General features: G+C 27.1%; 2 protein-coding genes across 2 annotated transcripts; both read left to right on the forward strand.

Moving 5' to 3' along the window:
- The first annotated feature begins 2079 nt into the window (after positions 1-2079).
- On the forward strand, positions 2080-23612 carry LOC101236051 (synaptotagmin-1). Its single transcript, XM_065810247.1, has 6 exons — positions 2080-2599; positions 13468-13635; positions 20855-21006; positions 21245-21587; positions 22042-22225; positions 22440-23612. The coding sequence occupies exons 1-6, from the start codon at positions 2372-2374 to the stop codon at positions 22760-22762; spliced, it is 1398 nt and encodes a 465-aa protein (XP_065666319.1). The 5' UTR covers positions 2080-2371; the 3' UTR covers positions 22763-23612.
- A 1245-nt stretch (positions 23613-24857) lies between these two features.
- On the forward strand, positions 24858-59276 carry LOC101235262 (uncharacterized). The gene is made up of 12 exons (XM_065810248.1): positions 24858-24947; positions 25375-25421; positions 25513-25612; positions 34251-34375; positions 39066-39097; positions 45006-45162; positions 50274-50356; positions 53429-53483; positions 56780-57083; positions 58663-58750; positions 58825-58904; positions 59054-59276. The coding sequence occupies exons 1-12, from the start codon at positions 24869-24871 to the stop codon at positions 59110-59112; spliced, it is 1209 nt and encodes a 402-aa protein (XP_065666320.1). The 5' UTR covers positions 24858-24868; the 3' UTR covers positions 59113-59276.
- Positions 59277-64829: the final 5553 nt, after the last annotated feature.

Raw genomic sequence — 64829 nt, forward strand, 5'->3', positions numbered from 1 at the left:
GGATGCAGCTTAATTTACTTTTATTCAAAAGACTAATATAATTTGTTTAAATATATATTTGTTTTAAATATTTAAAACAATTTTTTTCTATATCTCCAAAACGCTCAATTTCACAAACGCGGTCGCTATAAAAAGAAACGGTACTGTTAGTTTTTCAAACCTATTAAATTCTCTTTGTTATTTGTTTTAAATTTTGCAGAATTCAACAGAATTTACATAAGTTACTAGATGAGAAAAAAAAAACATTTATTTAAAATCTGCGTTAAAACGAGACTGCGCACATGGAGAAAAAAAAAATTAAGAGCTTAGCATGTGTTTTTTTAATAAATGCACTAATTTTATTCTTGAGCTGTTAATAAAAATTTGGATTAATTTAAAATAAAGTTTAATAAAGTTTTCATAAATTTATATTGTGTTGAATAACAACGGAAAATAAATAGTTTTACTGGCCTTAAAAAAAAAGAAGGCGAAACTATATGTAATACCATTTGCATATGTTTTAAGAAAAAAATCCGCGCGCTATGCGTTGTTCTTTCAAAGAGTAAAATAAAATATTAACCGAACCCGTCAAGGTTTTGAAGTTATTTATAAAACCGATTTGATTTCGTTTTCTATAGAATCTTACTTAGTAGTTGAAGACCTTGGAATGAAAACCTCAAATGTCACAAAAGATTTTTTTTCAGAAGAGCATTTAAACTATTGATGTTTTTCAAAAGTACATTTTTTTTCACAGTCAATTTGAAGGACATAATTTTTAAAGAAACGTTTAACAAGAGTCATATGGACTTATATATAGTCAACCAAAAAATAACATAAACCCAATTTGCATAAAAGTGGACATTTGAGGTTTTTATTTCAAATATTTCAAATTTTTAACAAAACAGTTTCTTCTAGGTAACGACAGTTATCTTTTTAAATATTTTATTAAAATTGCATTTAAAATATTTTTCAGTTTTGAGAAAAAATTGCAAATGTCAAAATAGGTCATCCATCAATAAATATGAAATAATGCAATGAAAAATCTTTTTCTTCTTCTTATTAAATTCTTTTAAAAACTTTAGAAGTTAATTTAGAAGAAGTTTATAATTAAAAATATGAACCTTTCAACAGTTTAAAATCTCATCCTAATTCATCATCATTCTAAATATCAAAATCCTCATAAAATATCAAAAGTCCTATTAAATATGAAAAGGTAAAAAAAAACTTTAAATAGTTTTGTTTTTCTATTTTTGGCATGTTACCTTACTTTATTAATAAAATGTTTGTAAAAAAAAAGTTATTCTTAAAAAAAAAATTAGTAGCAAAAGAATATTTTTAAAAAACCAATAAAATCAATTCAAATCAATAAAATGTTTTGTGTAATGCTTTTAAAAGACCATTACTTTTTTTTTTTTTTTTTTTTAATATTGAAATTTAAAACATAAAACTGTGTTTATAAAGTTTAAATTAATAAGTCTTTAAATTAATAGTTCCTAGTTATATGTAACAAAAGCTTACAAGTAACTGAGAGTAATCATTAATTATCTTCAACTACGACGTAGTTATGACGTGTTAATCCATCGTTAATTATAAATAACTATGTGGCAATTGTTATGTAACCAATATAAATAATTGATTGTAACGTAAAAATGTATAATTACAAATAAAAATTGAAAAAATAATGAACCATAAAAGTAATGTTTGCACCTTTACTACATTATGAATGTAGTAAAAGTGCAAATATTACTTTTCGGGCTAATGCCCTTTCTGAAAGTGATAAAGAACTGCGAACTTTTAATTAAATTAAATGTGCATAATTATAGATTCCGTAGTAGTACAAGAGGAATACATTTTTGCAAAAAATATTTTAAGTTGTTTTGATTTTCAAATTGATCTGTTCTTAGACGCACTTGGACAAAATTGTCTTGAGTAGATTGTTAGCAATTTTAAAAACATTTTATTATATAAATAGTATTTATTCTTTAAATGTAAATTGAATAAAGTTGTTATGAGGGAGAAACAAATATTTGAAGAAAGATTTTCTGAAAAAAATTCACTATCAATTCCCTTAGATCTAACCGCCAAATTACTTTTCAGTTTGAATTGTAGCGAGGCGTTAGAAGTAACAATATGTAGTAACAAAAGAATTTCTCTTCCTTTTCAAGTCAAATTTTATCATTCCGTATAAATGACAATGATCCGGCTCGAAATGTCTAAGTTTATTACCTTTAATGTAAATAAAAACAATACTTGCCGTAATATATTGTTTCGTGTGGAAATAAATATTTCAAAAATGTTTTATATTAATTATATTAAACGCTAAACTACATTCAAACTAACTGAACATTAATTATGTTTAATTTTATCGTAATGAAAGTTTAGAATAATAAAAATGTCTACGAAAAATCTACCTTTGGTGCTAGGAGCAATACTTGGCGTGATGTTAGCAATACTACTTGGAGTTATTTTGTTATTTTACAAAAAACGTAAGGAAAGTCTTCAGTTTAAAATTCCATTAGAGCGTATGACAAGAAGTCTTAAGAAAATTAGCAGCAAATCTTCATTTTCTAGTAATAGTTCTGATAGTCTTCAAAAGCAAAATCAAAAGCCAAAAATATCTGTAAGCGTTAAAAAATATTTTTATATTGAGTTTTTTCATATAATATACTATGTTAAAAAAAAAAGTTGATTTTGAAGAGTAATAAACATGTTTCAGTTTTTATTATGCCAATCTATTACTAACAAGTTATCTTTAATCAATCTATTACTAACAAGTTATACTTAAGTGCTCATGCTCTAAGTGCATAATGACAGGATTTATACTTGTGTTGCATAAATCATTCATTTTTAATTTAAACACGTTGTACAATTATTATGTATTATTGAAACACGTTTTTACCATTCAAAATGTTAAATAAAAGCTAAAATAACTTTAAAAAAATTACTTTTTTTTCTTCTTTTTTTCAAGCACTCTTAATGCAACTTTTTAGATTGTCAAGTGATAACTGTTTTGCTTATTTTGTTTTTCACCATCAATTTTAAATTTATTCTATTATACAAGAATCAATCTAAAAATTCAATAATTTTTTTAAAACTTTTAACTGTATCTGAATTATTTGGTATTTGCTTATTAAACTCCTCTAAGATTCCATTTATATAATTGTTAAGATGTCATTAGTACCATTAATTTTTCTACCAAAAAATATTATGTAATTGGCATGTGATATGAAATTTTTATATTGATTAAATACTAGGTTGTTATATATAGCAACCTAGTATTTAATCAATATTTATCAAATATTAGATATCAATCAAATTTTACAGAATTAGCCATTCTACATTATTTTTTTTGTCTATTGAAGAGCCTAAAAATATTTAAAAAATGAGGGGTCTTTTAAATTTAGAGGTTAAATGGATCCAAAGTTATTGCATTTTTTGTGCTGAAAAACAAATGATTTTTTGACAAAACGCCTCATACTTTTGCATTGAAAATTAGCTGTATAATAGCACCGGTTTAAAACAAGAAAATATAATATATTTTATAAATAAATTGGGTGCAAAATCAGAAAAAAAAAATATGCAAAGGAAAAAATAGCATAATATATATTATTTTTACACAAAAATCTAAAGTACCATTTCTTTAAAAAAACATAATTAAATACTTGGTTTAAATAGAAGATGCCTATCTTCTATTTAAACTTTCTTTTTTCACAGGAAACCTTTTTTTAAAAAAGTTTTTTTTTTTTAATCAACAAACTATAAAATTTTTAACACTGAGAACTAAAAAATTATATGTAATATTTAAAAAGGTTCCCCATTCCATTAGATTCCTCATCCTTTTTTCATCTATATAGAAAGTTTCAAACAAATTTGATGCCTTTGTACTTAGGAATTCTTACAAAAACTTTTGAAAAAATGTTACAGCTGCAAGTTTTTTTAATCTATTGTAGTCTCAAGACATGAATAATATATAAGTAAAGCCGTATAAAACCTGGTGAGTCAAACTAATTGATGCAAAAAACCTCAAGGTTTATGCTTAATTATAAAAAAATATATAAAAGAGTTTATACTTAATTTAAAAAAAAATATATATATATATACATAATGTTGGACGAAAGTCAAAAGTAATTAAAAGTGACGTATGTGTTGGCGTAAGAATCACTTTTTTCCTTCTGCTCTTCCCAAAGACAACAAACTATAGATCTATATATATATATATATATATATATATATATATATATATATATATATATATATATATATATATATATATATATATATATATATATATAATATTATAATTATGATACATACAATATAAGAATATTGTTTTGGTCCATTAACTTGGAGCTTAACTTTGGAGAAATCATTAATTCTTTTGTGCCAGACAATTTGCTATTTAATAATTTTCTTGTTTGAACAATATATATTAAATTTATTGATTATTTTAAGTAACTTTTTACAACTCAATGACTGCATGAAGAATTAAAACAAAGAATTTAGTGTTGGAAAGATGGAATTGAAGCAAAATGAAATAAAATAAAAGGTACAGGAGCTGGAGCAAAATCTATTGTTTGTACAGTTTGTAAGCAATGGGTTCATAAGAGATGCAGTTGTATATAAGTTTCTTTTTTGATTGTTGGCATAGAAAATACTTTTGGTTAATAAATATAAATAAAAAGTGTGGGAAAAATGAGATAGAGAAGAAAAGATAGAGTGTGTTGATAAATCAATTATCTATGCTATCTTGGAGATACAATTGGATGTTGTAGCAATCAGCTGGTGTAGCAGAAGAAGCTTCATGGAAAAAAAAAAGTTATGTCTGGGCCAAGTTCGGAGAATTATCTCCACTTCGAACAGCAAGAGATGCACCATTAAAGAATAAAGCAACGAAAAGACATACCTTGATAGGAAAGAAAAAGACGTCAAGAAATGTGAGCTTGTGCAAGGACAGAAACATGTATGCAAAAATGATAATAATAAATGATGGTTATGAATGTACAACCAAATGTTTAACTATTTTGAAGAACTCAGCTAAATGTTTTTATTATATCTTTGGTTAATAACTTCTAGAAAGAAATATGTATATATATATATTTTGTATAATGTTTTTTGTATAATGATGTACAAAAAAATCTCTTCGTTTAACAGTGATTAATATTATAAAAACAAATTTTTTATATAATAGATCTGATGTATTTAGTATTAAAATGAAAAAAATACAACTTTTTGTTGGTACTCAGAGTTTCATGCCTAGCGGCAATCATCAGACATTTTTTTAAATCAAGAAATTGAAAAACCTTAAAAAATACAAATTAAGCAATGCAATGGGATCTGTTGTCAAAAAATTGTTTACATGAAGTCTACCTTTACCCTATGTTGAATTGACATTATTTATTAATTTCAATTTGACACAGGGTTATACAACGCTTAAGAAATAATAAATACAAACTATTATTTCTTAAGCCTCATATAATGTCTTTTTTTCTTTTGCTGAACATTTTTAATGGAAAGGTTTGAATAATAAAAATAATTTTTTTTTGATTTTTCTCAACTTATTGCATTTGTAATAATGACAATAGCTATTACTCAGCTAGACACGACTATTGTATGACTCAGCTGTGCTAACGGCTTTATAAAGTTGTGATGGAATAGATAGTGACGTCAACAACATTACACTAACTTATTACTAATGAAGCTATTTAAGTTATGTTTTTATCAAAAATTTAATATCTTCGGAGGTTATTTGTCTGTTAAGTCACTGCTTATTTGTACGCATTGAAGCACTTATTCTGTAACATTTAAAAAATATAAACAATAAACAAATATAGCTGTTTTGGGTTTGGAATACCGGACCAAAAATCAAATACTGGTATTTCGGTATTGAAAATTTATAATCCCGGGATTCCAGTATTAAACCGTTATTATAAGATTTCCTTTAGTAATACAAATAAATGAATAATATAATTAAAAAATGGTTTGACAATTAAAAAAAATTATGTTAACTTATTTAAAGAATAAAAAAAAGAGAAACAAAATTCAGTAAAATTAGTTATATTAATCATAAGAAAAGAAAGAAACATAAATTTTTAAGGTTCTACTTTTTCTGCAGTTGGTTGTTGATATAAGATCTCAGAAAACATAGGTTATTAAGCGAATTATCTCCCATCCTTGACCGAATTCTTGTGCAGATTAAGCCAGCTACCAAAAAAGCTCTCTCTGATTTTACACTGGTTGGTTGAATACTTAGCAAATAATTATATATTAAAGTTAAGTATTTTCCCTTTATGCCATTTGTCTCAAAAAATGACATTTCATTTTTTATTGAGCGTGTGAGATCTTTTTTTTTTCGGTCGATTCCACTTTCAGGTAATCTGGTGCAAATTTTTTTTGATATTACTATCTCTAACTTTTTTTTTAAAGTCAGAGAAATTTCATTTCTTTGATCAACTTCATCATCATCGACATTGAATATTATATTTGTGTCTATTATATTGTTGGCTGAAGTAGATGTTGTTGCTAAAGGTGCAGCTTCATAATGCAAGTTGGCCACACCCAGACGTTGTATCTGTGAAACAATAACTTTTGCGATTGCAGCTTTGGTACTATCGGAAATAATTCATAATCTCTATCGGTTTCATCATTGCTCGGATTTTTATTGGAGTCTGCATCGTGTAAATATTGCAAAACACTTGAAATTTCTGTTTGTCTTTCAAGAATACGTACTTTTTAAGCTGCTTTCAATTCATAACTTAATGAACATGGATGGTCAGTTATTGATTTCATCATAAATTGAATAGCAGCCTCTGCAGATAATAAAGTTGCATCTTGTCGACAGATTGCTTCAACTGTAAGCTTAATAGGAAGTAAAACTGAAAGGATGTTTGGCAACATTTCAAACTCTGCATCTGAAAAAAAAATAGGTGATTTTAAATCTATTAGACTCTTTATGATGCAATTTTTTAATTTGGCAAAACGTTCTATCATAGACACCAAACTATTCCATCGTGTTTTTGAGTCTAAAACCAGAGACAATTCTTTCCCGAACTCTTCTTTTACATATTTTTGTAAGACTTTGTCATTTTTTGTAGGCGAAGAACGAAATATTTTGACCACTTTTCGAACTTTTTGAATTAATGGTAACGTTTGCTGATGTACCAGAAAAGAAGAATTATCATCATCGTTTTCAATGGAGATTATGAGTAAACCATTTTCATTTTCATAATCTTCATCAATTAATTCGTTGTCATCTGTGGAATTCTGCTCTTTTTCAAATCTAGGTGTAGGAACTGATGTAATGTTGGCATCTTCTTCATTATACAGACTATCCTCAACTTAGTTCCATGCGATAAACATAGCTGCTGATGTGCTTTGATTAACCTGCCTACCTTTGTCATAACTGCAGCGCCATCAGTGGTAATACCTACAATATTCTTGATCGAAAGCTTAAAATCACTTAACCTATCGTTGACAAGCTCAACACATTTTTCTGCGGGAATTGTTCCAAAAGCACGAATTAATCTTAGATTCCAAATTTCTTTGTCAGAGCGGACATTTATATTTATGTAACGTCTATTTCTTATCGATGTCCATTCATCGAAAGTTAGAGAAAATCTGTTTCCATTAGCAATTCTGCTCGATAATTCTTTAATTACTTTTTTACTGTAATTCAATACCATTTAGTGAGTTGTTTTGTGATCCTTTGGTATGTTAGAAAAGCCTCTGGCTGTTAACCCTTTTCTGATATCATATGATGTACAAATAATGTTGAATGATAAACCATCACACGCAGTCATCCTAGCTAAAATGGCAATGAATCATCCATTTTATCACTTTTAAAAAAGTTGTTTATAGTTACTGAAGGTTTTGATGTCTGTAAAAATTCTGAAGAATCTAAAACAGTGGGGCTACCTACATCTCTTTTTAACAAATTGACTTTATGAATTGTTTTTAAATGGGTATGAAGACTGCTTGTAGAACCTCCATGTGTTTTTATTATTTTCTTACACATTTAGCACACTGTCCTGCTTTTTCTCTTACAAAATGAAACCATAGTGAATTTTTATCATTTGCTTTGGAATCTCCTTAAAATCTTGAATATTCATATCGGTATAAAATACAAATTTTCTAAAAGGTAATAAGATGTATAATTTATAATGTATAATTTAACTTACCGTTAGGATTTTTATATAATATTTTAATTTAACTAAAAATAACCAATATATTATATGATATTGGTATATATATACCCACATATAATTTTGTACGATGAATTTTGTTTCCATTTATAAGATTAATTAAAATTTTAAACTTTTTGAGCTTTCAAATGGTGAAATTATTTCGAATGGTGAAATTATTTTGAATACCGAAATAGCGGTATTCGAATTTTTTAATACTGGTATTTTGGCAGCTATAAATTGTTCCAAATACCGGTATCCCGGTATCCAGGATCCCGGTATTCCCAACCCTATAATTGTTAATAAACAACAATAATAATTGAAAAACACATAAAGCTACTTTGGAACAGAGTTGTTAACAAGGCCAAAAATAGCAAGGCAAAGACCAAAACCAAGTCCATTAGTTTCAAGTCTCAGGACAAGGCTGAGACCAAAAGTTTGAAGGCCAAGAGTTTCAAGGTTAAGGCCGAGATCAAGAATTTTAAGACCAAGACCTACGCAAACATTTTCAGGGCCAAAGACTTAAATTTTGGTCTTGTGTTAAGGCCAAAACTGCTGGTGGCAAGTGCTGTGACAACAAAGCCAAATGTTTTTAAATTAGACCAAGGTTATTTGCAGAATTCAACAAATTAAATAAGAAAATCTATTTGCAGATATATATGAAGATTGAAAACAAAAATACATAAAAACAAAGAATTAAAACTTTTAATTCTTTTTTTATATATTTTTGTGCTTAATGCTAATAAATAATATAACCATCTTTTGATTAAAAAAATATTGTTATTAGTTGTTAGCGTTAACTATAAGTCATAAGCATTAGCTATAGCTATGTAGCCTATAAGTATTTATTACATTTAAGAAACAACAAAGTTTCAAGCAACAAATGAGACATACAAGCTTTATGAGGGTACATTATCAATCCACTTTGACAAAAGATACGCTTGACAGGAGCTGACGTTGCAGGGACACATAAATACTTGTCAAATATAGATTTCTATATTTTGAATATTGTTTAATTGTGTACAATTTTTTATTTAATGAAAAATCTTTTGGATTAAATTCTAGTGATTGATTCGGTCTTGTTTGTAAAGCATTATTTTTTTTATTATTTACATAAAAACATTTTTTTTTTGGTTAAAGGCTTTTGATTCTGAGGTGTAACATTAGTTTTAGTAGATGTCAAAGGTTGGTTTCTGGTACTGTTCTTCGTGACAGAACTATCTGTTCTTCTATGACAGAACTACTGTTCTTCTATGACAGAACGTGACAGAGACTATCCAATAAATAAAATTGCTTAAAAATACATTACTAATAACTTTTTTGAATGGATTTAGATAAGTTTAATAAAAACTCAAATTTTTTTTACCTAAAATCTTTTTGATTAAATTTTTGATTTATTTGGTTCAGGAAGTTTGTCAAAACTATCTTGTTTGTAAAACATTATTTTTTTCTATTGTTTGTAATTAAGTATTTTTTTTTTGTAAAGGACTTTTGAATCTGACATGTAACACTATTTTTAGTAGATGTCAAAGTGGTTTTGTTGTTGTTCTTAAGCCAATCAACATAATTCTTTGATAGTACTGCGACCGAACTATCAAAGAAGTTTAATTAAACTATTGCTTATTGGTTCAAAGCTGGATTTTATAAATAAAATTAATAAAAAAAACTCTTAAATATACATTACTAACAACTTTTTTAAACAGATAGAGATAAGTTGAATAAAAACAGTATAAATAAATTAAAAACAACAACTTTATAATATATTATAATTTAAATACAATGAAAACTATTTTAATTCCAAAAACTATTTGAGTTCTGTTTTTAATTTTAAGAAAAATTCATGTGTTTAAATCTTGTTTTAAATTTTGAAATATTTTAACTAATAAAAAACGTTGAAGTATATCATGTGACTTAATATATAAAAGTAATTAATTTCCATAAACCAATCACGTCAATTTAATCTGTGATATAAAACATAAAATTAAGTTCTAAAGCTTTCAAATAAACAAAAGTAACTTTTGTAAACAAAATCAACTGTAATAAAAATTGTGGTAAAAATTTTAAAATACAAACACAAAAGAAAGTTCTGAATTCTTAAAGAAATAGTGGCAGGCCAAAGCCAAAACAATCAAGGCCAATGCCAAAATGTTTAAGGCCAAGACCAAGGATGAGGTCAACAGTTTCAAGGTCAAGAACAAGACCTTAATGACCTTGGCCTTGACCTTTTTGGCCTTAAGGCAAGGTCAAGGCCAAGGACTAACATCTCTCCTTTGAAATAAAATATCAAAATTCGAAAAAAAAAAAAGAGAATCAAACCCGCTCCCTAGTCATCCACTCCTCCTAACTAGAACTTTTCATCTTCGACGGCTCTATGTCAATACATAAATATTAAAAATTAAAATTTTTTTTTTCTTTGTACAAATAATATTTTTACTGAAGGCTAATTATTTGTACAAATAATGACTTTTAGAGGTAATAACAATTAAAATTTACCCATATTGAAATGGCTTTTTGACCAAGGCCGAGGCAAACAATTGAATGAATTTTTTATTATTCATTCTTTTCCTGTGAATTTTTGATAACATTTTAAATAATAAAATGGATAATGAGTGCTACCTACAAGGTTAACTGTATATTTTATGCTCTATTTGATGATCTTTAATAATATTAAAGATCTTGATGATAATGAAACAATCTTTCCAACAAAGTTGAAAAAATTTTTCGCAACACTTTTTCCTTCTCCTAGCAACTTGGCTCCTTTTATACAGAAATTTGCATTAATCCTTTTTTGTGTAGACTAGTTCAATACACTAATGGCTCCACTTAAATTAAATTAACTCTGTCAACTTTTCGTTTATTGAATTCAAAAACATTGTTGATGTGTAGTTTATGAAACACATTTTAAAACAGTTTTCACACTTTATGTCTTTTTTTATGGTTTTATGTAAAATACACAAAAATTAAATCGACTAAAAAAAAGGCTTAAAAGAATAAAACTCCAATAAAAATTAAAAATTTAAAAGAGCTTTATCTTTAAAACTGTCCATTAACCAATTGAGAATTTTTAACCATCAATTTATTATACCTTAATATGCCTAATAATTTCTAAAACGGTTAGAACTCATGACTGCACTATAAAACTGAACAATACAGTTAAATAGCCTGTGGTTTAATTAGCAAGTGCTCAGATGTGATTAGTATCAACATCATTATTGGTATCAAAGGATGTTTAATGTCATAAAGTAAAGCATTTGAAAAAGCTGCATGTAGCATAGCAAACCTTAGGAGTTTAAATTTTTGTACTCTATAGAGGATTTATTTGCAAGTTGCCATTTATGTTCATCCTAAAAAAAGTTATGAAAAAAAAAAAAATTTTCCATTTGAGTTACAGCAAATATTTAATACAGCTATAAAAAATTTATCTCTGTATTATATAAACTTAAGTTTGTTTCTTTAAATAAATTTACATTTGGTATAATAAATTACTGTACCCCAAACCAACCCTCAGGATTAGGGTGGGCATTCCGCAATGCCGACCTAGAAGTGTTTAAAGTTGGCAAAAATTGCAATAAATTGGCAATAATTTGCCGACCTTATTTTTCTTAATTCCGAGGACTAACCCTAAACAGATTTTAGATTGTTGCTGATTTGTTACTTCAAATGAATTAAATAGTAGTATTACTGAATAACATGACTAAATATGCTTAGATCCATTAATAATAACTTGTAAATGCCACTGCAATATTTTTTTTTTACAATTCATTTGTGTAATCTTGACTTGAATAAATTATTAAATCTGAAGATTGCGCTCATATATTATGCTGACTTTTAGGCCTACAATAAAACGGAAAAGGCAAGCTTCGACTAAAATAAAAAAGTTAGTTTTTCTTAGTAATCATTTATTCTTTTGTTTTAATCAAAAAAATTTAGCCCAAACATTTTTGTTTATTCTTTTCTTTAATATGAACACAACATGTCTCTGAGCTTTGGAATCCCTTAAGGTATTGCTACTGACCCTTGAATATTAAATAGATTCCTAATATTATTAAAAAAAAAAGTTTTTCAAAAGTATGTCATGTTGGGTCTCAAACGAAGCAAAATTATATAAAAGTTTCAAAAATAATATTCATTTTATTTTCAAAATTTTCATATTTTTCTTTTTTTTAAATAATTTTAGGGACCTATTTAATGTTCAAGGGTTGGTAGCAACCTCTTAAATATTTTTTATTCAAAATTTTTTTAAATCCACCATTTGTTTATTATATTCAACATATTTAGCGGGTGCCAGCAATCATTTTTGAAAACCCTAACATACATATGCCATACATGATACTACCATATTGATTATGTAAACACATAACAAAAGTATCTCTAACATAGATGACAATTATGTGACTATTATGTGACTTGTGACATATGTGACAATTATGTGACTTGTGTGTTGGACGAAAGTCAAAACTATTAATTTAATTACAAATTAATCGTTTTTTAAAAAAACCACAAAAACGCAAATTTAATTGACCAGTTTAATTTTAATTAAGTTTAATTAGTTAAGACCAAATTTAATTGACCATGTTTTTAACAAAATAAACAATGTTTTTATTTTTATTTTTTTTAATAAAATGTTTTTATTTTTAATTTTTTTAATAAAATGTTTTTATTTTATTATTTTTACTGTAAATCATGCGCGGAGTGTTGCTACATTGACCATCTTATAGCCTGACTCGCAAGGGAGTGCTGCTACATCGACTGACAAGTAGCCTGACTCGCAAGGGAGTGCTGCTATATCGACTGACAAATAGCCTGACTCACAACAGAGTGCTGCTACATCTACTATCTTTTAGCCTGACCCGCAAGTGAGTGCTGCTACATCGACTGAGGGTTTGGTTGGGGCAGGCAGTCTATCAATTAATAAAAAAAAAAAAATTCCAGTCTTGCATTTTAATTTTTACTTTTTGTCAACAAAATATGGAAAAAACTTTCGGACAACATATAAGAGTTCTATATATATATATATATATATATATATATATATATATATATATATATATATATATATATATATATATATATATATATATATATATATATATATATATATATATATATATATATATATATATATATATATATATATATATAAATATATATATATATATATATATATATATATATATATATATATATATATATATATATATATATAAATATATATATATATATATATATATATATATATATATGTATAAATTATATATGTATAAATATATATCTAACTATTTATATAATAATATTTTTTGTAATTTTATAGACACCTGTTCTTCGAGACACACAATTTTGGGTCCCTGAAGTTTACAACTCCATTATTCAACCTACTCCAACATTTATCAGAAAAACTAGTCGTTTACAATCAACACTTGAAAGAGAAATATATTCTAAAGCACAAGACACTTCATATTTAGGCGCCTTTGATAATGACGTTAGTTTAATGTTTAGTACAAATTATTTTTTATTGTAATTTTAGATTTTGTTATTACTTTTTCTAAATATTGTTTAATATTTTCTGTTATTTTTTCATAATATTTTGAATAATTTAGTCAATTATTTTTCAATGTTTTTAAAAAATAATATTTTTTTTTTGTTTAATGTTATTATTTGATAATTAAATAGTTGATTATTACAGGGTCATAGCTGGAAACTTTTTTTAAAAACAAGTTTTTAATTTACAGCTGCGTTTATATGCTTTGTTTTAGTCTGAAAGTGTTGGAAAGTATTCTTGAATAGTGCTGAGATACTGCTTAAAACTATCTTAACTTCTTACAAGTATAAAGCTTTAATTTAGAACAAATGTTGAATTTAACATTTTTACTATAGGTAGAATTGAAAATGCATCTTTATGCACTGATTCAAAACTAAGTTTTATGAATCTAATATTTAAATCATAATATTGGAAAAAAAAAATTTTTTTACAATTTTTTTTCCTTTCTGTGATGCCTCTTAATAGTGATTCCTCAGCAAAACTGACCCAGGTCCATAACCTTCTATGCACCTTTGAATGTCAGACAATGATGGCACATTCACCTATGTGTATTTCTCAAGACAATTGGATGATGAACATGTAATTATATTTTAAGACTATTAGATAATTATGATTTATGATTATGCCGTAGTAGTGTAGTGGTAGAGCGCTCGGCTCATAAGCAAGAAGTTCTGAGTTCGATCCCCACCAAGTCTCTAGAAGTACTGTACTCAACTTGATTCCCAGTGCAGTGGCTTTGTTTGTCAAGGTTTGTTTTTCAGAGTTATAAAGTTGAGATAAGGTTGCAACTATAACTAAAAGTAGCCTCCTTGAATGTAGTGGCCTTCATGACCTTAGAAAGGTGAGTTGAACTTAAAAATTAAAAAAGAGTTTGACATTATTCTCTTTAACAAATAGTAAGCATTTAAATCAGTCATTTCGAAAGCTAGCTCCATGCTAGGTTGTTTCAAAAGGTGTCTTGCTCTTTAGAAAGGGTTTCACATAACATAAGTTTAGTTACATCTTGAATTTAGTATTCAATTATGATCATATCATTTTTTTAATTTATTTTGTTTATTTAATTAAGTCAGATTGTATTAATTATTTAATTGTATTAATTAATTTAATTAAGTCAGATTGTATTAATTAAGTCAGATTGTATTAATTAATTAAGTCAGATTGTATTAAGTAATTTTGTATTAATTAAGTCAGATCAGGTTATCCTGCTACTGGTAACATGAAACCCAGTACAATCTGCTTCATGTCCTGCTGCCTTGTAGGATACGCCTTTTAGGCAAAGGCTAGGAGATGCCAACTCCGATTTAAAACACCCCCTGCCTTGGGGCTCTTGGTTGAGTAAAGGCTAGAGATGGTGTCTCAATAAAAATACTCATCTCGGGCAGATGTTAAATGCACCCGACTACTGTCTTGTAGAAGGCCTCCTAGGCAAAGACTTAAAGGGTAAACAGATTCTATCTGTTGACCAGCCTCGCACCCCTTCTTCATCTATTAGGCTGGCGCAGACGTATTTTTAATACATTGTTTCCAGTTTAGGATGTTGAATGCTGGATCTTCTTGACTCAATGAATGGGTTTTGCTTGTGTCTCTGTTTTTATGACTAGGCAACTCATTCTATTATCTCCTAATGAGGGTACAGCTCTAAAATTCAGTTTTAAGGTTCTGAGGCCGGCTGGTAGTCAGGTTTCCGGAACTCTGTGGTAGCTCTCAGAGAGGCTGATTCCATCAACAGCTGAAAAATATCAAAGTATTAACAGTGCCATGTTGCGCATGGAGGGTTTGTACTTTTGGTGTGCATTGTGGAGGCCACATTTGGAGCCCTTTGTTACGGCTTAGGGTTTATTAGTAGTAATGAGGCAATTGCTTGGGCTATTAAACGGTGTTCTGAGTACTATCTATGCTTTGAGTCAAGTTCTTCAATCTAATTTAAAAATGAATAAAGTACCAAAAATTATAAAACACAAAAAACCATCATCATCACTAAGTTCTCTAAACCTATCATTCACTAATATTGGTGGTCTTCGAAGTAACTTTTCTTCTGTTGAGTCTTATCTCTTGCAAAGTTCACCAGACCTACTTGCTCTTTGTGAGACTAATTTGAGTTCAGCTGTCTCATCTTGTGATCTTAGTGTTGATGGTTATCTTCCTCTAATTCGTAAAGACTCCAATAGTCACATGCTTGGCCTCGGCATTTACATTTGTAAGAATTCACCCATTTGTCGTGAAACTAGTTTGAATCCACAGACTGTTCTTTCACGTGCTTTCGTTTAGCACCATTTCACTCTATTGCCTTTCTCTTTGTTCTATATCGCTCTCCTTCATCTCAAGACTGCACTCTTTTTGATGTTATTTCTGATCATATTGACCAAGCCCTCTCTCTTTATCCATCAGCTAATATAGTTGTTGTTGGTGACTTTAATGCTCACCACTCTGAATGGCTTGGCTCTAGTGTCAGTGACTCTGCAGGTATTAAAGCCCACAACTTTTGCCTTTCTCAATCCCTAACTCAAATAGTCAACTTTCCAACTCGCTTTCCCGACAACCTGAATCATCTACCTTCTCTACTCGACTTATGTCTTGTTTCTGATCTTAGTCAGTGTTCAGTTTCTCCACATTCACTTTTAGGTTCTTCTGATCACAGTTTGATCTCATTCTTCTTCATCACCTGAATCCCCCTATTATCGAACCTCTTACAACTACAGTAAAGCTGACTGGGATTCTTTCCGTGATTTTCTTTGTGATGGCCTTTGGGTAGAAATCTTTTGTCTTCCTGTTGACAAATGTGCTTCTTACATAACTTCATGGATTCAGGCTGGAATAAAATCTTTTCCTCTCGACGATTCCTGGTCAAGCCTCACTCTCCTCCATGGTTTTCCTCACACTGTGCTGCTGCGATTGCCAATCGAAACCGTTACTTCCATATTTATCAGCAAAACAATTCTCCAGAAAACAGACGTCTGTTTATTACTGCTAGAAACAATTGTAAAAAGGTTTTGTCTAATGCCAAAACCCGCTATTCTCAGGTCATGAAATCTCGTATCTTTTCTCAAAAATTAGGCTCTCGTGACTTCTGGAGAATCTTTAATAATATCAATAATAAGGGCAAATCTATAATTCCACCTCTCTTGTATCTTTCATACTTTGGCACCTCACCTAAAGATAAAGCTGAATTGTTTGCTAAAAACTTTTCATCAATATCATTTCTTGATTCCACTAGTTGCGTTCTACCTGATATTGCCAACAAACAGGTTGATCCATTGCTTGACATTCATATCACTCCAGCATCTGTATCTAAAGTGATTTCCTGCCTAGACTCTTCTACAGCTTGTGGCCTGGACAACTTACCTGTTATTGTCTTGCAGAAGTGTTCTCTGGAGCTGTCGTCAATACTCTCAAAACTATTCAACAAGTGCTTATCAGAGTCTTGTTTTCCAGCCTGCTGGAAAGCGGCATCTGTTATCCCTATCTTCAAAAATTCTGGAAAGCGATCTGATTTGTCTAACTACCTTCCCATATGTCTTCTTCCTACCTTAAGCAAGGTTTTTGAATCTTTAATTAGCAAAAACTTAATTTCTTATCTTGAATCTAATAACTTACTTTCTGACCATCAATATGGATTTCGATCTTCTCGTTCTACAGCTGATTTGCTAACAGTAATAACTGACAGGTTTTATCGTGCATTAGATAAAGGTGGAGAGGTTAAGGCCATCGCTCTTGACATTTCAAAAGCTTTTGATAAAGTTTGGCATCCTGGTCTTCTCCATAAGCTTTCTTCTTATGGTGTATCCGGCAACATCTTTAGGATCATTGAATCCTTACTTTCCAATCATAGCATAAAAGTTGTCCTCGATGGACAACACTCTTCTTCTTATTCTGTAACTTCAGAGGTTCCTCAAGATTCTATCCTTGGCCCTATACTCTTTTTAATTTACATTAACGATCTTCCAGATATTCTCACATCTAAGGTGGCATTGTTTACTGATGATACTACAATTTATTCTTGTCTAGATAAGAAACCAACACCCTCTGATTGCTTGGAGGGGGCATTTGAGCTTGAAAAGGATATCACTTCTGCTACAGCATGGGGCTCACAGTGGCTGGTGAACTTCAATACAGATAAAACACAATTTTTTTCAGCCAATCGTTATCGCAATAATTTAGATCTTCCTATATTTATGAACGGTGATGTACTCGATGAGTCACCTACTCTTCATCTTCTAGGATTAACTCTTACTTCCAATCTTTCTTTAAAACCATATATCAAATCAGTTGCAAAATTAGCATTTGCTAAGGTTGCATCTCTTTATTGAACTCGTCACTTTCTTACTTCGGATTCTATTGTCTATCTCTATAAATCTCAAATCCGGCCTTGTATGGAATACTGTTACCATATCTGGGGCGGATCTTCTAATGATGCCCTTTCTCTTTCAGACAAGGTGCAAAAACGCATTGTAAACATAGTTGGACCTGCTCTTGCAGCCAACCTCCAACCATTATCACATCATCGTAATGTTGCTTCTCTTTCTCTTTTCTACAAATACTATAATGGGCACTGCTCTAAAGAGCTAGTGTCTCTTGTGCCATCTACTAAAATTCATTTTCGTGTAACTCGTTATTCAATTAAGTATCATCCTTTTTCTGTGACTGTTCCTAAGTGTTCTTGCTTTCCTGATTCATATAATTTGCAATCTTTTAAGTTGTCCGTCAATCGTTATCTTGCTCTACAACCTTTATCTTTTCTCTTTCAGTAACTTCCAACTTTAATTAGTGGCTGCTTGCAGCCTTGTTGGAAGCGAAGCTGTTTTAAAAAAAAAAAAAAATTATTGTTATATATATTATTTTTAATTAACAAATGTTTTGCTATACAATGCTCTAATATTTCAAGATATTGTTGAGAAACAGCCAAGTAATAAAATATTAATCCAAAAAAGTGTTTGTTTCAGACCAACATTTTTGTGAACTGAAGTACTACTCCAGCACTGAGAGTTAGGGGTGACTGGGTTTGAAGTTGCATCTTGCAACAGGCCGGATTTTAACATTTTGCTTGACACTAACCAATTGAGCTATCCAGCCACAGCATATGATTTTTGATGTCACAGATAGAATTTCAATTTGTCAAGAATGGCAAAGAAACAGCTTACACCATCACGGAGTTGTAAACATGTGTAACATTATCCTTGCAAACTGGGTATCATATAATTAGCACACATTCAAATATTATACAACTTTGCCTGAAGCATTCAAGTAATCGTTTGGCATGGCTTCTTTATTTACTTCTTTTGAAATCTTTTAATTTTTCTTTATTTTTTTAGCTCTGTTTTAAATGAGTTTATAATTCATAATAAAATAAATCAAAATCATACTTTGTGTTTAAAATCAAAATCTTTGTCAAAAGATGTTTCTTTAGTTGCTAAAATTTTTTCAAGATAATTTGCTTTGGCGACAAGCCTTTTTTAATTTTTTTTTCCTACAGTTTTATACAATGGTTTTTTTTACTATACTGGTGAATACAATTTTTTTTTTTTTAATACACTATTAAATATAATATTTTTTTTAATACACTGTTGAGTACAATAATTTTTGTACAAGATTGTTAAATACAATAATTGATATGATGGGAGTGTTATATATTCAAATTTCAATGTCAATAAAACAGTCTTTCACAGGAAGACGTGCGATCGGATGCCATTTTATGACCAGGCAAATCACATTTTGCTTTAATGATTTGACCGCAGCTATTTCAAAAAATATTTTAAAAACGCATTGAATGAAAAATATTCTGAATTACACCTTGGATGAAATAAATTACATCAAAACTTCTTAACATATGTTTTTATATTAGCGAAACGCTTTTAAATAAAGTAACAAGTTGCTGATAATGATTTTTTTAAAAAGTATAATTGACAGTTGTATATAATTTTTTTAATTTATATTATATAAATTGTTTAAGTACGCATTTTTTATAATAAACGTTATTAAAAGATAAAAAAATTTGTTCTTTTGAATGATGACTTTCTATGACAACTGAACTACTATGGTCTCTTTAATGAATTTTAATATAAGAATAATCAAAGTTAATACATTTAAAAAGATGAACAATTTTGTTGAAAAAAAAGACAAATGTTTTCGAAAGCTGTTACGATTGAATAAGTTTGATCTTTAATGTTTTTATATTATTAAAACACTTTTTAATGGAGTAACAAAACACTTCTAATGAAGTAACAAAACACTTCTAATGAATTTTTATAATAAGTATTAATAAACTGTTTTTTTTTAATTTATATAATTATGTATTTTTTATGATAAATGTTAATCTTTTGAAACAAACAAAAAAAGTTTAAATGTTAAAACAAGAATGAAATGGTTTTTTAGTGCGTAATTATTTACTTGTTTTACATTTACACAAAAACTGGTATTTTTAAATTAGTAAAAAATTGTCTAAACAAAGTATTTTTTTGTGCAGTCATATAATTGCACACATCTTCCTGTGAAAATAAAAGTTTCATTTTTAATAAAGTAAAAAGTTCCATAAAAGTATCTTTATGCATTTAGGGTCTTGGTATTATTCTAAGTGCTTTTTTTATATAACCATTTACACTGTTTTATCACTAGCCATGATACAAAAATTTTTTTAACAATTATTAACATTTGATACATTTTTAAATACTGTTTTAAAAAAATATTGACACAGTCGGATATGATTTGTTTAGTCTCTTTCAATAATATAAGTAACATTTTAATTCAAAACTAATATATATATATATATATATATATATATATATATATATATATATATATATATATATATATATATATATATATATATATATATATATATATATATATATATATATATATATCTATATATATATATATATATATATATATATATATATATATATATATATATATATATATATATATATATATATATATATATATATATGTATATATATATATGTATATATGTATATACATATATATATGTATATATATATATATATATATATATATATATATATATATATATATATATATATATGTATATATGTATATACATATATATATGTATATATATATATATATATATATATATATATATTATATATACACATATAGGTTTAGACACATGAATTAATAATAGTTAAAACATTTTATTAAGGTTTTAAATAGCGATGGACACCTTGGCTCAATTAGTGGTTCAATGATTCGTTCTAACAGCACAAATGTTAAGAGAGAGCTTGCTAGGCGTTTAGAAAGTGGAGAAGGTCAAAGAGGAATGCTAAATTTTTCATTACAGTACAAACATGATAAGTAAGTGTTTCTTGTATTTTAAAATTATTTATGATTATTAGGATTATTTTATAACTAATTTATTAATTATATGATTATTTATTATGATTTTGTTAATCATCAATTTGTTTTGTTATAATCAAGTAATAAGTTATATTATTACTGAGAACATATTTAAAATGTGCTATTATTTGTTTAAATTTTTTTTCTAATTCTGATGTATTAAATCCTAATAACTAATAAACAATAAAATTTTTAGAGGTAGTTTGACTGTATATGTTATTAAAGCTGAGGGATTGCCTATCAGAAAGACTGGTGAATATTGTGATCCTTTTGTTGAACTTCAAGTTGCACCTGTATACAAACGTAGAATGCATTCTGAAGTGCATCAGAAAACTCAAAACCCGATTTTTAATCAATCATTTGAGTTTGAAATACCACCATATGAGATTCGCGAGCAGTCAATTCTTTTTACAGTTTTAGACTTTAATCAACGCTTAGCCCATGAGGCTATTGGTTCTGTTACATTTTTGATGAATGCTCTAGATCAAGATGCTTTGTTTGCTGCAAAAGAGTTTGGACTTTGGAAAAAAATTGACAAGGTATTTTTTAATATTTAGTACTTGTTTATGCTTATTTCTTAGTTATTTATTAAATTATTAGTTAATTTTTAAAGATATAAGTGATGCTTTATGTATTATAGCTGAAATCAACATAATAGATTAATAATCATTGTTGCAATTAAGTTTTAACTTTGAAATAACTTTTAACTTTGAAACACACATTTTGTAAGATAAGTTCACTTAATAGAAAATCTATCAAAGCATTGTACTACCAGCATATAATATGTGGGTTTTTATCTTGTAAGATAAAGTTTGCTCTTTTATTTAATAATAATGACAATATTTCTTTTTTTTTTCCGACTCAGCAACCTTACTTGTTAAGTTTTGAGATTTGAAAAAAATTTTTAACATTAGGCAAAAAAAATAGTAAACTATTTAACTGCAGTGGCTTCTTTTCATATTTAAAAAAAAAGTGATTTTTTTTTAAAAATAGGATGTTGCAGAAACTCCTGATAGAATTGATGGAAAAATTCGTGAATTTCCTATGGAAATGGACTTGGATAAGACAGCAATGTTACTTTTATTAAGTTTAAATCGTTTAAAAACAGCTGAAAGACTTACCGTTACAGTAAATAAAGCAAGAAATCTTCTACTAGTTGATAAAAAAGGGAAATTAGGTAGTTAATTTTTATTTACTTTTATTTCTTTAAAAGGTTTTTAAATAAATTTCCCATAACAGAAATAAAAGTTGTTAATAATGTAATTTTTTAGGTTATAGTTTTCATTACTGTTGTCTTTTTATGTTATAGTTTTTCTATAAAAGATTTCACTTAATTATTATTTTTTTTAAACATTTAAAACTATTTACGTTGTCTTGCTTTTTTCTTCTAGATCATCCCTATGTATCTGTTACTATGAAGCATTTTGGAAAAATATTAAAAAAGTTGCGAACAAATGTTGTTAAGCATGAAACAAATCCAGTTTACAATAAAACTCTTGTATTTGATTGTCCCTCTCACCTAATTGAACATGTATCACTAACAATTAAAATTAGACATCATGGAGATATTGGAAGAGATCGTACCTTTGCAATACTTACTATTGGGCGCAATGCTGTAGGTACTGGTGCAGAGCAATGGACTGAAATGTTAAATTCAAGTGAACCTGTACAAAGATGGCATAGATTAATTCCAATAGAGCCTGCCGATGATTAGTCTTATTGCCAAATTTAGCTTCATATACATAAAATACAAAATAGATAAAATATAGAATATACAAAGTAACAAATGACACATAAATTAACTTTATTCAGTAATTATTAATTAATTATTTAGTAGTGCTTAATTAAAGCAATTTGATAATTAAAGTAGGTTGGTAACTAAAGTATGTTGGAAATTAAAGTATTTTTGAGTTTAAAAATAATGAACACAAACCAGTTTTGCTAAATACATTTGTATTTTATAATATTTGATTATTTTATGTAAACATATACTCACATGATCTTTTAATGAGGCTTTTTATAAATTTTTTGCTCTAAAAACATTCAGCAGTTTTGTAAATTCTTGGACCAATGCAGAATACATCTTGGGTAAATTTGATACTCAGTTTAATAAAAGTGGCAAATTTAAAGAAAATGCTGTAAATTTATAACATGATGCAGCAACAATTTATATGCAGCTGTTCAAATAATATACTCATGCATTATTGTTTTATACACATGCATTATTGTTTTATACTATTGAAATTGTAAATATTGTTTTTCAAAAAGTTTTCTTGGTCATATTTTTATAGAACTTTTGTATTTATTATTTTTCTACAGCATAATAAAAATATTTAAAAAATATATATATTTATGCATTTTTAAAAACAAATCTATAAACTGGATTTTATTGTTATACTTTTTTGCATGAATTCTTTTTTTTAATATAACTTTCAGATGACTTCTGTTGCATTGTTAAGTCAACAGAGTAATGCGATGTGTTGTTTTATATCAAGTGAATTGTAATATAAATTGTAATATTTTAAATATTTTTGTCAAATGAAATAAATATTTTGATAACATTATTATTACTTTTTATTAATACTTCAAAGACTTCTTGAAATGCAATTGGAACAATTTGAAATGATGAACAATTGTCATCATTATCATCACATCATCATCATCATCATCATCATCATCATCATCATCATCATCATCATCATCATCATCATCATCATCATCATCATCATCATCATCATCATCATCATCATCATCATCATTATTACCATTACCATCATCTACATTATCATCATCATTATCATATGTATATTAGGATCATTTAAATTTTTTTTTTTTTTTAATATCTGCTGGAAATATGGAAATAATTATGTGCTCCATATAACACAATAAGATTGGACTTGAAGTTTTTTTTTTAAATAAAAAATATTTTTATGGGTTGCTACAACATTAAAGGGTCTCATTTAAAACAAAATTATTAATATAAATTATATAAAAGTTTTTAAAAATAATCATAATTTAATAAAAAAGTTATTATTTTAGATTTTATTTTATAAAAATTTTTTTGTATAAAAAACGATGATTTTCACAAATAAATAAAAAGAAGAGAGCATTTTTACAAAATTTGTTAGTAATAATATATTTTATATTAATATATTTTTCTAATTTTTTTTATAATAAAATGATTGTTTTTAAAATTTTTACATAATTTGCTTGAGACCCATCACAACATATTTTTGGTAAACTTTTTTTCTATAATATTAGTAACCTGTTTAATGTTCAAGGATCTGTAAGAACTACTAAAAATATCTTTCACTCAAAAAATCCAGCATTATTTTATTATATAGAAAACATTAGGGGATGCCAGAAAATATTTTTCAAAATGTTGTATATATATATATATATATATATATATATATATATATAATATATATATATATATATATATATATACACAACTTTTTTTTAGATGTGCACTTTACTTTTTCAAAAAAAGAAGAAAAAAAAAAGAATAATTAAAGGAAAGATTGCTTTCCCATACTAAACCCTTAATTGATGTAGCAGCAATCCTTGGCGGCAGCAAGCTATAAAATAGTTTATGTATGTGCTGAAGCCCCCACAAGTTCCTGTCTTTGTATGATGTCATCCATGTGGGTCAAATGCTGCATTTATATATATATATATATATATATATATATATATATATATATATATATATATATATATATATATATATATATATATATATATATATATATATATATATATATATATATATATATACACATAAATATTTGTTCTTCTATAGTTTTTAACTAATATAATGTCATCCTTATCTTCTATTTGCAGTTTGCCTACAACTTCATCTATTAGTTATGAGTTCTCTGATGACACCTTAGAAAGTAATACATTAAAATTTTTTTGTTTAATTAGTATATTTATTCTATGTTGTTTTATTAGGAATGATTTTATACATTTTTAATTTGTGGAAGTGTTTTGTACATTAATTTATAACAAATACAAGCATAATATGTTGACTTCTGAGACAGACACAAAATAAATTTAACATTTAAAATAGTTTAACATTTTCTATAATTGCATAATTAAAAAAAATTTTTATTTAGATTATTTTGTGTTTTTATTAGTTTGTTTTAATTGTTTAGTTTTTTAATTATAATTTTTATTGACTTGTGTTTATATTTTATATCAAATAATCAATCATTAAGTATTTTTATTTTTTAATTTTTATAATGTGATTTTCTTTACACATTTGCACAAAAATTTTAATCTCAAAATATTTATTTAAATTTTATTTGCATTTATTCATAGATAATCTGTATCTTAAGAATGTTTCAATTAGCACTGGAGATCATCCAGTAAGTTTTTATTTTCTTTTGAATTTTGTTTAAAAAATCATGCATGGTAATGATATTGTTACCATAGTCAATGTTAAGCGGTTAATTTCAGGTTGAATTAGCTGATTGGACTCTAGTAAATAAAAAGTTACGTCTTAATGGATTGGCACCTGTTGTCCTTACCCACCCTACCAAACTGATGCCTCATTCAGGTTAAGATTAAATTATATGACATGTTTTTAAATATTTAATTACACCAAGCAACGAAAGTTTTGTTTGTTTGTATATTTAACTATTAAATCAAATAAGTTTTGGGCTGAGAAAAACAAAATTGTTTTATTAGCTCTAAATCCTGAGATAACCAGTAACAATAAATTTGAATTTCAGTCAATTTGCAACACAGTAGTATGAAAAATAATTATAATAAATATAATTGACACCTAATAACATTTATATAACAAGTATATTTGATTTTTTTCATTACAGATATATTCTAATCTTAAAAGTAAAAATTTCAAAAATAATATAGATTTTAAATATAGAATTGTTATTTTTGGTTTTATTACATGAAAAATTATGTTTTTTAACAAAAAACAAAAAAAATGCATTTTTTATGTATTTTAAGACAATTTTGATAAATAAGTTAAAATTTTTCGAAATTAAATATTATTTTTGAAATTTTTATATAATTTTGCTTCATTTGAGTACCAGGTTGACATACTTTTAAAAAACTTTTTTTTTGAAAATATTAGGGACCCATTAAATATTCGAGGGTCTTGAGGGACCCCTTAAAATATTTTTTATTCAAAAAAATTTTAAATTTAGTGTTTTTGTATTAGATAGAACACATTAAGGGGGTCTCTGCATATTTTTTTCTAAAATGTTGTTTTTTGGGATGCCCTAATATATATATATATATATATATATATATATATATATATATATATATATATATATATATATATATATCTATATATATATATATATATATATATATATATATATATATATATATATATATATATATATATATATATATATATATATATATATATATATACATACATACGGTGTAAAAAATCTATTCCTGGCCACACACAGGGTGTTAGCCAGGAATATATTTTTTACAGCGTTTTTGAGATATTGGGAATATTAATTGTTATTGTTCTACAAAGTTTTAGGAATTTTTATTTGTTTTGTTGTATTACTTAAAAAAAAAGGTCATTGAATTTCAGGAATTTTAAACCCAAAAGAAGCAAAATTTTATAAAAATTTTAAAAATAATCATCATTTTATAAAAAAATTATTATTTTAGATTTCACTGTCTAGAAAATGGCATTTTTTAACTAAAAATAAAAAATTTGCATTTAAAAAAAAAATTTCTTCTTTTGAGACCCAACATGATATGCTTTTAATAAACTTTTTTTCTTGATAATATTAGGAGCCCGTCTGATGTTTAACCTTTTGGCTGATTTGTAAAATTAAAAGATATTTAGAAAAATTCAACTAAAATAACCAAAAACGAAAAAAAAAAACAATTTTGAGATTTATATATCATTTTTTATTTTATAGCATCTACAAAATTTATAAACAAAAAATTGAAGTCTTCATTGTATAAATAATGAGTGATATTTAGAAAAGCAAGCAGGGCACAGGTCTACATCACAAGATTGACACAGCCAAGACGTGTGAACTCGGGTCGCTCAGCTGTGTGTTAGGGAAGTGGATAAGGGTCAGTCATATTTTTAGCTCTCTGCATCCCCTTGATGTTCGTCTCCGAGAAGTGACTTAGGCAGGATAGTAATTACCAGCCAAACTTACTACAATCAACATAAAATTAATTCTTGACATTGGGGAGTACTTATTGTTGTTTATGTTTTATAAAAAGTAGCTGTTAAGGATAGCCCTAACAAATAAAGAAAATGCTACCTTAGTTGTCCACTTCATAGTTCTTCTTTCACACAAATACAGATAAAGTTGTGCATCACCCAAGTCTACACCCCCCATTACTTGATTGTAGAGAGCTATTACATTTGGCTTCATGACAAAATTATCCCTCCTGTTGCGTAGTTCAGTAAAACCTCCTTTGGCAACAGTAGATAATAAGATTGGCTTTTTTTTCCATGTTGATATGCTACACATAACAATGGACCCTTTCTAGACTAGCAAGCCTCCTTATTTTTAAGCTTTGTCTTTATACATGTTTCTGGCAGGCCTTTTCTGTTAGCTCTGACTGTGCCTGTGGTCTGATGTGCATGAAGATCCAACAACAGTTATGTAGAAGTAAAATAGTTATCAATACCCAAGTGATAGCCACAATGAGGAAGAAGCAGAAGACAAAAAACCAAGTTGTAGGTTGTACCATAGGTATTGGGTGTTTGTTCTGGTTCTTTACCACCCTTGTAAACTTCAAACTGGCATAGGTAGCCATTAGTGCTGTCTGAAAGACACCATAACTTAATGCCGTAACGAAAATGGTGCTTGTACTTGGCATATACTGACGCAGATGTGGTGTCTTTCCCTTGAATCCAATCACAATTTCATTGATAGAAATGTCTTTTGGGGGATTATAGTAATACACAAATTTACATTTAAAATGGTCTGCTAAAAACTTTATTTTGCAAATTTTATCTAGTGCATGCTGAACATTTAAGAGCTCGTTATCTGCAAAGTGTATAAATTTGAGAAGAAGTTGGAATTGGTCACGACAAAAGTGAGTTACGAACCAGGGAGTAGAACTACAAGGGTGAGTGACATCCCAGTACAGTGAAATATTAACTTTCTTTATTAGACTTATATTAATAACAACCCCCAAGAATGCTCTTATTTCTAAAATATTAGTCTTTCCTTGTTTGATCCATTTATGGCATCTAGATATTGGGTGGTCCCTCAAGTATTGCTGGTTACGTAGAATCCAAACATTAGCATAATGGTTAGTATTGGTTACTATATATTCTAAAAGTTCTAGAGTAAAAAACAGGTTAAAGTAGTCAATAGGAGTAGAATCAGGTGCAATAATATGCTTTGGGCCATATTCAGCAATAAAAGGAAATCTTCTGTTCCACAATCACTTTAAAAACAGGAATCCACAAATCTGGTACATCTTCACCATCTCTATCATTATCATATCAAAGACTTAAATAAAACATACTCAAAAAATACCTCTGTGATGTTATATGATAAACTAATTTTAACCAGTTAATATTGATAATATAACTATTATATGAATAAAATTGTGCCTTCATCAAAAAAAACTTTCATCATACATACATTGACATGTCTTCAGTCATTTTCACTCATTTTTACAAAAAAACATATACAAACAATATATTAAAAGAAAGAAAAAAATATGCACTACCTAGTGGTACCATTTATATTTTACCAAAATATGATATTTTTGCAATAAAGGTCATAATTTTAAAGATTAGTAAAAGCCACAACTTGGCACACTTCAACAGAAAAGCTTTGGCCGCAGTCAAAAGGTTAAGCGACTTGACCTAAAAATATATTTTTTCAAAACTTTTTTAATTCTAGTATTATTTTATTATATAGAACACATTTAGGGCTGTGCAGTCTGGATTTTAAGTAATGTGTAAAATTTGGACCACTCATATATATATATATATATATATATATATATATATATATATATATATATATATATATATATATATATATATATATATATATATATATATATATTATATATATATATATATATATATATATATTTATATATATATATATATATTTTTTTTTTTTTTTTTTCTGTTATTCACCTCCCCATACTTAATAGTGGTTATAACCCTCTATCAACTCTTTAACTCCGAAACACGAACCTTAACGAACAAGGCCGCTGCGTGGAGAAACAAGTTGAGCGCGGTACTACCAGGGGCGTGGTGGGGATTGAACTCGGAACCTCTCGCTTATGAAGCGAGCGCTTTACCACTACACCACTACCGCATATATATATATATATATATATATATATATATATATATATATATATATATATATATATATATATATATATATACATATATATATATATATATATATGTATATATACACACACACATACATACAAAGCCAGCGCTATTAGGGAGTTTGTGACTAATGATACAAAAATTTATTGATTGAATTTTTGTACCATTAGTTGGCAAATTAAGAGCTTTTTGTGCCTTTAGTCAGAAAATTGTGGTTTTGAAGGACTTTTTTTTTTTATTGAGTTGAGACTAAAATAATTTAAAAATATATTTTTACATTTTGTTTAAAAAATTAAAAAAAAAAATTTATTTCAAATAATCACAGTTGCAGTTTAATTCTCTTCTTTTAATATTTTCTGAATAAATGTCACATAAATGATATTAAAAGATAATAAAGTTCTTGCTCAACACAAAACTGCTGAACGCATATGCAAACCATTTCATACAAACATTTTGAATTGCCTAATACTTCCTAACAAGGCCTGAATGTGAAACTTTGACATTAAGTTAGAGAAGATTCTATTGCTTTAGTCTTGATGCTGAAACCTTTTCCTGTGAAAAGTTCAGATGTTGAGCAAGGTCGCTTAATTCTGTATGACTCAATCTGTGTAGTGTATCATCTTTTGATAATTCACATATTCCACATCCTGATTTTGATCAAAATCAGGATTTTATGCTTGTTTTCTTCTTTTTTTCTATTTCTACTTCATTTCTGTCTTTTATTTTCTGCTTCTAACTTTGTGGTGAAATAATATTTTGAATGCAACCTGTAGTTCCTTAAGATTGAGTAAAAAAAACTTTTTTTGAACTTGACACTTTTTCTTACCATAAAAAAAAAATCTTTTTCCTGGCATCATTCTTGAAAATTCATCACTTTGAAATAAGTTAATCACTATTTTGACTGTTTCTGGTGAATTAGGTTTTCCAGTTTTATTTTCCTGGCAATTACAAAATCCTCTGCTCACGTTTTACCTTACCTTTTTACTAAATTTACTCAAACACTCTAAAAAAATTTGACGTCTTTTTATGTGACCATAATTCTGATGCAAGTGTTAACATTTGCATCTTATGGCAAAACGAGTCAGTCACTAAAATTTATTTTTGATTTCATACATTAGAAGTCTCTAACCTTTGTTTATGTTATTGTTTTAAAATGGTGCTAGAAATGTTTACACAGTCTCATAAAAATTTTTAATAAGCTTTTATAAGTAATAAAAATTTTAATATTTATCATAAGTTTCAACATTTTGCTTTTTGTTTCCATATTTTTTGTATTTTTGTTGTAACTATAATAAGTCTCTTTTACTTTTGTTTTTACTTCTTTTGTGTGTTTCAAAAGGATCACAACACTTTGTTAGTTTTCTTTCAAAATATTTGCCATAGAATTGCTCATGATAGACTTGCTCATGACTATAATTCTTATTGAACTATATTTTTCTTTTAATATGCCATAAAAAAGATTTTTGAATTGGATAAAACCTTTTTTTTTTAAAAAAAACAAACAACAGTTTTGTGGCAATTAATGTTGATAATATTTCATTTTTATTTTTATTTATTTTTGCTTTTTATTTACCATCTAAAGACATTACACAAAACATTAAAGTATCATTATTTAAGATAGGTAAGAGTTAAAGTGTATTTTTTGGACAAAAAACAATCGCTTTCTTTTTTTTTCTTTTAACATATCATTTCTTAGCTCAGACTTAATTATTAAGTTATATATTAACAAATTTTAGTTTTAAATAATATGAAAAGATGATTTTTGATAATGATGATAATGGCATGATAATAATGACATGAAGATAATGACATGATGATAACTTGATCATGAGAGACTCAATTGATTCTTAGTAGACCTAAAAAATAGCGATGATATACAAATAAACTTTTCCCTAGGGGTTTTGAGTGACAGCCTCTTTTTTGCGCCAAAAATCAATAATTTTTGTGAATATTTTAAAATAAAATTGAATAAATGAGGCACCTCTTGAAACTATCAAGTACTATTTTTGAATTTCTTAAACTTGATAATGTCAAAGTTGCTTTGTCATATCTTAAGAACCAATATGTGTTTTTGGTTAATATTATGTAGTTAATATAGTTTTTTGTTATGTAATGTAAATAAAGTGCAAATGAATTAGTTATGAGATGCGAGGATGACGTTGTCTTTGTGAATTCATACAAAATGACTCTTTTATAACAAATTAAGTTATATATTATATGTTTCTAAAAATAATTTATATTCAAAAAAGATAAATGGATTTCATTGGAAGTCATCAAAGCATCTACCAATAAGAGTAGGTTATGGAATCAATGTATCAAAGCCAGTTGTGACAACAATTTTTACCTGAAAAATATCTATGAGTTAGCCAGTAAAAAATTTTAGCAAACTAGTTAAAAGAGCACGATGAAGTTTTCTGATGTCTAACCTCTAATGTCTAACCTCTGATGTCAGCTCTTTCTAACTACTACAAGAACTGTTCGACAACAATTACTCAGGTACTTGATTCTGTGGTTTGTCAGTTGACCTACCAAAGATGAGCGCTACTCTAAATAACTCCTTCTATGTGGTCATTGAGATAACAACAATAGGTTCTAAAATTTAAGCTACACATATCCTCAACATCCAAACCACAAGGCTACATTATGCTAAATTTCTTTTGATTAGTTAAACATAATTTAAAATTTTAAAGCCAAATGAGTTGAATGGTTTTGGTATTATAAGATAATGTGCTCAAAAGCTGCAATGCTTCTTTTGCTAAGCAGTTTTATCTTCAATCATTCCTTATGGACAGGTAAAGTTTTAGAGCGAAGAAAACAATGAAAGATAACTCCCATATTTAAAGAAGGCAATAAAATTAATCCTGAAAATATCTCTAAATCCTCAGCTTTCTGTAAAACCATGGAAATAGTTGTGCATGGCATTATCTTGGATTGCTGTAATGCTAATAAATTCTTATTATCTAATCAGCTTGGTTTTCTAAAGGAAAAAGCTGCATCTGATGCAGATGGTGAGTTCTTCCAGAAGAATGGTGATGCCATCACTATTTTTCTGGAAGCTTATGGTACCTTGATTGACAATGAATCAAAGCTATCCTGTAAATGTTGTCTATACTGACTTTTCCAAAGCAGTTGATAAGGTTTCCCACTAAAGGCTACTAATTAAGCTTAAAGCGTATAGATTTAAAAACAACTACTTTACTTGAATGGATTTTTAGCTGGTTAATTAGCGTGAGCAAAAAGTTATAAATGAAAAAATGTAACATTCAACAGGATTCTGTTCTTGATCCTCTCCTATTCATATTATATCTAAATGATTTTATATTATATTTAAATTAATTGAACACCATTATTAACATTAAAAATAAATCCTTAGTTTAGACTTAAATTAAGACAACTACTATTCAGCCCACAAAATTTATTTAAAATTTATATTAAAAAGAAGTTTAATAATGTTGTTAAATTCAGTATTAAAGACTTTATTTAAAACATTTCAATTTATTTAAAATTTGTATATATGTTTATTTTGAACATTGTTAGATAATTAGAATATTCACTTAAATATAAATTTTTATCATAAATTTTTTATTTATGAGCTTTACAGTCTAATTTTTACAGTCTAATTGAGTGAAATAGTAATGACTTTGCTTAATTCAAGAAAAAATGTCATTAATAAAAGGTTAGAATATCAGAAAATAAAACTGAAAGCTCCAATCCTAAATTAAATATATGCGAGTTTCTATTGTCTAAAGGTAAATTTAATAACTGTTTAAAAATTTAAAATGAAGTAAAAGTTTTAAAATAAAGCTTTAAAACTTAAACTTTATTACTCAGCTGTGTTTATTTTGATCATAACCTTTACCAGCTTTTTATAAATTCTTCCTGTAATTATATATCTCAAGAAAAAAACCCTATGCATATATATATATATATATATATATATATATATATATATATATATATATATATATATATATATATATATATATATATATATATATATATATATATAATATATATATATATATATATATATATATATATGCATAGGGTTTTTTTGTAAATATATATTCATATATTTACAAACAAACTCACTTGATCTCACTCACTTGATTATATTTCCTTGACAAACTATAAACAAACTCACTTGAACAGTTTGGATAATGTTGAATAAAATAGTTTTTGTAAACATACTAAAATTATTTAATTATAAAAATGATAATAAATGAATGGTTGGACTACTTTGGTTAAACTACCTTTAGAAATGGCATTGTTTTAGACCTTTGCAAATAAAAAAAGAAAATAAATAAATTTATAATTACCCATTTTTGGCTAATAATTTGATTTTCCACAACAAAGGTTTCCTGATAAAATTCCCCTTTTTAATACTAGATATACTAGATTACCATAAATTTACTCAACAAACACATTTTTATCTTCAAAAAAAAAAGTCTTACTTCACTTTACAAATGAATTTTGTATTAACTAAGATGTTACTGCTTCAAAAATAAAGATTTAAGCTGTAAAATCAAACATGACATTGCAATAAAAAAACAATATAAAGCAATAATGAATACCTAATGCTTTACCTAACCAATGAATTGCAATAGTTGAACATTTGATAATGATGATGATGATGATGATGATGATGATGATGATGATGATGATGATGATGATGATGATGATGATGATGATGATGATGATGATGATGATCATCATCATCATCATCATCATCGTTATAATTATCATCATTATCATCATCATCATTTATTTTATTTACCTGAAAAATGTTGAAAAATTAGTTTTTATACATTATTTATATAGCTGTATAATCATGTTTTTATAGTTTTATTTGTTCTAATTGCAGATGGTTATACAATTCTTGATAGCAAATCTAGTGATTTACTAAGGAGAAACATTTTGCATCTGCTTCAAGAGAATGAATATATGAGAAAGGCTATGAAAGAGCGACAATCTAAAAATTTTAAGCAAGTATTAATTATTTTTTTATTGGTGTATTTTTTAATTGATTTCTAGTCAAATTTAATTGATTTTTTGTATTTCTAGAATGTTTAAGTATATTTTGATAATTAGCAACTTTTTACAAACTTATATTTTTAAGCTATCAGTGGTGACTAAACATATTGGTGGTAACTAAATATAGTGGTAATGACTAAGCATAGTGGTGGTGACTAAACATAGTGGTGTAAACTATAGCTACTAGTGGTGCCTAAAAAAAACGCATTGTGTATTTTGTAATAAGCTAATAAAGTAGACCTCTGATAGATGCACATTCTTTAGAATGCACACTTTGAATTAGAATTGACTAAGAATTATTATAATTTAAATGACTTATTATTTGAAATACTCTTTGAATTAGAATTGGCACTAGAACTGAAAAATTAAAAACAATGTTTATTTCATTGTGGTGTTTGTTGTGATTTTGTTTTATTATATTGCATAAATAGTTGTGTTAGTTTTACTTTGCTATCAAAAACATCAAGTACTAGACAATTATCTTTTCATTTTCATTTGGTTTTATAGATTTTTAGTTAGTAGCATAGTTCATAGTATATTTTAGTTGTACAATTTAGTTTTGATATTTAGAATTCACATTATTAGGTTTACAAATTATACATTTTTACATTCATGCTTTTTTTTTAGTTTTTAAGTAGTCGGAACATAAAAGACAAAAGAAAAGTTGTGTAAAATTCAAGATATGATTTTTATTTATTTGTAGACAGTTAAATAGTTACCTTTTTAAATGTTTATAGGTTAATTCCGTGTAAAAGAGGGCAATCATTCCACCCACCCCTCAGATTTCAAATTTATACCAATGGTACTTTTATTAAAACATGAAAAAAGTGCAAAGTTTAATCTGAATTCCAAATGATGCAAAAGTTATAAGTTTTTTAAATTATAGATTTTTTAGTCGTATTTTTTTTCAAATATTTTCAAAAGTTGGTACCTGACCATTTTCGAGGGTGCTTAATCCAAAAAATGTAGGAGGATTTTATGTTTCATAAGTTGTGCTTTCACTAACTTCCACAGCTGCCTAACTTTCATGGATTTAAATTTTTTTTTAAATGAAAAATGAGATGTTAGAATATCTTGATAAATAATATGGCTTTAGTCTCTTAAAACATATTAAAGATATGCTATTTTGAAATTCAAATAAAAAAACTACCTATTTGGGCTTATATTCTCAATTATAAATTTTATGGTGCTGAATCCAAAGAAAAAAAGATAATATTTCAATTCAAAAATTCTGATAACCGTTTCAGATTTTAAAATGATGAGTGAAGTTTTTTGCATTTTTGCCTTGGGTGACACTTTCACACATTCCTAAAGTTGCCCAACCCTTATTGTGAAATGAAAGATGTTAGGCAATCCTAATATAAAAAATAGTTTAGATCTCTTATAGCATTAAAGAATATGACCCTGCATAAGTTTGAATTTCTACTCAACATTTTAGAAAGTAAAAACATAGAAATACAATTTGCATTACAAGATTTTGAAATTTTTTTTGTTATACAATAATTTACTCTTCATAATATAGTCTAATAATTAGATATTATTCCTAATAATATTGTAAATTTTAGTGGCTGGTTGTATTTTATGTAAAAATCCTAAATTTAATGTTAAAAAATGTCTAATCAAAGTGCAAAATTTTTTGAAAAAGAGTAAAAAAAAAAAAAGAAAAAATGAACAGAAAAAACAAGAAAAAATTAAAACTATTATGCAAATATTAAAGTTAAACCATTTTATATCATTATATATCAAGTTTATATGATTTACATTATATATCAAGTTTATATCATATACATTATATATCAAGTTTATATCATTTACATTATATATCAAGTTTATATAATTTACATTATATATCAAGTTTATATCATTTACATTATATATCAAGTTTATACTATTTTAACAATAATTTTTTACAGTTATAAGGAAAATATATTTTCACTAATTTTTCTTTTGAGATGTGGCACATTTTCTTTGAAGAAAAACATTGTTGTCCAGAAGGTGTTGATGTTATTTTAACAAGAGAAAAAGCAATCAATTTAGGACCCCCAGCTTATGTTAGCTAAGTTTAGTACTGTTGGCTTGAATAATGTGGATGCATGAGCTTTACATAAAATCATTATTCTCTTTTTCAATTTCAGAAGCTGCACTAACTTACTAGTACCAAGCCAAATAAAGTTTGTTGCATTTACAAATTCAGTATTGCAATATCATGACAATATAATCATATCAACAGTTCCATAATTTTTTTGCTAAGGAAAATGTTAGAGCAAAACCATCATCATCAGATACACTTTTATCTTCGTGGTTGAAAGAGAAGATGTAAATTGATAGTAACTTTTTTTCCCAGTAGCAGTTGATGCTTTAGAAAATCTAATAATAAGTTTGTTTTGAACTAGCTCCATTTCTTCAGTAGTGACACACACAAACATGAACCCCCTGATTGACTTTTGACTTTATTCAAAAGTTTGATTCAACAGATAACATTTGATCTGTGATTAGACTATGAAAGCTAGCAGTAGCAACAAGCATTTTACAGTGCTACATATTTGATTTGATGCTGTTCAACCACATCAGGGTATGCTATGGCGCATTTTTTGTTGCATAACAACTTAGTCTTTTGAATTTTAATTTTGCAAACTGATAACTCTTTCATAGCTTTTCTGAAAAATTTCTAAGTTTCTAACAATAGGTAGTTGCTGCTTTTTATTAGAAACTTTAGGGTTTTTTTATGCATTCAAAAAGGAATACTGGATTGTTCATTTTAATTTGAATTTTCTTAAGAACTTCTATAACATTTGCTGCGCAAGATCAGATTCAGAGACATCCGGAAAAGTTGCAAGTTTAAGTTGCTTCTTTAACTTGATTTGTTTTTCTCTCTCCAATTAAAGGTTTACTAGAGGTTTTGAGTAAATGAACCTTTAGAGGAGACGATTCTAGTTCACACAGAGTATTTTTGAGCAATGATCAACTTGATTTCATCATACTTTGGTTTCCATGTCAACTACATTTTGTTCCTATACTTCAATTAATACTAATTTATTTATGCATTATTCACCTAGTACTGCAAATTTGCCTTTACTACATTGAGACCTATCCAATTTGATTTAACAAAGACTGTCTGTAAAATAAAAGGAGTTCTTTTAATGTTTTATCAAAAATATTGCCCCATGGCAATTCATGATCCTGTATGAAATTTGATGATCATGTATTAATCTGTTTAAAAATTCATGATCATGTATGAAATTTGGATGTCTGCACCATGAAACTATTATACACATCACTTGTAAGACCACATTTAGACTATGCTATCTCGGTTTGGAATCTTCACTAAAAACAAGATATAGACTATTTGGAAAAAGTTCAAAAAAGAGCGACAAAAATGGTCCCATCTTTAAAAAAATGAAATATGAAAACAGACTTGAAGTTTTTAACCTGGAATTGTTAGAGAAATGAAGAACTCGCGGAGACATTATACAAATGTATAGAATAGTACATGGCTGCAACCAAATTTCATTACAAAAACCAATAAATTTTATAACCAACAGAGTATTAGACAGAAAAAAAAGCAGAAATCACAACTTTAGATTCTCAAGGGAATACACTCCAAAATGTAATGCAAGGTATAACTTTTTCATAAATCGAGTCTGTAATAATTGGAACAATTTAGATTATGAAACTGTTAATGTGAAAACGATTAACACTTTTAAAAACAATAAAAAAGATAAAAGTAAACTCCAACTGTTAAAGTAATCTTTTATGTGATTACTTTCCTTCTAATTTTTACACTACGGTTTTCAATTTAATAATAATAATAATAATAATAATAATGGTATTTTTTGAATTAAAATGTTTGTAATAATTACCCTTACTATTCAGTGCAAAAATGATTTTTTGCTATAAGTATTGAGTGGTTGGATCTTTTTGTCTGTAACTGTATATGTATTTTACACTTACTAATTTTGCCTACCTGACATTGAACAGTTCAGTTGAAATAAATAATTTTGCATTTATGGTTCATTTATGAATCATAAATGCAAATGTCAGAGATTTTAATTTTGTAATTTAAATTTAAAAGTTTATTAAAAGTTTGCATGGAAATTTTTAAATTTTAAAAGGGATTAAAATTAAATTTATGTAATTTACAAATTTAAGTAACAGCAATGCAAAAAAACAAGCTTTGTTCATGAAATCAAGGTCTCTGCTTATTAAATGTTTTATAATTTTTTGCTTTATGTGATGAAGATTCTGCATCCTTATCAAATTGGTATATTGTTTACTATGCTACCCATGTTATCAGCATTAAACAAACAAATACTTCTATACCCAATTTTCTTTTACTTTTTTACAAGTGTAGCACCCTTAGTTTCCATTTTTAGTGTTGTTGATAGTTTCTTAAATGAACAACAAACAAAATAGTTTGGTATTATAAAATGTTTGAACTGATTCCAAATGTTTGAGTATTAAGTAGTACCAATATACTTTGAAAGGTGTAAGCTTTTCAAAGTATATTGATACTACTTAAAAAACTACTTAAAAAAAAAAATTGACCTGGTACCCAAATAATGATTACCATGAAAACATTAATATAAATAGTTAACATATTGTTTAAAAATTTTATATGCTGTTTTTATTTTTTATTTTTAAACAGAATCATGCAAGTTATGACAGAAAAGGTTTGAGGTATGTAAAATCTTGTGTGTTTATTTAATATTTAATTAATATTAAAATTACTTTGTTAGTTTATTTAGTATTTTTTATTTAATTAGTTGTTTTCTATGAAGCCAGGATATCAATATTTCCAAACTGTGTTAAAGGTTAAAATTCTCTTGTTATGTGATAAGTGCTATGCACAGTGGCTTGCCATAATATCAGATTTACTGGAATAATACCAATTTGTTTTCGACAATTTGCCTGTATGTTTCAAATGTGGTGGAATAACTTTTTTTACTCTGGTAGTATTTATTAACACATATTACTTTACAACTAGCTGTCATGACCCGTACGGTACAGTGTAAATCTGTCCCACACCCGACTATATCTAAACTTGTTTATAATTTAGTCTTCTTACATCAATCAGTGAACTTTAATAAATAGCATAAAATCAATCAATTTAATACTCTTGGCTTTTGGTTAGCAATAAATTTTAACATGATGACAGTTGTATAATATTTCTTCCGATGTTTTAGAAATATTAAGGTTTTAGAAAAAAGATTTATAAACAAATTTTTTTAAACCCCTTATTAAAATTTATTTAAAATATAAAAGAGGACACAGAAAACGGGTCCTGGTTCCTATTTATGTCAAACAAGTTAGCTCTATCGGTTTGATTTTATTTTATAGAAACTCTTCTGTAAAGAATGTATCTATACGAAGTGATAATTTCAAAGATAAAAAAATAAAAAATTTGAAGAGAAACAAAAAATATTTTTCTTGAGGTTAAAAAAAAATACTGATGCACTTTTTAAAAATTTAATTAAAAAGTTATTATTCTTTACAAAGCGCTGTCAAAACCGGTACAATGATAACTACGTTACACAACTGTGACTTTATCTATACTTAATTTGCTCTTTACTTCAATAAATCTTAGTTTATGGCAAAACAAATCGATAACAAAGTTCTTGACTTTTGGTTAACGGTTTACTTAAATATTGTTAACATAACTAAAGTATCTTTAACAGAGATTACATTAGTGTAATATTTTTCCAGTGTTTTTGAAGGCTGTGATTAATTCAAGGCTATAATAAAAATTTTATAGATGAAGGCCTCTCATTAAGATTTCTTTATAAAGAAAAGAAAGACACAGTAACGGGTCACAGATCTTAGTTATGTCATACAAGTTAGTTTTATTTGTTTGTCATTTCTTATAGAAACTTTTCTGTAACTCATGACATATTCTTTGAATAAAGCTGTTTTTTTGTAGCAGGATTTGCGAATTGTTAAATTATTATTGTTAAATTATTATAGCTATTATTTGTACCGAATCTCAGTACAAAAACATTCTTAATGGGAATGGAAATATCTAGATCCGTAATTCCCAAAGTGATTAAAGTATCAATGTATTTCATTCACATAAAATAACGGAAAAATATAAAATCAAAGTGAAAATGGTAATACATCCATACTAAAATTATTTCAAAGAGAAAAAATATAAAAATTTATGTGAGAAACAAAAAACATTTTTCTTGTGATAAAATAAGAAATTTTTTTGGTAAAAAAAAATTACAAAAAAACATATTTAACATAAAACATATCAAAAGTACTTACAAAAGCAACTTAAATAATTTTTCATTATTAGATAGTAAATACTATGAAGATTAACTTTCTTATAGCTTTTAGAAAATGATCAACATTCAGAACATTTCTTAAATTATTCTCTGTAGGAAAATTTTCAAAAATCATAAGAGAAGGAACTCGACCTAAAAATGGAACTAGAATTATTTTAAACACTTGTTACACATTAATTAAAAATTAACGTGTCATGCAATCAATTAATTCATTTGAAAACTCAAAACTTTGAAACTGACTTTTCACTTTTCCCTAACCCTGACAGACCATCGTGATTGTGAGTTAAGTCTATTACCATAAAACATCACAACAATTAATTATATAGTATAGCATGTTACAGTAAACTCTAAATAACTCACACCTTCAAGCGACAAAGAAATTAATTTTTAAAGACTTATTGTTAGTATAATAAAAAGTATACATAAAAAAAAACCTCAACCGGAATTTCAAAACTAGTTCAAATTGTTGAGGGTTATTGAGTTATCTTGAGTTTATTGTACATATTTTAAATACTAACAGCACACACTTAGAAAAACATACATAAACACTTAAAAAATAAATCTATAACTTTATGTAACACGTATTAACATTAACATATAATAAATAACACATGTTACATGCAATTACCACATCATGAGAGATATTAATACTTATCAAAAACCATTACAAACACCACATTTTAAAAATGAAATATTATTTGTGTAATATACATTCAATGATATACCTTGTAGTGCATGTTTATCAAAGTTATACAACAAATTATAAAATGTCTTGGTTCTGGAACCTGCTACATAGAATTTGGTTGTGTGAAAATCAAGGCCCTTTGAAATTAACATTAACTTTATCAAATGTTAGACAGTGACTTTTATTTCTTGTCATTGAGTATTGTTAATAAAAGTGTCTTTATTTAAATGAGTTAATTTGATAGCATTAAAATTATAGGGAAAAATTAAAAAATAACATAAAAATTAATTTACAAAAATATATTACAAAAAAACAACTGAAAAGTGTCTCAAAAGTTGTAAATTTCTCTAAAATGTATTTTACAACTTTTGAGCCACGTCATCTTCTCCTCCCAGCATCCTCTCTTTCCCTGGTGCTGCATGGCATGTCATCAATTATGTCCAATTAAAGGAAGGATGGACCTCCTCATACCTACACCAGTGATAGAAGGCCCTCTGGGATAGAGGACCCAGATGCTGGGAGCAATATGATTTAAATTCTTCTCATGTCGAGTCTGAAGTATATATATATATATATATATATATATATATATATATATATATATATATATATATATATATATATATATATATATATATAAATAAAGCCACAATAACTCGAAACCATGCAAACAACATAATAACCACTTAAAAACTAACACATAACATTATAACACATCACAAATGTAGAAAAATTTCATATATAAAAGATATTTACACACTTACAAAATATAAACCCATATAACTTTAACCCATATAAACACAAAACAAATAACACACAAATATAAATAACACACAAATATAAATAAATATATAAATTCAGAGAAATATATAAATTAGAAAATATACGAATACAACCTTATTTTTGTAATATTTGTTTAATGACATACCTCATAATAAATGTTTAACAACTTTAAAAACAAACAATCAAACAACCTGGTTTTTTATATTATAAAAGCAAACAGATTTTTTTAACTTCTTTAAAATAAGGTATTAAACAATCTTGTTCTTTAACATTATCATAGAGTTGACCATGTGAGATGAAAGGGTTTTGAAGATTAACACTAACTTTATCAAAAGTTTGACCTCTTGACCATTGAAAAGAGCAACGTCTTCTAGAGTCATCATTGTCTTCTAATATAGAAATTATAAATTACAGATTAATATACATTAAATACAATTGACAAAGGACTTAAATTGTGTTATTAATATAATGCATGAATTAAATAAATTACCTGACTTTAAAAGTTACTTTACTAATTTAAAAATAACATACTACATAAGTCATCAAATTAAAAAATTGTTGATCTTATTACTAAGTAAGCTGATGAAACAAAGTTTTCGATCCTATTACTGATTAAACAGATATTAACAGAATATTAAGATTTAAGAGTATATTTTTGACCATCGCGTGGTCAAAAATATATAAAGAGAAATAATGAAAGGCCAAGCATGCTTATAAAACTCTGTGTAAATGTGCACGAATGGGTAACAGCAGTATTAAGTTAAACAATAATATATAGTGATGCCAATTATCCCCTCTAACAATTGTTTATGGTATTCAGAAAATTAGTTTATTGTTTTGTTTTGATCAATTTTTTCACTGAAATATTTTGTTTTGCAGCCAGGATTTAAGTGTCAAAAATGTTTATCTTACTTTGTAAAAGCATGTTTATAATATTTATTTTGTTTGAAATATTTTTGCATATAACATTTTGCTTATCTTTGGGAAGGATTTCTGATATTTCTCCATATAAATTGGAAGAAATTTGTAAATTATTGAATAATATTGAAATGTCTCAGTATAAAATAGCAGGTCCTTAAAGTTTCTCCAAGCAGATTAAAAGAGTAAAGCAAAAATTAGATTTGCGTGTACCTTTGCAATGTCTTAAAAAAAGAACTTAGACGTGCACTTAGAGAACAGGAAATATCTGATAAATCCGCCAGCCAAGCAAATAAAAAAAGGCATTGGTGTATCTCAACACACAGTGCAGAGATGCTTGAAGGAGTTTGGACTAACTTCTAAAAGACCAGCTTGAAAACCTAAATTATCAGTAACTATGTTTAAAAACACTTGGAATAGGCAAAAAAATATATAAATTTTTTTTTTTTTTTTTTTTATAAACTGGAACTTTTTTATAAACTTTTTTTTTTTAAACTGGAAAAGGGTAATTATAAAAACTATCTATCATATTTATAAATATATAAATATTTCTTGTATTTACTCGCATATTTTGAGGTTTGATTCTATTATTTGTATTTCTATGGGGTATTTTTACGTTTGCTTTTTGGATGAATCAGATTTCCAAATTATAATTGATAAATCAATTTTTGTTAAAAGATGAGTGGAGGAAAAATTTCACCTAAGACTGCATTGTACCAACTTCAAGTATCCCACATTTGTCATGATGTGGTCAGTTATAAATTTCCAGGGCACTGGATAACTTTAAATTGTCAAAGACACTATGGGTCAAAATTAATATTAGCAAATTCTTCAAGATAATCTGTTGTCACAATTGAGAGTGATTCCTCAATGATAAAAAATATATCATGATGTAATATATCATGATTACTTGTGGAAAAATGAAGCCCCGTGTTACAAGTAAAAAAAAAAATTAAAAAAATGATGTTTTGGATTGTCCTGAAAATTCTCCAAATATGAATTCAAATGAGAATGTCTGGAAGCTCTTGAAACAAGTAAAGACTTAAAATGTGATTTATACAAAGCAAGAAAAGTTTTTAGAAAAGCGTGTTTATGTGTGAAATCATAGCGAGGAGCTCCAAAAAACAGTCAAAAACTGTATTTTTTTTTCTTTATTTTTGCTATATATAGTTTTTTGGTTGAATATATGGTTTTGTTTATTCTAGTTCCATATGTAAAATAAGAACATGATAAATCAAAAAAACTCACACAAAGCTCAATATAACAGAGAAATATCAATTTTTTTGTATGAACTCTGATAATATGGCAAGTCACTGTATATTTGTATGAACACTAATAATATCACTGTAAGTAGACTCACTGTATTATTTAGAGTTACTGTATTAGCTTGAGTCACTGCATTATCTAGAGTCACTGTATTATGTAGTATATCAAAAAATTATCACTGTATATTTAAGGTTGCAAAGTTAAAAATTTGTTAGTTTTTCAAAGTTAAGTTTTTTAAAATGTATTCGACAAATATAAACTTAAAATTTATAAACAGATTTTCTTTTCTTTGTTTATATTTTGTATTTATAAATGATGCTTTTGTATTTCTAAATGATATCTATAAATAAGTTCTTATAGTTTTTATTGATTTTGGTTAAAGTTTAAGTAATTATGTGAAATGTTTTATCATTAATTATGCTATTTATTTTATGTGTATTAAAGATACTTAATAAAGGAAAACTGGATTCAGATTGTTAGTTGTAAAAGCAATACAAAAATACATCTTGCAATCTTTTTAAAAACATAATGTCTTTTTTAGTTATCTTATTTTAAGTTTAATTACAGATTTGATTTGTTATAAATATAGTTGGTGTTGGTCGATGGACGATGGGGGGCACTATATATTATAATAATTTGACCTTCTATTTAGAAAAACTTTTGATCGTGCAAATTTTGGTATTGAGCAATTTTCTAAGTGTTGTTCTCAAAAGTTCCAGGAAGGGTTAGTCAATAAATGTGATTGTCACAATTTTGTGTTGGCTTCTGATTTTTGTAAAGATGTATGTGTTTTCTATCCAAAACTTGAGGTACTTACTATTTATTTTTAAGTTAGTTTTATTCAATCAAAAATAAATTGTTAGCTTTTGAATCAATTTGAAATTTTGTTTTGCATGCATTATTAAGTTACTATTATATATCATGAATTACTAAAATTTCTCTATATGTAGATTGTACCTGCCCAAACCTTTCAACCTTTGTTTTATATCCTCACCACAAGTTAGTTTATTAAAATATCAATTATAGTAGTTTATTTAAATCATTTTTTGCTTTTTTTTTAGTATATATATATATATATATATATATATATATATATATATATATATTCACCTCTCCTTGGTAGAGGGCTCAATACAGATATAGAGGCATTTTGTTTATGATATTTTTAACTCCCTAACTTCTAAATACAAACCTTGTTCCAAAAGATCTCTTAACAGGACTGCTGTACAGATAAACAAATTGAGCCCAATAGTATCACTGATTTCTACCAATTTAATAGTTCGTAATAAATTATACACTTATTACAAAAAATTTAAAAAGTGTTTTAAAAATGACTCAGTTAGAAAGTTAAACATGTTATCTTGAAACTATACTTTTAATTTGCATTACATCACATACATTTCTGTAAAATTTTTATGAATAGTTTTCTCTAAAACTATCGAGACAGCGAGTGAGGGAGTGAGACAAGTGAGCGAGATAAGGCTCAATTGATATATCAAAGATTTTTGTTAAAGTTATATAAAGTCTGGAATGCTGGTTTTCTCCATAAGCTCATTTTATATGGTGTATATGGTAAAGTTTTTAAAATTGTTGAATCATTTCCATCTAACTGCAGTATTAAAGTTATTTTTTAGGCCAGTACTCTTTTATTTCCAGTAACTTTAAAGGTACCACAAGGTTCTATCCTTGATCCTAAACTGTTTCTTATCTATGTTAATAATATTTCTGACAATATCACATCTAAAGTCTATTTGCTGATGACACTACAATATACTCTTGACAAAGAATCATAGCTTTTTGATTGCTCGAAACGCTGATCTTGAATCTGATTTTTCTTTTATAACAAATTGAGCTTTAAGTGGCTTGTGAATTGTAACTGCATCCTCTACTGTAAGTTTTTTTGGATTATCATTCACTACTGGCCTCTCATAGAAATCATCAATCAATACAAAGGTAGCATCTGTTTCCTTTTTCAAGAATATGACAATAATCAGAGCTCATTCAGCTAAGTTACATCCACTTTACTATATATGTCCCTTCAAGTTCTAAAATTGTTTACTTGTCTAGTTTTTTTTGCTCATCTTTCACATCATTCTTTATTTTCCACATAAATATTTTAGAATTTTAAATTTCTTAAACTATGCTCAATAGATTTACGATTTTGCTATGAGTTCTGATGAGTTGTTAAAGATTTTAAAAGTTTTGGAATTCATTGTATCTAAAAAGTCTGATGGAGTCTCATCCGTAAGGATTTTTTCAAACTATGACTTAGAATGTCAAAAATTACCCAGTACTCTTTATCAATAAAAACTGCTTTCAAAAAGATTTCAGCTTTAATTCTATCCGTTTTTACATCTTTTCGGACTCCCTTTGTTTTTGAATACAGAACTTTTTACCAGTTTTATATTGTGATCTCAGTCAAAAGATGCCAACACCAGTACTAAACACCTCTAAGGTGTTACCATGATTTGAATTTCACCTCTGCAACAGGCTCAATATACATCTGCCAATAGTCTTGTTGATCTTAATAGTGTAAATTAAAAATAATGCAATGTAGATAAAATAAGGTTTAAAATGACATTGCTAAATACTTGTTACATTTATTTTTAACAAGATAAAATTAAATTGCTATTTCTATTGATTTGATTTTTATTATATTTCTACTGATTTTAAGAAAAGTCTGCCGTTAGAAAAAAAAATTGGCTTATAGTTACCATTTTGCAAACCATTGTTTTTAAGCAATTTGTTACTTTATGACATAAATTATTCTTAAGTAATAAGACTAAAATATCAAAACTTACGAAATTAAGTTTTACTTTAAAAATTGCAGAATCAGAAATGTTGCAGGTCAAAAACCACGATGCCCCAGAGAGAGAAATTTAGTCAGCCATTCTGTTGAGAATTTTATTACTCAGAATAAAACCTGCCTGATTTTAGAGGCTTGATTTTCATGAAATTCAAGGCATGTGAAACAGCTCCATATTGGTTAATTTTCACCTAATGGTCTGATTTTTTTTGCAAGTTCACAATAATCTCTGCACTTCTTAAAAGTCTAAATGTAAATAATTTTAAAATTAGAAACTTACACATTTTGTTTTTATTAAAAGGTATTTTAAAGTGAAGCAGTTTTATCTTTACTTTACTATTTTTTAACCTTTTATGGTTTTATGATATTAATACTTGATTCTTAACAGTTTTATTTATGGCTACGGCTATATGAAGCTCTCCAACATGATTCAGAGATTAACAAGAATAATGGTCGGTGAGAAAACTTAGCTAATTTTGTACAAACCCCTTTTAAATAGCCAGGGCTTAAAGTGGGTGAACTGTATGAGATAAAAGCATCTAACAAATTTCTAATTGCTGTGTAATGGGCCTCAACACTATCGTGTTTAAAAACCATATTTTTTTAATTACATAAAAAATTTGGGCGTTTTTAAAAAAACCAGTTAACAAAAATAATAGTAAAAAATAGATAAAAAAATTTTCCATTACTTGCAATGACGTTATTATATAGTTAATGAATTGTAAATTTCTATTTGTGCCGATTGTTTGAAAGTAGAAACTCAAAATATATAAAAATTTTGAACTTTAAAAGAGTGACATGAGTATAAATAGTCATCCAAAATAGAAAATAAAAAAATTTCATTTAGAAAATCATACCTTGGATATATTTTACGTCACTCTGCGTATAAAGATTTGTTAATGAGGGTTTTAATGGGATAGGCTAATATATATATATATATATATATATATATATATATATATATATATATATATATATATATATATATATATATATATATATATATTTTTTTTTTTTTTTAACTCAAGCTGAACTCAAATTAGTCTCACAAAGAGCAAGTAGGTCTGGTGAACTTTGCAAGAGATAAGACTCAACAGAAGAAAAGTTATTTAGAAGACCACATATATTAATGAATGATAGGTTTAGAGAACTTGGTGATGGCGATGGCTTTTTGTGTTTTAAAGTTTTTGGTACTTTATTCATTTTTAAATTTGTTAAAGAACTTGACTCAAAGCATAGATAGTACTAAGAACATTGTTTAATAGCCCAAGCAATTGTCTCATTACTATTAATATACCCTAAACCATAGCAAAGGGCTTTAAATATGGCCTTGGCAATGCACACCTAAAGTACAAACAGGGACACCATCCATGCGCAACATGGCACTTTTAATGTTTTTGATATTTTTTAGCTGTCGATGGAATCAGCCTCTTTGAGAGCTACCGCAGAGTTCAGGAAACCTGACTACCAGCCAGCCTCAGGACCATAAAACTGAGTTTTAGAGCTGTACCCTCATTAGGAGATAATAGAATGAGTTGCCTAGTCATAAAAACAGAGACACAAGCAAAACCCATGCATTGAGTCAAGAAGACCCAGCATTCAACAAGCTAAACTGGAAACGATGTTTTAAAAATACATCTGCACCAGCCTAATAGATGAAAAAGGGGTACCAGGCTGGTCAGCAGGTAGAATCTGTTTACCCTTTAAGTTTTTGCCTAGGAGGCCTTCTACAAGACAGTAGCCGGAGGCATTTAACATCTACCCAAGATAAGTATTTTTATCAAGTCACCATCTCTAGCCTTTACTCAACTAAGAGCCCCGAGGCAGGGGTGTTTTAAGTCGGAGTTGGCTTGTCCTAGCTTTTGCCTAAAAAAATCGTATCCTACAAGATAGCAGGACATGAAGCAGATTGTTCTGGGTTATATGTTACCAGAAGCAGGATAACCTGACCTGATATTGACCCTATTAAAAACTTTAAAAGAGATTTTTTATTATCACTGAAAAGATGAAAATAATTGGTAATTAATTTTTGTTGATTTTACTTAGTATTTTTTTAAAAGAAGCAAGCATATATATATATATATATATATATATATATATATATATATATATATATATATATATATATATATATATATATATATATATATATATATATATATATATATATATATATATATATATATATATATATATATATATATATATATACGGTAGCAGCATAAAGTCTTTGCCACACTCAGGAAAAACAAGAAAAAGTCATTTATTTTTATTCTGCAAAAGTTAAAGCACCACCAAACAGCACCAAACATAACTCAAATGATATAAATGCATAGCACTTGTAAAAAAACAACACAAATAAAAAGATGTCCAATTAGAGATTTAGAAAAATTCACAAAGGAAAAGCTTTAAAAAGTAATATACCAAGGCAACCTAAGTACAAGTTGTGTAAAATCCAACAGTGTGGCAAAGACTTTATGCCACCACTGTATATATATGTATATATATATATATATATATATATATATATATATATATATATATATATATATATATATATATATATATATATATATATATATATATATATATATATATATATATATATGTATATATATATGTGTGTATATATATAATATGTGTATATATATATATATATATATATATATATATATATATATATATATATATATATATATATATATATATATATATATATTTGGAATTTAAAGCTGTTTTTAGGACAAATAGGTGATTTGATACATAATTATCTGCGCAGAGCTAATAATTGATTTATTAGAATGTTTATTTTTAATTATAAATTTTTTATTATTTATGTTGATAGCAAACTTTTGATGTTTTATATTTTCAAATTGTAATATACAAAATAGTTGCTGAAATTTACCACAAAAATTAAAGATATTTTTTGTTTAATATTCAAAATAATAAATTTCCAAATGTTATTTAATATTTTAATTTTATAGTAAACATCTTTTTTAGAGAAATATTATGTTTAATATTTAAAAACAAACTTCTATAAAATTATAATAAAGTCTCATACTATGTGTGTATTTATGTTGAAATTATTATTTTTTTTGCATTTTTTTTTTTAAGAAATACAAAAAGAAATATGAAGACCTGAAAGCAAAAAAGATGAATTGTTTAGCAGAATCAACAAAAAAATTAAATCACGCAGAGTATTTTTTTTTTTTAATACTTCTTTTCTCAAATGATATTTATATGAAATTTTTGTTCTCGTTTTTATGACCTGGTTTTTATGAGCTGAATTATATAGTTTTATAAACTTTCTGCAAAACTATTTTGATGTAATAATGACCGTTTTCATTGAACAGTAATTATTAAGTGATAACTATACACACATACCAATATTTAATAATATTATATTGGGGCAGGCAAGGTTTCTAAGCCATGGGCAAGACAACTTACCTCAGAGAAGGAAAACTCCCCTCCTGTTTTTTTTGTGGGTTAAAAAAGTAGGCTATACACTTGGATGCTGATCCTCTTAGTAGCAGTATCACAATTATGATCTTTAATAACATCCCTTTATGTTCAGATTACATTGTGAAGAAGATGTATGATATCGATCCTAATGTCACTACATCAACAAGGAAAATGCAAGGTATGTAAGAATCACACAAACCATATATCGTACCCAGAATCTAGGAGATCTTCAATGAAGTTCCAGAAAAATCAATATGCTTCATAACGAGAAATCTGCAGATATCAGATGCAACTGTTAGCACAATGTGTACTTAGAAAAAGACCTGTTTTTGGCACTTCATACAAAGGAAAGGCAATTTGAAAAAGCAAGAAAACTGTTTGCAAAACTGAAAAATATCAAAGAAGCAAGTTCTTTGACTTTCCTTTTTTAATGAAAAGAACATGACCAGATAGTCAAAAGAAAAAATAACAAAATTAATTTACTTCAAAATACAACACTTTGGTGGTAGGTTTACGTTTTACTAAAATTTTTTCGATTTGTCTTGCGTACCCTGTATATTAGCCTGTTTTTTTTGTTTGTTTTTCAACAAGGCTGCAAGCAACCACTATTAGAGTTGGAAGTTACTTGAAGATATAAGATGAAGTTTATAGAGCAAGATAGCGATTGAGAGACAACTTAAGAGATTGCAAATTATATGAATCAAGAAAGCAAGATGAAGGGAGGAATTCCAAATAAATGTTGATCGAGGACAAAAACTATGCAAATAAGACTTTTTAGAGCATTTAGGAACAGTCACAGAAAAAGGATGAGACTTAATTCCATGATGAGTAACACGAGAATGAATTTTAGTAGATGGCACAAGACACTAGCTCTTTAAAGCAGTGCCCATTATAATATTTTTAGAAAAGAGAAAGTGAAGCAACATTACGGCGATGTGATAATGGTTGGTTGGCTGCAAGAGCAGGTTCGACTATGTATAAAATGCATTTTTGCACCTTATCTAAAATACAAAAGGGCATCATTGGAACAGTATTCCATACAAGGACAAATTTGAGATTTATAATGATAAAGAATAGAATCTGGAATAAGTAAGTGGTGCAACCAAAGAGATGCAACCTTAGCAGATGCTAATTTTGCAATGGATTTGATATACGGTTTCCAAGATAGATTAGAAGTAATAGTTAATCCTAGAAGATAAAGGGTAGATGACTCGTCTAGTACATCACCCTTCATAAATATAGAAAGATCTAAATTATTGCGGTAATAATTGGCTGAAAAAATTGAGTTTTATCTAAATTAAAATTCACCAGCCACTGTGAGCCCCATACTGTAGCAGAAGTGAGATCCTTTTCAAGCTCAAATGCCCCCTCCAAGCAATCAGAGAGTGTTGGCTTCTTATCAAGACAAGAATAAATAGTAGTAAAATTGTTTGAAACTTTTTTCAATTAATCCTTTTCTTCCCTGGGAATCATTATCTTTCTTTCTCTTCTCTGATCCTTTAGGAAAATTAAATCTTGAACCTTTTCATAATCTCTATCCTTTTCCTAAATTCTTCTTTGATCTGGAATGTTGAATAGCTAATCAAACTCTTCTAACAAATTATGATGAATTGATTGTACTCTTTTTTTTAATTGAACTTTTGACATTCAGAGCATATTTATGTATTTTTCTGCATTTGGGAAGCTTATTCCTAAACAAAATTGATAACTTCTTTCCAGAGATTCAAATTTTAAAACATAAAATCTTCAAATGATTAATTTTACACAGGAACAAAATGTTGAAAATGATAATAATAATAGTAATAATAACAACAACAATAATAATAATAATAATAATAATAATAATAATAATAATAATAATAATAATAATAATAATAATAATAATAATAATAATAATAGTAATAACATTATGACAAAATTGGTCTGAATTGCATCCCCAAATGCAGCCCTCTTCCAAACTCAATTAACTTCCTTCACCATGCAGTTGTTTCTATCCTCCATGACACATTTGTTGTCTTGGCAAACTAGATCAAATACTCGGTCTTCCTGAACATAACTTATATTTTCTTTGCAAAGCTAGAATTTATAGCTTCTGTCTGATTGCAGGTACCTGACCAAAAATAGATAATAAAGATATATAAAATGTTTGGTAAAAAAGGAACCTATGACTCTCAACCCAATGGCATTAAAACTATGACAATAAATATTTCAGTGTTTTTAATGTCATTGGGTTGAGGGTATAATCTAAACTTTTACCTTAGTGCTAAATTTATTGTGTTGTGTTATCTAAATTGTCAAAAATGTAACATAACCTCAAATATCAGACATAGCCTTACTCAGCAGTGAAATGTTTGTAATTCATTTATTCTCTTTTTTTCAATAGTTCACAAATTACATAACATTTGGAATAGGACAAATAAAATTTTTCTAATTCATCAAATTGTTTTTATTTTATTGCAGTTTAAAGTTATTTAAAAAAAAAACATTTATGATGTTTTTTGAGATGAGTATTTTATGTTTTATTTTTTTATTTTTAAAACTTTTAAAAATAAAAAAATAATAAAAATATTCTTCAACTTCAAACGGCTATAAAAACAAAATGGTTTAAAAAAATTTTTTTATGCTCTGACCAAGATGTATTCAAGCAAACACCATGAATAATTTAACAACATTGGTTTTATGAAACAATAATTATGGTTATCCTTTCATGTGTGTGTTTGTGTGTGTGTGTTTGTGTGTGTGTGTGTTTGTGTGTATTATTTGCTAGGCTAAGTATAACGTAATTATAAAAAATTATTTTTCTTTAGTATACATTTATCAAATCTCAATAAGCTTGATAAAAAAAATAGTGACATATGTCAGGTAAGTCAATCTTGTTAAAAATAAATTTTAAAAATTTATTGAATTTAGTAACATTTAAATGTTTAAAATTATTCTTTTTTTTTGTTTGCTTTTTAATACAGATTTTAGATATTTTTATAAAATGTTTACAGATATTTTTATTATAATTTTTCAGCTCAAGAATAAAATGAAAATCTTAATTCCCACTCTAGATCTTTTGTGTTCAGTATCAATTTAAATATTTTTTTGCAGCTTTACATAATATAAAGTTTAATATGTATATTCATATGTTAGTGGATCAGCAGAGCAAATAGCATGTAATGAAATGGAATCAGTTATTCATAGCAGTCAGTTAGACAAGACTGCTGGTCTTTCTTGTTGAAGGCTTTAAAGGATGTAGAAGTTTAGTGGGCCCCAGATGTTTGCAAACACAATTGTACATTAAGATAAATTCCCAAATGATGGAAGAAGAATTGGGTAGTAAAAATTAATAAATAAGGCAGTATGCACCAGAATGAAGATTTTCGAAAGAACTATTGCCAAAAATAAACATTGCATTTACTTAAAATATGCAGTTTGGCGTTTGCAGTTTGCAAACGCCAAAAGTCAAAACAGCAGTTTAGCTAGGAATTATTAAATGCAGAGACAAAAGTACTAAAAGTTTAAAAGAGTTTAGTGTTGATTAATTGGAATAAAAATAAAAAGGTTCATGATAATAATGAATAAGATTAAAGTCATGCATTGTTTCGTCAAGAATGAGCTAGTAGACTGGAAAGTGGCATGGATCAGCTGGTAGAACAGAAAAATCATTAAAGAAAAGAATAAGTTGTGCACTGACCAAGTCAAAGAATTATCTCTAGTTCTAACAGCAAAAGGTGCATCATTAAAGAATAAAGTTACAAATGCGTTTACAGTGTTGTGATGTATGGCAGTTATTAAGCGACCAGGGTTGATATTTGACTGGGACTAGGTATGATAAAAAGGAAAAATTAGCCAGGGCAGGGTTTATGACTGTGGCTGAAATAAATATTGATAAAACTGATTAAATTTATTATTTTAAGTTAAAGTTTATGTATAAATAAAATATATGTGTAAATTATAATTATCATTTTAGCTTCCTTGTTTTTGCAATTACATGGATTAAAAGTTACTTTTAAAGCTGCTTGTAATGCATTCTCTCCAAATTTTTTATATTTCTATTTCTACCTTTTTCTTTTGAAACCTGCTATCTCTCTGCATGCTACCTCTCTGCACGCTACCTCTCTGCATACCTAAACTACCATTTTCTACTTTGATACTCACTATCAGATACACACTTATTATTCCTAATCTGTGTCTAAAATCAATTTTTTTTATTATTTTAAGTCACACTATACATCCATTTGATGTTTTTGAGATATTTTAAAAGAAATATTTTGAGTTATAATTTGATATGCTTTGAGTTATTTTAAATATATTTTGAGTTATAATTTGATATATTTTTGAGTTATTTTAAAAGATATATTTTGAGTTAGATAATTTTGAGTTATTTTAAAAGACAAAGAAAAAGATTCATGAATTTCTTTGTTAAAAAATATAAAATTTATCTTAAGTACTGAAAGTATAAATTATGTTTTTAAATATATATAAAATAGTTTTTGTGTGCGGTTTTTCTATTTTCTTTACCTTTTATTTCAACTGGTAATAACTCAAACAAAATAAACAAAAATGGTTAAAAAAAACAGCTCAACAACTTACTAACGGCTGTGAAACATGGACAATTAAAGTTAACCCATCAAAAAAGGACATAAAAAGTGATGATCAGACTAATCTATGTTGTAATTTTTAAAATCAGAAAAGAATCAATGATCTTAGTTAGAAATGGATAATAATAAGTGCATTTGACAGAATGTATCAAAAAAATTAAGGTAGTTTGAGCAGGCAGAAGTTAAAAGTAGAGATAATTTGGTACCAGCATGTAGAGAGTTGGCAGGTTGAGGAGAAAAAAAACTGCAGTAGATATAAAATCTTGAAGAGTGCTTTAAAGATGACATGTAGATTGAAGAAATGTATATCAACATGTATATTGACATTATGCTAAACATCTAACTCATTCAAGCATGGAAATTAGGACATGGGGCATGGGCATTAAAATAGTGATGCATTTTTAATTATTCAATGTATAGTTTAAAATAAAATAAAATTGTATGTGTAGTTTAAAATAAAATGAAATAAATTTTATTTTTAATTTTTCCCCAGGAAATTTCTTTTTATAGTTGAGATTTGATAGGAAATATGAAAGACAGTTAAAGAAAAGAAATCAGTCAACAAGATTTAAAAAACTGTATTTTGAAGAAATTAGGAAAACATGTTAAGTGTGAGTTCTAAAGCACTTGCTTTATCTCAGAACATAAATCAACTTTAACTCAGAACATAAATCGGAACATAACTCAGAATATAAATCAGAACATAACTCAGAACATAAATCAGAACATAACTCAGAACATAATCAACTTTAGCTCAGAACATAAATCAAATCATAAATCAGAACATAACTCAGAATATAAATCAGAACATAACTCAGAACATAAATCAACTTTAACAATCATAAAACAACAGGCATCAATTAAAAGCATCAGAACAGTTTTAAGCAAATCATTCAAAGAAATCAATTAAAAACCTTTTTTTTAAAAAAGCAAAAGAAATTAGTAATTGGTTAATTTTAAATTCAATAGCATTTTAATAAAAAATTTTATAAGTAATTTCAAATAATAAAATAGTTCTTTATATTTAAATACTAATCAAATTTTGTAATATTAAAAATGTTGCACAACAGTTACACAATTAATCGCTCAGATTTCATGTCTTGTGTGAGATCTAAAAGTCTAAATTGTTAGTTCACTGGTAAAACTTCTCTTTAAAAACAAAAAATGTTTAAAGAGGGCTGGAGGATGAGGTCCTTCCCAAAATGATTTATAAAAATTATTACTAATCTTTACTCAAGCAAGAACTCCATGACATCATTATTTCCACGACATTATTTGATATGAATTCAATGTTATTATTTGCTTTCACACATGAAATTGCAAGCTATGTCATTTATTAAACAAGAGTTTTTACTCAGCATTTCTTTATCTTTTTATAAAAAATCTTTCTCAACATTATAAAAACATGACAATATGGTGACAACATGAATACCTCTTATAGTTCTTGAACGTTTTTTTGTAATACTAAAACAAAAATTTTTAATAAGTTAGGAAGTGGTCAAAATACTAAGGAGTTTTTAAAATATTATAAATATTGTTGTTTTTTTAAACTATAGAAATACATTTCTTCAGGATTTGTACACTCTTATTAAAGAGTTGGTTCAATTGGTAACACCCTGGCAAAAAAGCTGTCTTGATTATGATACAACATCTTTGTCATTATTGGATCTCAAAGATATCTTAAAGAAGTTAATCGATGCTAAATATAAAGGACCTCAAAAGGATGCAGATCAATATAAATACTTGGTTGAACATTATATGTATCTGTTTAACATCAGAAATTTTGAATGGGTGTACACACATATGTACAATTTTTATGCTAAGTTTAAAAAGTTGGAAAATGGTTTTTGTACAATAAGAAATATTCTAAATATGGGTATGAATAAAATAGTTGGTTTTTTATTTTTTTATTTTAATTTTAATTTTTCATAATATGTTTTATTGATTTTTCTATTTATTTTGTTTGATATTTTTACTTTAATAGATAAAAATTCAAAAAACTGCATAGTTAAATCTTTGCATGAATTAATATAAATGAGTTTACTTATACTCGTATAGTTTGCATAATAAGTGAACATGCACAAATTTACTTAAATATTACAAAACATATACAAAACTCAAAAAACTCTTATGAGTGACCAATCATATCTCATATCAATCATGTCTCTTAAGACCATGAATGTAAAACAGTATGCTCCTTTATATCCACTTTTGATACAATGGTTAATTTGTTCTATAAAGATTGGAGCATTAATTTATATAGATTAGATGAGTTTGTGAGACACACAAGTCTAGATCCTACATGTTGTTGTTTTTATTTCTAATATACTGATACATGCTGTTTGCTTCATTTTCATCTTTTTTCAATTTAATTGATTCCTCTGACTGATAGATTTGTTTCAAGTGTTCAAAGTTTTTTTAGTTGTTTAGTTTAGTATATTTTTTACAAATAGACACCAATTATATTAAAACATGTTTTTGACCAAACAACTGGTCAAATGCATATTTTAGTATTCTGTCTAGTATCTAATTCTGGTATCAAATATAGATAGATTTGTCATTACCAAGATTTTGATTTTACCTTGCAATCATAATTACCATTTTTACTTTTGTAAATTGTAATTTACAAGAATGGAAAATTCATGTTTACAGTGCAATCACAGAGGTAATATTACATGCAATCGCACTCAATCATTTTTATTGACTGCCATAAATTGAGTTTGTCTAAAGTTTTTTTTGTTTATGTTTGTGACTTCAAATCAGACAAAACTAAATCAGAAATTTCCTTTTCCTCATTTTTAATAACTACAACCTTCATGGTCTTATAAAATTTGTAGTCCCCTCAAATTTAGGAAGGTTGGGGGGGGGGGGCAAATTTTAAATGGTCATTATTTTTGTTTTAAAAATAAAGCAATTCAATAGAAAAAAATAAAAATATAGTACAAAACATAGTACAAAAGATATCTGCACAGCTTTCTAGCAGAATACTGAAGGCTGAGGTTGACATGAAATATGTACCATTCGTGATCCTAACTAGCATAATTTTTTAGCATATAAAATATGTCAAACATTTTTTATCGGTGTATTTTGACATAATTTTATGTCTGAATTATTTCCTGCTGACATAAAATGTCTAAGATATTTTCTAACGACATATTTTGACATAATTTTATATCTTATTTATTTTCTACTGACATAAAATATGTTTGACATATTTTATTTCGGACATGTTTTATGTTTTATATTCTTAAAATAAAAGTCAAACTAACAACTTAGTAACGCATTTCAGAGTAATTTGATGAATAAAATGAAAATACGTTAACAAATTAGTCTGATTTGTTCAAGAAAATGATTAGGCTGGTGAGAAGACTATTTTTTTTTTTACTATGCTATCCTTATATTCATAAAGTTTTTCATTAATTAAATAAAACTTTTTTTTGTTGTTGTTTGTATAGATTCGACTGCAAAACTTAACAATATTATTGATGCAATTGGACAGTTGGTCAAAGCTAAAGATTTACTTTATTTCGAAAATATAGATAGGTAAATTTTGAAATTATTTTTTAAATTTTTCTTAAGCTTAACAAAGTGTTTGTACAAAATTTTTTTTATTTTAGGCTCATAAAAGATATCAAAAGATTCGAACAATTTTACAAATCCTTCTATGGTATGGTAAATCAGCTTTTGGAAATTTTAGGTACGTATTCTGTAAAATTTTAGATATTTATGTAAATAAAAAAAACTTTATTTACAAGACAATACAAGTTTGAAATTTATGGCAATAATAACTAATTTAAAAATAGTAGCAAATACCTTATGAAAAAATATCAATTTTTTTTTGTATAGGTGTTGAGTATCCAGAAGACATTGTTCCATATGTTAAAAGACTTATTTCTTATGGTTGAAATAAAATTGCCCCAGATGATCTTATCAGCACAATATATCATTAAAACTTGCATTTTAAAAAATGATAATAAATCTATTTTTTATAAATAAAATTAAAAAAAGTAATTGAACAGTTATGATTATTTTTATTTATTAAAACATGAAATATACTTTCAATTTTAAAAATTTGTTAATTTTATGAAACAACAAGTTTATTTGAGTAAAACAGTGGTTCCCAACCTTTGGATCGCGACCCTAACAGGGGTTGCCTAACATTTTGCCAGGGGTTGCCATTAGACCATCTGAAATTAATATGTATACTGATTGTTAGTTGATATGTTAGCTGATTTTCCTATTCTGGCTGCAGTCATTGCAGTGTACTTATTTATAGTTTTATAATCTTAACTTTAAAGTTAATAGCTTCGATTGTGTGTGACACAATTGTAAATATTTTCTTCCTTTGCAAATATTAAACAAAATATAAATAATTGCTTTGTAGGTAAATTAATTTTAATTATATTTAATTTGTAAATTATAAATAAATTTGTGACAAAAAAATATAGTGCCTACAAATAAAATCAAATATTTAGAAGTCGAAAAACATAATAGTTAGCTGCAAATATGCATTGATTTAGAGAGTAACCTTATTAATTTGTTATTAATTAAATTGTTGGGGTCGCCACAACTTTGTAACTAATATCAAGGGGTTGCAATATTGGAAAGGTTGCTCGATCCCATTAGAAATTTATTTTTCTTTTCTTTATCTATTAATTCAACCAAAAATCCAAAAATATATAGTTTGTGGTAAATTAAATGTTTCTTGATAGAGAAATTTTTATTTTTATTGGGTATAGTGATTTTTTTATCCATAGCAACACCTTAGCAACCATATCAGTCTTGCTTTGTCTACCAGTTTAATGCCCCAAGTCTTAATTTGAACTGCAAGATGCAATCTCTGGTTTTTCTACCTTGTTTAATGGCATTCTGCTATCTTCAAGCCAAGATTTTAGTACTATGCTGACATTAAAAAACAGATGACAAAGTGATGAGCCAGCAAGCTCATCTATGCAGGACCCGTACAGTTTTATTCTGGGCATTTGGTACGGAGTAAATCTGGTATTTTTCAATGGGATTTATTGGGGTCCCTTCTGGAATTTCCCGGATGCACGCGAAACCATATGAAAATTTCTTAAACTTACTTAAGATAATTTTAGCGTCTATTTAAATATCAGGCATGTTCCTTTTAAAAGCAAAGTAAAATTTTCAACTTTATTTATTTAACTGTCATGAATTTACAAAGAATGAAACAACGAAAAATTGCTGCGGTGGTAGAAAAAATTGTTGAAGAGGTTTTTTTTAGTAACTAATCAATTCATGAAAAATTTGTGGAGGATAATAAAATTGATGAAAGTTTATATGAAGGTTCAAGCATGAATGAATGCCAAATTGAAAACAATAGTACCAAATTTGATGATAATCAAGATTGGTTTGCACATTCTAATGATGATTCTGATAACGAAGAACTAAACCCAAATGAAAATAGCTTAGACAAGGATCTAGGAAAATGGGCAGTCAGTTTTAAAATATCTCACAGTGTTTTAGACAGTTTATTACCGGTTCTGAGAAAACATGGATTAGATTTGCCTAAAGATTCTAGATCCCTTTTACACACAAAGAGACATAATGAAACCAAATCTGTTGCAGGTTGTGAGTATTACTACATTGGATTGCAATTTCGGCTTCCTCTTCTATTAAAAAAATCTTTTCTTGTAACAGACCTTTTAGTTTTTACTTTACATATCAATATCGATGGTGTTCCGCTGTTTAATCACTCAAACATATCACTTTGGCCAATTCTGGGTTCTTTTTTAGAGTTTCAACAGAACGTGTTTCTTATTGCTTTATTTTCCAGTTTTTGTAAACCAAATTCTATTGATAAATATTTAATAGATTTTATTGAAGAAATGAAACGTTTACAAGAAGTTGGTGTTATCTTTGACAAGACTGGAAAGACATACGAAATAAAATTAGAAGTAGTTATTTGTGATGCACCAGCTCGGTCATTTGTTAAGTGCATTAAAACACATAATGGATACAATTGTTGTGAACGATGTATTCAACATGGCAAGTGGTATCAAAAAATAGTTTTACCTAACTTATCTGCTCCACTAAGGACTAATATAGACTTTTTAAATCAACATGATTCAGAGCACCATACTGCAATATCTCTTTTCACAAAGTTAAATTATAATATGGTAGGTGGGTTTCTAATAGGTTATATGCTTTGCATTTGTTTTGGTGTTTTCCAAAGAATTTTAAACTTATGGATTTGTGGCCCACCATCATGTTGGTTGTCCCAAAGTATTATTGCAGTAATTTCAGAAAAACTTTCTTTTTACGATCATATATTTAAAAAGAATTTTCTAGAAAGTCTCGTTCCTTGTCTGAATTTAGACAATGGAAGGCTACTGAGCTTCGTCTTTTTTTTATTTATACAGGGCCAGTGGTTTTGAAAGAATTATTGTTACCAAATCATTATCAAAATTTTATTGGTTTATCTGTTGCTGTCAGGATTTTGTTGTGTACTTCTTTACTTAAACATTATGCTGGGAATGCTGGTCAGTTGTTGCAATACTTTGTGCAGACTTTTGAAGAGCTATACGGTAGAGATCAGCATATAATGTGTCTAACAGTGATGGAGATAATTGCTTTGAAATACATGGTAAAATTGGAATTGTTAGAAATATTTTAAAACCAACTGCCAGCAATAATAATGCTTATATTCTTTTTGAAGAGTTTTTTTTAAATCCATGTAATTCTCAAAAGTTGAATATTTTTATTGTTGAAAGAACTGATGGTTTGTATGAGTGTTTACCACTCAGTGGCGTAGTAAAAAAATGTCTTTGTTTACCATATAAAAATGGATTTATTGTAATGCCCCAATTGCACTTTTAAAAAATTTTGATATTTCGTATTTGCTTTTTTAATTTTTAATATTCATATCAGATTTTTATGTTTACCACATCAGTAACACTAATCTGTAATATTATAATATGCATAATATATATATCCAATGTTTATTACCTTGCTTTGAATGTTAACTTTTGAATGTAATTCATTATTTCTTTGTTTAAAAATAAATTTATTATTTTGCAATATTTATAAAATAATTTTGGTTATTATTAGTTTTATAGTTAAAACATAATTACTGGAATGTATGCTATTATGGGTTTTTGACAATGAGATGTAAACTGAGTATATTCCCTTCAATTGGATAATCAATAAAATTGAATTTCAAGAAGTTTCAGCTTCGGTTACGCAGCATGTAGAATTAAAATGCTACTGGCCCCCATGGTCAAACTTCAGCAAAGTCAGTAGGCCAAAAAAGCTATGTTCTGAACCTGAAACAGATTGGAAAACTTATTCTTTTTAATTGTTAGCAGTTGCAGGTAAATTTTGGTCTGTATGATACTGTTGATGAACTCAGACAAGTTTAGGGACTGTTGAACCAGTATTAATTATTTTTTTTTTAATTAAAAAAAATTTACTGTTTTAGATGCAGTAGTACATAACTAGTTTTTTGTTTATTTTTGCTATTTGATTTTGTTATTTTTGACTTTTCAATAAACTCTGTGTTCATCATTGAATACTACAAATATACTTTAGTAATTAAATTTATACAATATTATACTAACTACAATTTACTTTTAAAATAGTTTGTGTATGAGCTAAGTGCAGTGTGATAATTACTGTCAGGTGAGGTTATCCTGCTACTGGTAACATGTAATCCAGTAAATCTGCTTCATATCCTCCTGCCTTGTATTTATCTATTTTTTTTAAGCAAAGGCTAGGAGAAGCCAACTCTGACTTAAAACACCCCCTGCCTTGGGGCTCTTGGTTGAGTAAAGGTTAGAGATGCTGTCTCGATAAAAATACTCATCTTGGGTAGATGTTAAATACATCCGGCTACTGTCTTGTAGAAGGTCTCCTAGACAAAGACTTAAGGGGTAAACAGATTCTATCTGTAGACCAGCCTTGCACCCCTTACTCATCTATTAGGCTGGCGAAAATGTATTTTTGAATACATTGTTTCCAGTTTAAGATGTTGAATGCTAGGTTTTTTTGACTCAATGCATGGGTTTTGCTTGTGTCTCTATTTTTATGATTAGGCAACTCATTCTATTATCTCCTAATGAGGGTACAGCTCTGAAAACTCAGTTTTATGGTTCTTTTTTATCTTTTCTTCTGTGAGACTAATTTGAGTTCAGCTGTCTCAACTTGTAATCTTAGTGTTGATTGTTATCTTCCTTTAATTCGTAAAGACTCCAATAGCCACACGCTTGGCCTGGGCATTTACATTCGTAAGAATTCACCCATTTGTCGAAAAACTAGGTTTGAATCCACAGACTATTCTTTTATGTGCTTTTGTTTAGCACCACTTCACTCTATTGCCTTTCTCTTTGTTCTATATTGCTCTCCTTTATCTCAAGACTGCACTCTTTTTGATGTTATTTCTGCTCATATTGACTAAGCTCTCTCTCTTTATCCATTAGCTAATATTGTTGTTGTCATTGACTTTAATGCTCATCACACTGAATGGCTTGGCTCTAGTGTCAGTAACTCTGCAGGTGTAAAAGCCTACAACTTTTGGCTTTTTCAATCTCTAACTCAAATTGTCAACTTTCCAACTTGAATCATTTATCTTCTCTACTGTCTTATTTCTGATCCTAGTCAATGCTCAGTTTCTCCACATTCAACCTTAGTTGCTTCTGATCACTGTTTGATCTCTCTAAAAACTATTATCTCATTCTTCTTCATCACCTGAATTCCCCTATCATCATACCTCTTACAACAACCTTAAAGCTGACTGGGAATCTTTCCGTGATTTTCTTTGTGATTGCTCTTGGATAGAAATCTTTTGTCTTCCTGTTGATGTGCTTCATATGCTCTCCTTATTTTCTTTTATTGAGTATTTTCATTTTTTTATTTTCATATTATGTAGTGAAAAGAACATTGGTACTTATACCTATGTTATTAATACTTTTTACATATATTTAAGGCGTATTAAAAATTAAAGTGTCTAAAAAATGACTAGTAAAGGTCATCCAAAAGTATGGCTTAAGTTGGCCTCAACACATTATCATAAAGTATTATGATTTGATTTACAAACTATACCTACTAAATCAAACCATAACATTTTATAGTAATATGTCGAGACCACCTAAAGCCGTACTTTTGGGTAAAATATATTGCAAAAGAAATGTTACTATAGTAACATTTCTTTTTCAATTTATTTCAACTAACGTATGTTTAGGTGCTGCAAAAAAAAATTATGAAACGAAACAAAATTTATCAAAAAAACTTCTTAAAGAAACACTTTCTTCTTGGTTTGGCATGCTCAAGATAGAGGCAAAGACGGTCGAAAAGAATGAACTTCGAATGCAGCATCAAACACAGAAAAGAACATATAGAATGCTGCAGAGAATACTTGTATATATATTTATTACATATATAAAAATTTTATTAATAAAACATATATGTATATGAATTTGTGTTTTCAATTTGCATATAAAACATTTAGCTTTTAAAACTTTTATACAAAATTGTCATGAATAAATTGATCATTTAATTTGTTCAAAATGAAAAATATTGCTTTAAACGAGTTATCGTTAATTTAGGTGTAAAAGATTTAAGTTATACATACTAAAAAATAATAAAGGATATCTGTGAAAAATCT

The sequence above is a fragment of the Hydra vulgaris genome, chromosome 11 (genome assembly GCF_038396675.1).
Source record: "Hydra vulgaris chromosome 11, alternate assembly HydraT2T_AEP".
Taxonomy (NCBI): domain Eukaryota; kingdom Metazoa; phylum Cnidaria; class Hydrozoa; order Anthoathecata; family Hydridae; genus Hydra; species Hydra vulgaris.

What these genes read in the sequence shown, in the direction of transcription:
- LOC101235262 (XM_065810248.1), top strand. Translation starts at nt 24,869, where the DNA reads ATGTCATCCTTATCTTCTATTTGCAGTTTGCCTACAACTTCATCTATT. An exon ending in AATCTAAAAATTTTAAGCAA is followed by an intron (nt 34,376 to 39,065) that starts GTATTAATTATT and finishes ATTTTTAAACAG; the next exon opens with AATCATGCAAGTTATGACAG. An exon ending in TATTTCGAAAATATAGATAG is followed by an intron (nt 58,751 to 58,824) that starts GTAAATTTTGAA and finishes TTTTTATTTTAG; the next exon opens with GCTCATAAAAGATATCAAAA.
- LOC101236051 (XM_065810247.1), top strand. Translation starts at nt 2,372, where the DNA reads ATGTCTACGAAAAATCTACCTTTGGTGCTAGGAGCAATACTTGGCGTG. An exon ending in ATCAAAAGCCAAAAATATCT is followed by an intron (nt 2,600 to 13,467) that starts GTAAGCGTTAAA and finishes GTAATTTTATAG; the next exon opens with ACACCTGTTCTTCGAGACAC. An exon ending in TAGGCGCCTTTGATAATGAC is followed by an intron (nt 13,636 to 20,854) that starts GTTAGTTTAATG and finishes CATTTTATTAAG; the next exon opens with GTTTTAAATAGCGATGGACA.